At 51.0% G+C, this 69,884-nt stretch overlaps 3 protein-coding genes across 5 annotated transcripts in view; all 3 read right to left on the bottom strand.

Annotated features, from left to right (window-relative positions):
* Positions 1-1,083: 1,083 nt before the first annotated feature.
* On the bottom strand, positions 1,084-11,318 carry LOC127034689 (zona pellucida sperm-binding protein 3-like). The gene is made up of 9 exons (XM_050923848.1): positions 11,021-11,318; positions 10,294-10,406; positions 9,198-9,289; positions 8,662-8,842; positions 8,077-8,185; positions 6,493-6,584; positions 3,187-3,284; positions 2,190-2,312; positions 1,084-1,473 (listed from the first exon to the last, which is right to left on the bottom strand). Exons 1-9 carry the CDS (start codon positions 11,267-11,269, stop codon positions 1,268-1,270), a joined length of 1,263 nt encoding a protein of 420 aa, XP_050779805.1. The 5' UTR covers positions 11,270-11,318; the 3' UTR covers positions 1,084-1,267.
* A 6,696-nt stretch (positions 11,319-18,014) lies between these two features.
* On the bottom strand, positions 18,015-43,941 carry GAL3ST1 (galactose-3-O-sulfotransferase 1). Of its 3 annotated transcripts, XM_050923843.1 has the most exons (5): positions 43,840-43,941; positions 38,195-38,525; positions 25,927-25,994; positions 22,773-22,906; positions 18,015-19,808 (listed from the first exon to the last, which is right to left on the bottom strand). In XM_050923843.1, exons 3-5 carry the CDS (start codon positions 25,927-25,929, stop codon positions 18,659-18,661), a joined length of 1,287 nt encoding a protein of 428 aa, XP_050779800.1. In that variant the 5' UTR covers positions 25,930-25,994; positions 38,195-38,525; positions 43,840-43,941; the 3' UTR covers positions 18,015-18,658. The 3 variants fall into 3 exon arrangements, with proteins under 3 accessions (XP_050779800.1, XP_050779801.1, XP_050779802.1); XM_050923844.1 differs by lacking the exons at positions 25,927-25,994; positions 43,840-43,941 and having other exon boundaries at positions 38,195-39,894; XM_050923845.1 differs by lacking the exons at positions 22,773-22,906; positions 25,927-25,994; positions 43,840-43,941 and having other exon boundaries at positions 38,195-39,895.
* Positions 43,942-60,560: 16,619 nt separating this feature from the next.
* Positions 60,561-69,884, bottom strand: part of PES1 (pescadillo ribosomal biogenesis factor 1) — a 22,908-nt gene continuing 13,584 nt past the window's right edge. Inside the window, exons 7-15 of the mRNA XM_050923795.1 lie at positions 66,641-66,757; positions 66,252-66,329; positions 65,695-65,784; positions 65,381-65,511; positions 64,731-64,856; positions 64,211-64,395; positions 63,846-63,964; positions 62,511-62,678; positions 60,561-61,458 (exon numbers count right to left, since the gene is read on the bottom strand). Coding sequence (XP_050779752.1) covers positions 61,375-61,458; positions 62,511-62,678; positions 63,846-63,964; positions 64,211-64,395; positions 64,731-64,856; positions 65,381-65,511; positions 65,695-65,784; positions 66,252-66,329; positions 66,641-66,757 — 1,098 coding nt within the window. The 3' untranslated portion in view covers positions 60,561-61,374. The remainder of the gene's footprint in view (positions 61,459-62,510; positions 62,679-63,845; positions 63,965-64,210; positions 64,396-64,730; positions 64,857-65,380; positions 65,512-65,694; positions 65,785-66,251; positions 66,330-66,640; positions 66,758-69,884) is intronic.

Genomic DNA, 69,884 nt, shown 5'->3' with positions numbered 1-69,884 from the left:
ATTAGCAGCCACAGCAGAGTGGATCATGTGGTGACTGACTCTCACCTAGGAAACTGGAATGCTAAACTCAGCCTGGCTGGGGAAGTTCCCCAGCAAAAAACAAAACCGTGACAAACGGAGTCACTGGAGTGGGAAAAGCCCAGCTGAGGGAATCTTGCTGTCAGGTCCTTAGAGGGCAATTCTCAGGGGGAACCTTGCTTGCAGGCCTGGGATGCACCAGTTCCCCAAAATAGCCAATCCTGGCTGGCTCCAGACTGACTCAAAAATTGCTTCTCCCCTTTCCTGAGCACCCTGGGAACAGCCTCTCACTGCCTATTGGTTGCTGGGCAGACTTGGAGGGGGAGTCAAGGTAAACTCAGTCAGGGACAGGGTACTTCTCCCTGACCTGCCAGCAAATAGAGCCCCAGGAATCTCTGTGCGGGCTAGAGGTGTTTAGAACAGAAGGAGCAGGCAGCAGATCTAAACTAGTAGTCCCCTCCACTGCTGTCAAATCTAGTCCAGCTCTACCCTTAGCTCTGACAGAGGCTTTCTACTTTCCCTAGAGCAGTAGGTGGCCCCACCAATGCCTTTTTCTTTAAGGAAAAACCTCACATTAAAAGAATCAAGCAAGATCTTTTAAACCCTTATGGAGGCTCAGCTGGTTTGCCCCATATTGAGTCTATTGAGGAACTGGACTATTCTGTCTCCTATTCTTCTGGAGAGGACACATGAAAGAGGGTTTATCAGGACTACACCTGCACTTGGATGTTTCCAGTGCTAAACTGACTTTGTTTCATTAAGGTCAGACTGAACGAAGTCCCTGCCCTCCTCAAGTCTTGCAGGAATTACTGGATATCTAGCTGTAGGAGCAAGACAGTGCAGCAGTTTGCTCACATTTCAAAGCAAGTCAGAGTGCTAGAGCATTTTGAACAGTTATGGGACACCAGAATGTTTTCGTGCTGACCCCCAGCACATGGAGTGTCCAGGGAACGGCTGCCCCAGGCAGGGCACACTCCCCCAGAGGTTAGTACTGGAATCTAGACACTCCCCATTTACTGAAGGTGATTTACTTCTACCAGCAGGGGCTAGGATCAAGCCTAAGTATTCAAGACTTGCCCTGGCTCAGGCTAGTGAGGGAATATTGGTAAAGAAGAAGTTTAGCTAGAAAGCAGTATTAGATAGATAGTCAAATGCAGCTTTCAACCTGCTAGTCCCCTTCCACCTCAGAGGCCCAGCCCAGCTATAAGTGACATGCATACACCATCTGAATTTAAGGTTTTACTTGAATTCATTCCACATCTGCATTAATGCTTGTACTCTCCTGGTCTGCAGTAACCAGCTCATCTGGGCAGGAGTCTGCAGCCCTCCTGGTTCTGGGGCAGAGCCTCCTGTGATGGCCATTGTACAGGCAGAAACCCAGGGACACCACAGCAATGAGAGCAACTTCCAGCAGCAGGGCACCAACAGGAGGTGGCATCACACTTGGTTTCTCTCCTGCAAGAGGAAAGAGTCAGCTTATGCCCCAAAGCCATCCCTCACTGCAACAATGGGCCACGTCTTTTGGGATACCCTTAGGCCAGGGTGGGGCACAGGTGTGATGTTCATGGGAGCTTAGTTATGCTGACAAGCCCATTGTAACTGGGGTGGAAGGTGGGTACTTAGTCCCTCCCAACTTCTCACCATGCTCAGGGAGGGCATTAAGCTAGTTATGTCTCCTCCCATTTTTGGCAGTTCTACCTCACATGGAATTCTCAGATTAAAGCCCAGTTGATCCACCCCTATGTGCAGCAACAGCTTTTAGCCAAGACTAGCAAGCACCTGCTCTGACTTCCTTGGGGGTTCTACATTCTTTAAAGACAAGAAATAGATACTGGAGTGTGCTAGGATTCAGAAGCTTGGATGAAGACAGCTTCTCTCCATGACAAGCTAAATAGCTCCCTTGGTTAAAGCAAGGCCAGGAATGGTGGGAAGTCTGGAGGAGGTATGACTGTAGATGCCCACACACCCAACCACTGCCCAGGTGGGGAGACACTTCAGGTCTCTTGAGCAAAGCATCAGGCAGTTCAAAACCTGCTCCCGTCCCACTGGTCAGCTAAGCTTTCTGGTGCTGTTGTACCAACTCCATTCCCTGCCTGTCAGGGCTCCCACTGTAGCCAGCGGTTGTCTGGTTGCTATGGAACACAGGTTCAACCCACATGAGGGGTAGTTACCTGTGACACTCTGGGCTGCAGGAGAGCTGTTTGAGTCCCACTCATAGCTTCCAGTCTTTGCAGCTGGTTTCTGCACCCTCAAGGGCCCAACAACGACAGCATGGACAAGTCCTGCCCCAGGCTCTGCAAGGGAAGAAAGAGATGGGAACCTTCAGACTCCTGGGGCAGCCGTTTATATGGGCCCATGGTGCCTGTGCTCCAGCAAGTTAAGGTCCTGGCTCCATTAGTGTTTGGGGCTGGGTCTCTCCTCCAGCCCTGCCTGCCACACCCATGTACCTCCCCCAGAGCATCCCTGGCCCTGCCTGCTGCTCTGTGGCCCCTTGCCAATTGCTGCCAGCTACAGAAGGGGGAAGAGGTGCACATGTGATGTCAGGTCTCCCCTGCCAGGGGAGAGGACAGGCTTTCTAACCCAAAGAGGGGCCTGGCCTCTAGAAGCATATGCCAAGCCTGTGCCAGGTGGGTGTGCTGCTGGTGGGGACAACAGGACTGGAGTCCTCTCTGGCCCCAGCCCCAAGGTAGCCTGCCTGCACCCTAGAGCCCTCACCCCAGAGCAATGTAGGGAAACAGTTAAAGTATTCTGGAAACAGTAGAAATGTTAGATTTAAAAAAGAATGTTGGCTTACAAGGCAGGTGTGGGGGTGGGACTTGGACCCATTCTGGGCACCACTGAAAATTATACAAATCTGCTGCCCCTGCCCACCAAATACTGAACAATCCATCTCTTGCTTGGCCAGGAGCTCGTTTACGCAGCTAGCTCAGGAGATGCAAGCTCTTCCCTTCACTTGGGCTAAGAGGAGGAGTGCGTCATTACCAGATTTCCAGTTCACTAGAGTTGAGATGCTGGAATACTGATGCCATGTGACACTCCTGTGGCATGAAGTTGAAGGGGCAGCCCAAACCAAACCTGCCAGACATATTCCTGACAGTGGAGACTTGGCCACTGACCACACAGAACATCCTACTCCACCCCCACATGCTTCCCTCTCAGACCTAGTACCTTTCAGGTCCCTCTTGTGGCGAGAGGCTGTGGCTTGGCATAGGGAGTCACAGCAGCTACAGCCAGAGCTCAGAGAGGGATTGTCCAGGAGTTCCCACCTGTTGGAGAGCAGTACACAGGTGACTCACCCCAGTGATCAACATCTCAAAAGTTGAGTTACATGGGATTACGTGAGGTCCCTATGCTCTGTCCCAGGCAGCTCTTAACTCACCTAGGCACCAAGGCTTTCAGAAGAGAAAGGGCAAGGTTGAGTATCTGCTTGCAACAGGAGCTGGAATGTCAGTTGTTTGGGGTCAGACAGGCATGAGGCTTGGTAGTTCTCTCCTAGGGGGTCCCCTAAGGGGAGTGAGATGAGCAAGCAGGCATGGATTGTAGAGCTGACTGGGAGCATTGTCCCTTGCAGCAAGGAGAAGTTGGGTGTGGTTGTAAGATACGAGCACTGGCAGAGCATGGGTGTTCTTAGTACTGAGCAGGGGTGAGAGTCCAGCTATGTACATATACTTGAATTCAATGTGGTAGCAGGTATTTAAACAGTGCCACTATCTATGCTGCAGTAGCATAGCCAGCCATGCAGAGGACAAATCCACCTGACTCCATGGGCCCATGCTTGGCACGACTGGTTCTACTTGCACTAGCTCTATGTCTGGATGGACTGGGACTCAACCCCCACAAAAGCTTATAATGTGGCTGTAGCCCTGAAAACACCAAGAGTTTGCTTGGCCAGCTGCTGGTTTTGCAACTGAACTCAACCAATCTTAAGTGTTCAAAACAAAATTCATGGACTCAGCAGCACAAGGGCATCATTGGTCATTGCTCCCCCAGTGAAGAATTCCAGCACTGCATCCCATGGGGGGAGGTGCGTGCTAGAAATCCTGGTAAAGCTCACTACCCATCACAGAGGGAAGCAGGTACAGATCACGTGAATTGCCTGGTTCCTTGCTCCAGACAGGCCTTGATTCCAGCAGACATGGATTCCCCCTCTACACTTGTGCTTGACCTGTTTTGTCAAACCCAGTCTCACTACTGCAAGAGAAGCCTATATTCTGTGTTTATAGGGACCATGTTCCCACCTTCATGAAAGGGAGAGAATCATTAGGGAAGGGCCTTTCTGTCCTTCTTTGAACCACGTCACTTTGGCACTGCACTTGAAGCTAGGTAGGTATGCAAGGGAAACCAGCCTTTATCACTTATCCCAACCTAATGTAGTTCACCTGAATGCTTTCTAGTGTTGTCTAGCTAGTCCCACTGAGAGTTTGCTGCTTTTGCCTTTAGGATTGCTAATGTAGTTCCTATTTTTAAGAAAGGGAAAAAGAGTGATCCGGGTAATTATAGGCCTGTTAGCTTGACGTCTGTAGTATGTAAGGTCTTGGAAAAAATTTTAAGAGAGAAAGTAGTTAAGGACATAGAGGTCAATGGTAATTGGGACGAATTGCAACACGGATTTACTAAAGGTAGATCGTGCCAAACCAATCTGATCTCCTTCTTTGAGAAGGTGACGGATTACTTAGATAAAGGAAATGCGGTAGATATAATTTACCTAGATTTCAGTAAGGCGTTCGACACGGTTCCGCCCGGGGAGCTGTTAGTTAAATTGGAAAAGCTGGGAGTGAATATGAAAGTTGTAAGGTGGATAAGGAACTGGTTAATGGGGAGACTCCAGAGGGTCGTATTGAAAGGTGAACTGTCGGACTGGAAGGAGGTCACCAGTGGAGTCCCTCAAGGATCGGTTTTGGGACCGATCTTATTTAACCTTTTTATTACTGACCTTGGCACAAAGAGCGGGAATGTGCTAATAAAGTTCGCGGATGACACGAAGCTGGGGGGTATTGCTAACACGGAGAAGGACAGGGATACTATTCAAGAAGATCTGAACCACCTTGTAAACTGGAGTAATAGAAATAGGATGAAATACAATAGTGAAAAGTGCAAGGTCATGCATTTAGGAATTAATAATAAGAATTTTGGATATACGTTGGGGGCGCATCAGTTGGAAGCGACGGAGGAAGAGAAGGACCTTGGGGTACTGGTTGATAGCAGGATGACTATGAGTCGCCAATGTGATACGGCTGTTAAAAAAGCAAATGCGATTTTGGGATGCATCAGGCAGGGTATTTCCTGCAAGGATAAGGAGGTGTTAGTACCGTTGTATACGGCATTGGTGAGACCCCATCTGGAATACTGTGTGCAGTTCTGGTGTCCCATGTTCAAGAAGGATGAATTCAAACTGGAACAGGTTCAGAGACGGGCTACGAGGATGATCCGAGGAATGGAAAAACTGCCTTATGAAAGGAGACTCAAAGAGCTTGGCTTGTTTAGCCTGGCCAAAAGAAGGCTGAGGGGGGATATGCTCGCCCTACATAAATATATCAAGGGGGTTAACGTTAGGGAGGGAGAGGAATTATTTAAGTTTAGTACTAATGTAGCCACGAGGACGAATGGGTATAAACTGGATATTAGGAAGTTTAGACTTGAAATTAGACGAAGGTTTCTGACCATTAGGGGAGTGAAGTTCTGGAATAGCCTTCCGAGGGAAGTAGTAGGGGCAAAAGACTTTCCTGGCTTTAAGACAAAGCTTGATAAGTATATGGAGGGGATGTTATGATAGGATCGTTAATTTGGGCAATTGATCTTGAATTACCACCAGACAGGTCTGCTCAATGGTCTGCGGGGAGATGTTGCATGCGATGGGTACTGAGTTGCTGCGGAGAACTCCTTCTTGGGTGCTGGCTGGTGACTCTTGCCCACATGCTCAGGGTTTAGCTGATCGCCATATTTGGGGTCGGGAAGGAATTTTCCTCCAGGGCGGATTGGCAGGTGCCCTGGAGGTTTTTCGCCTTCCCCTGCAGCGTGGGGCACGGGTCGCTTGCTGGTGGTGTCTCTGCAGCTTGAGGTCTTCAAACCATTTTTGAGGATTTCAATAACTCGGTCCTGGGATAGGGGTTGTATAAAATTGGATGGGTGGGGTTCTGTGGCCTGCCTTGTGCAGGAGGTCAGACTAGATGATCAGATTGGTCCCTTCTGACCTATGAGTCTATGAGTTATAGTCCCTCCACCACAGTGGAGTGGGAGAAACAAAGGTAATGAAGCAGCAAGTGGTATCACAAGCTAGAGTTGCTTTGGCCACTAAAGCCAAGTTTGTTGCCCTCAGAAGCATCTCCAGAGGGCTATTGTTTGCAAGCATCTCTGCAGGTTGGTCCTTCTTGGGTGGCGTTACATGGGTCTGTCCCACTGACAACAGCCAGATTCTGTTCTAGCTGGTTTAGTTCTAGAGAATTGCACTTCCTCCTTCCCCCCAGCAGCCCTTACCTGTTGGTGTCCCTGTGAAATGAACAGGCCTTCCTTGTGGGATCCATGAGCACTTTGGGGTCCCAGACCAGCACCTGGCAGTGGAGATAGATCTGGAGGTGGGCACAAAGAGAAGAAAGCAGATTGAAGTCATCCCCACTGCCTAGCAGGAAGAAACATTCATCACTGGTGGGGTGGGGAAAAGCAGAGCAGCTATGCTGACTAGGGCTCTGAGTGCAGTCCAGAGCCCAGGATTCCCATTACAAGCCCCCCCCCCCCCATGTGCTGCCATTCAGAGATGCTCTGGTTTGGGGATGGGTCTGTCATGACCCCATGCTTGTTATGGAGGAGTCAGATGGGGCTTCCAGGCAGTTGCCACCCCTAAAATGCTGCATTCACAAGGAGTTAGGCACCTAAAGTGGTAGTTAAGTGCTTAAATCCCAGAAGCAGGATTTACAGAAGCCCCACTGGGCTTCCACCCCCCTCCCTTAGTGCCTAACCTTGCTCAGGACCTAGATATCTGGGCCAAGTTCCTTAGGTTTCCATCTCTGGGCATGCACCCTGCAGCCCCATGCTTGGCACTCAGCCCCAGAGCAAGTGGCCTGGGGGATGAGGGTTGAAGACACAGAGCTGCTTGTAGGGCCCAGTCTGGTAAGCTTGCTCAGACCCTACCTACTTATTGGGCCCCTAGAGGCAAGCTGCACAAGATAGCAGGGGAAGGAAGAGCTCTCCCTTTTTAGCCCAGCATTTGGGGATTGGGAGACTACCTTCAGGCATGTGGGGTAGGGGGTTGGTGAGGGAGATTTGAACATGGATCACCACCAGGTCTGGTCTGATAGGGCTGAGAATCCCAAGCACAGCTTGGGGATTCCCTGCAGATGGGATTTAGATGCCACACCTAGGAAGTCCCTGGGATTAACAATGCTCAGTATCACCATGCTAAAGCTGTGTGATGCTAGCCTGAGGTGGCCAGAACATCCAGCTCTGGACTAACTAGGCCACTTCAACATCAGTGTAAAAGCATCTTGGTGCATGGAATCTCTTTCGCAAAGGCCTGTTTGCTAGGAGCATAGCTGATGCTCTGCCTCCAAACTAGGGTATGTTGTCTGAGGATGCCTTTCAGTGCCTAAGACAATGGTTCTCAACTCATGGCCTGCTAGTGGTCTAATCTGCACACAGCTGCAGCCCATGTGACATCTTCAGGGCCATACGTGTGGATGCAGCCTGCACAACATAACACAGCTGCATATGCAGCCCACAGTGGTAAATAGGTCAAGAATCACTGGCTTAAGGAAAGCATGAGGTAGGGGAGTTAAACTGCTATGCTTCACAGAAGTATGCAAGAGGTGAAGAGTCCTCAGGCACTGTTCACTAGATTCTTGGACGATTGGTTGAACGGATAACTGCATTAAGAACTGTGCAGTTGTGTGCCAGTTTCCCCAAGCGAGAGTTTAGCTGAAACTAAAGCCATAAAGGGTTTATGGTGTGGAGGCCTTCAACTAGTCAGCGAAGAATGGCTTTTAACAAGTTGCATTCAGAGGATGCAGGCATTTGGCATTCCAGCCCTAGATGGAAGTTGTACATTTAACTCAGAATCTTACTTACATCAGAGTCCACACCTACAAATTCAAAGGCCTGCAGGGAGAGCTGGATAGCTTCAGGGGTTTGTCTGGGCAGGAACTGGGAGTTTGCCACCTTACCATCCACAAGACACCTGGAACAGGAAGACAGTTCTCTCTCTCAGTCCCTGGACCAGTGAGTTTAACTGTTTGACCCTAGGAGAGACCTACTGTATTATTCTCTCCCCACCTGAAGCTCTTGAAGTACTGACTGCAAAGACCTACGCCAAGTGTTACAGAGCAATATGAATACCAAGTTGCCCTAGCAATGGAGAAGGCTTGATATGTCAAATTATGCCAGCATGTCCAGTTCTTTAAGGGGTCATGTTGTTACCAGAGGCCAGGCCAGACATCTTCATTTGCTACTTTCTTGGTAGTCTGTGGCTTAGTCAAGTCACCTGGAGTCAGATTTGGAATAGACAGGCTGATCTCTAGGATTTGTGTAGGAGCTTTAAGAACCCAGCGTGTTCCATTACAAGGGAGTTGGGGCAGTCCCAGGAGCATGTTCCACACCTTATGCCACTTCAGACATTCAAGCACCCCAGAGCTGCTGTCTCCTGCAGATAGTTACCCATGGTTTGCAATGATGCTATAGTTCCTGAGAGACTTGCTAAGTTCTGGGGTTGGGGTGGCAGTGCACTCATCCACAAAGATCTGCAGAGGCTGGTGGAAGGAACTCTGTACAGAAAACTCCATATGGATCTGAGAGCCTAGGAAGATGACCTTTGAGTCTGATGGGGCACTGAAGTCCACTGCAAGAAAATGAGAGCTAGTTATCAAAGTGCACTATACAGAATGAAGTCTTCATCCAAGACCAACAAGCACTGGGAGCCTTCTGCAAGTGCATGCAGGTTTTGGGGATGTGTGTTCTGATGGGTATTCCTGTGAATGCATTACAAGATCATGAGGCACAAGGCTTTGCTTCAGTAGTTTTCTAGAAGGAGATGGCCATGGTGTCAAGAGCATAAGACACCATCCTAGAGAGGCAAAGGGAGTCTCGGGGGTGAAGGGAACTGGGTTAGGCTATTGCCTGAAGCTGCAGGAGGCTCAGTGGGAGATCACAGCAAGCTCAGCTGGCACCACTCACTGCTTCTGCAGGGATCTTACCATTCATGAGGGTCACCGTGAATGTTAGCACTCCAGAGGCAGACAGGTGGCCAGTCATTGAAGATACGTACATAGGAGCCAAATGCCCTGTCCTAGGAGAGGCAGGAAAGGGTTACCCTGCAGGGATCAGATTCCCATTCCCTCCCCAGGAAGAGGGAGTTCTCCCTGCTTGTATCAGGGAGTGCTAGGCCAGAGGCCACCTCAGCTGCACTGGAAAGTTCAAGTCACTCCTGCTCCACAGGATACCTGACAGAGGCTGCTCTAGAGCTGGAGTGAAGGCTGACACACACACACACACACACACACACACACCCCACCCTATGTCCACAGGGGCTTGAATATCCCAGAGTAACCTGCAGACAGGTGTTTGCAGGGGTCACCAGCATGAGCTGACCCCATCATGCACTGCTGTGAAAACATGGCAGTCAGCCCCACAAGTGTCACACTAATGTAGTTTGACTCCCTCCGATAGCCCCAGGCTTTCCCTTCTCCCCAGGCTGCCCCCTCCCACCAAGTTCTCATAGCCACCTTCACTAGCTCCATCTACCAGGTGGAGTCTCATTCAGATCCTTGAGCTCTAGACCCCCCATTGTATTGGCCCTAGCACTGGAGGTCCCCAATCCCCTTCCCCCAAAATATCAGACTGTCCTGCCAGGAAGGGCAGGATGAGACCCTCCAGCCTGTTTGTAGTTCATAGGAGTGTTTGAGGCACCCACAATAATACTTTACTAGCACTAGAGCCGCACATCCTGTGTCCTTTCCTCTGCAGTACTCAAGGGTGCCTGCTACCCTCCCCACCCTCAACCAGGCTCCTAGAGGTATTTTAGGTTCTATGTTACTGGGGTTCTGAGCCAGGTTTACTAGATGGCAATACCCAGGACAACTCATCCCACGTGCTTGCTTTGCCCTGTGATCAACCCCCCCTTTGACAGCTAGGGGTGCACATCATTCCCCTCATATCAGCTGATTAGACCCTGCCTTGCATCCTTGCTGCTTGTTATGGCATCCTATTACCCCTCAGTGAAGCCCATGAGTCTGGGAAATTTTAGCATCATCCCTTAGGACTGTAGCCCAAGGCCTAGTGCTGGCAGCTTACTTGTGGTCAGTGCAGTTGATCCTCTCAGTGAAGGAGGTGACGTAGCGTCTGCCTGTGCCAGGGGAAGGCCTGTAGACCAGGTCCGTGAAGTATTCAACCATGTTCCCAGATGTCTGGGGAAGAAATCAGAGAGGGTGGCAGTCAGCACTAGCATCAGTGACAGCTTCCTTCTGTAGCTCTCAGCCAAACAAAGTGGGAGGGTTGGTGCATTGCTAAGGAAGTGGAACAGGATTTCTGTTCCTTGAGACAAGCCCTTCCCCTAAGCAAGGGAGAGATGCTGCTCCGCACTGCCCCCTGCCCCTTCCCTGGCAGGGCACCAGTCTGTTACTGGGAGTATTAGACTTGGAATGTGGATAGAAGCCCAGCTAGGTAAGAACTACTTGGGAAGGGTGTTTGTCATTTAGTATTTCTCCCCTCTGCCAGGGGATCCAACATGCGTGCAGCTAGTGGGCCTGGACCCAGCCTCACCCCATGCCAGAGCAACAGTCCATAATGGAGTATCAGGATCTGAATCCAATGTAATAGGCTCTTGGGATATTCATTTGTACAGCCATCCCCCTGCCACTTCAGCACATGAGGGGCATTCTCTTAGACCCCTCATCCAGCAGGAGGGCAGTATGTTCTCATCCACACAGCCAACACAAGCCAGCTCACAGGCATCTGAGCAGCAGACAGCACCATGCTGAGTGGAACACAAGCCTGGGCCCCAGCTAGGGCTCTGACTCACCAGCCGTGAGAAGCCGCAGTCCTTCAGGTGGTACTGGAAGTGCAGGAAGCCCTGCAGATCATTGATTGAGTAGAGGCAGCTGCCCAGGTGCACAAGTTGTGGATCCAGCAGGAGTCCATTTCCCCAGGGGTCCATCTTTACAGCCAGGTGGATGCTGGTTTTATTACACTCATAGAGCACAGAGTTAATGGGTGCTAGAGGAGAGTGAGCAGACTTGACATAACCCTCTGGAGAAGCCCCCAAAGACATCTTTTCCCCCAGACCTACTGTAATCCCACCAGGTAACAGGACCTCTGTGCAAGAATGTCAGGAGTCCTCAGCTTTGCTGGCTGAGCTATCAGCTAGCCCGCCCTTCAGAACCTTTGTGGTTACTAGAAAGGAGCCAGCACCTGGAGGTTTGACTACCCAGGCTCTTTGACCTTCAAGCTAGAGGATCTGGCTTCAGTGTCATATTGCCTGTTAATAACGAGGAGGAATTTCATGCACTTGGTTCACTGTTGGCCTCACTCCTCTGAAAGGAGTGTGCGCATCACCATCAGATTTTCACAAATGCCATTGTGCTTGTTACTCTTAAACAAGTCACCCATCACCTGGGGACTTCCAGGGAAACTGTTTTCGAGCCCATCCCTGCTTGTCAGGCTCCTTTAAGGAAAGGAAGCCATTTTCAAGCCTTCTCAAAACTTTCTATCCTGGGGGTGGGCTGAAACATGGGTGCCAACTCCATTGGTGCTCTGGGGCTGGAGAACCCATGGGGAAAAAATGGTGGGTGCTGAGCACCCACTGTTCAGTGGGAGGTGAAGGAACAGGGGCAGGAGGAGGCAGAGCAAGGGTGGGGTGTGCTCAGAGCCAGGGAAGAAGCAGAAAGAGGCAGAACAAGAGGGGGGCACCCATGCAGAAAGAAGAAAGTCAGCAGCTGGGCACTGAAGGGTTACAGCTGCAAAATAAATAAATAAATGGGCTGGCAAGGAGTCTCAGAAATAGCCTGCAAGCAACTTTCAGGTTGGGTTACTGCATTTACAACCTTAATTGCCAAGATCAAAGGAGCAGGGTCAAGGCAAAGCTGGTCCTTTGAAGAGTAGTGTGTTGGTAGCTCTAGGAAGTATAAAACTAGAGTTAGAACATTAGAGGTTTCTTACAGAGCCAGCCTCTGGAGTCATGTTATTGCATGAGACTCAACTTCATTTGAGAGCAAAGTGATTTAGTTGCTGAGACAAGCTTTGAAACAAGGTTTAAACGCTAGAGGACAAATAAAAAGAACCCCCGTGTGTTTAAAAACAAAACACCCTTGATTTTTGAGTACTGGACCTTAGCTTAGAACCCACAGGGAAACTTATCACCACATGCTTACCTCTCTGAGCCATAAGAGCTGAGCTCCAGACAAGCACCCCCAGAAACACTTTCCACAGCCCCATAATGCCAGCAACCCACCCTGAGGTTAGGAAGAATGTAACATACTTTTAGCTCATGGGGAGAAACTATATATACCCATCTGGTGATAGGCTACTGCTGTGATCAGAGCCACCTCCACAAGCAGCCCCATTCAGCACAGGTACTATTGGGTGTCTGGGAAGTGGGTGGGCGCCATTCAGCACAGGTGCTGGGCATTTCTCATCTGCCTTCCCATCAGGAAAGCCAGCCTTCAGCCCCGCACAGACAAACCCGATTGTTTCCAAGCACTACGCCTGTTCAGCTAGTCCGAGGTTCAGAGAAAGGTGTTACCTACAGATGTGGGCAGGCCTCTTGGATGCTCTCCTAAGCTCTGCTCTGCTTCATCCAAGTCCGTGGTGAGTTGGGCAGGTGTCAAGGTGCACACCCCCCACCCCCAAGCCAGCTGCAGAACTGAGGTCATGTGCTGTAAGTTCTTTGCACCAGGGACTGCATCTTCAAAAGTGTTTGTATAGCACCCAGCACAACAGGGCCTGATTCAGATGAGGGCCTCTGGCAGCAGTGGAGATGGAAGACTCTCACAGGAAAAGAAGAGGTGTTGTAGAAAGTGAGCTGTTTTCTCTCTGCTCCAGTGAGTTAGCACAGAGCTGCCACACAAAGTGGCACTGTCGTTTGGGTGACCCATAAAGCCGATGTCCTAACTGCTTGGAGTAATTAAAATCCCAGGGCGCTTTTTGCAAAAGGAAGGTGGGGTCCAGCCACGTATCCACCCAGGTACCTGTATTCTGCCTCCCTAAAATCATCCCTGCTGTGTCATTACAGAGGACCCTCTCATTCCCTGTCCTAAAATGACCCTGCTGTGAGCTATTAAACAGCGGCCACATTTCAATCCTGGGTCAGATGAATCCTGCAGAGTCTCCAGAGGGTGTCAGGCTGCAAAGCAATCTAGAAGTGTCAGTTATCACCAGCTGCTGAGGGATGGAAGGGGCCTCTGTGGTGGCTATGCCAGCAGCTATTCCACTTCTACAAATCCTGCTACTAGCCGGGCCCTACCTTTGCCAGCATCCCAGCGTGCTGTGCAAAGGCAATGCAGCTGCAGGGAAACCTGGGTTCATGGCAGGATCTTGGTGTTTTATTTGCAGCAAGGGACATTTTTAGACCCTGATCCTGCACTTGTACACATGGTTAAAGGTAAGCATGTGGATGTTGGTAGGATCAAGGCATTGGCATCTGCACTGCTTCAGTGGCCAGGGCTCCATTCTGAATATGAGTCTATTCCTGGCTCTGCCACTGCCTTGCTGGGTGAGCTTGGCAAGTCATATTCTCTCCCTGTGCCTCAGTTTCCCCATCTGTAACATGTGCATGACAGTACTGACCTGCCATTGTAATGTTCATGGGTGGAAAATGCATAAGCATAAATGTGATTCTTTCTCTGCGCTCTGAGCATCTGTGCAATGACTGGGTTAACTCAGTGCAACATGTGTAGACACTCACTTGTTTCAGAGCACCTGACATGCTGATTTCTTACTGAGTCAACCGACAGCACTGTAGAGCTCTCTTAACCAGAAACAAGACTGTCTGCACCAGGGCATTGCGTTGATATACCTGCATCAGTTTCTAACCCGATTTAGTATGAGTACCACGTTCCCACACAGGCAAGGCCAGATTAGGACAGCGCCCGCTGAGCAGTGGCAGTTGCTGGAGAATCCCAGCAGGCCCTGCCAGTGGAACATGCTGAACGAGATTGCTAGAAGGGGAGCTGGGTAGGTTCCCTCATATAGGCAAGTGCTGGGGACCCCCAGCAGTGAGTCAGAAAGGCTGCCTGGAAATGGATCCAGGAATTAAGCATCAGCAAGGGGGAATTGCTGAGGAACTGCAGTAGGGCAGCAATGGCAGAAAGAGTCAGAGAGGGGGAAACCCAGCTGGAAAAGCCCTTTCCAGCAGGAGTAGCCAGTGACAGCTGCTCAGGATCCAGGAATAAGGCAGTGCCCACTTGCTCTCTGTCCACTTTCCTGGGATTTCCTCTTGGGAGGTCAGGCCTGAGCAGAGGAGGTCAGGAGGGAGAAAATGAAATCAATCTGCCCTTTGTGATCAATGGAGACAGACTTGTCCCTTGGGCCAGATCCCCCCCATCCCCTGAGGCTGCTGCCCCCAGTGGGTCTCCATCCATTGCTAATGGGGCTGGGACCCCTCTGTCAGCCCCCAGGGGAAAAGAAAGAGACCACAATGAGAACAGCTGAATGGTTCATATATTAAAAACTGTCAAATATACAGTATAATTGTCATACAAAATGGTAATTTTAGTCCCTGTCTTTCCAAGCAGAGCAGAACATTAGACACCCTCCTGCCAAGGAGTATCGACGGCACCCAACTGCTGCGGCCGGGAGAGGAAGGATGCCGTCTGACAGCAAGGTCTGGGGTTACCTTCTGCTTTAAAGCACATGGGCTGTGCACGAGGACCACAGATCCCCGTCTGCACAGCTCCTTCTGCATCTGAGGGCGCGCTGGCACTGCTGTCTCATAGGTCACCCTGAGGATGCAGCACTGCACTCTGCTCTGCAGTAGCCAGTTAGGGGTCACCCTCTCGCTTCTGCCACAGCCCTGGAGATGCTGCTGAGAACTAAAGACGGGGGGCAGGGCTGACGGGGCCCAGGACCAGCCATTGCCTCCTGAAGTCCACTCACAGGGGAGAGACAGGGACCAGACTTCCCTCAAGCTGCCTGCTCTCACCCTAACATGCCCCCCAAGCCCTGTCTGTGAGGCAAGGCTCTCTCCAGCACGGCCCCATGAACCTGCAGCCTATGCTCCAAGCAGTTGTCTTGGGGAGCGGGGGCATCACCCCAGCTCCCATCTTCCAGCTGCCTGCAACCAGCTCCTTTGCCAATGCCACATGCCACCGCACCCAATCCCCGCCATGCCCCCTCTGGAACACCCTGGGCTGCAGATTCGGCAGAGGACCCCTTTGCCAGCAGCTGCATATGGGCGGCGGGGGGAGAGGCCTTTAGCGCTTGCCCTGCTCTCACTGGGCCTCTTGTCACTCCTCGAACTGCTGCCCCTGGTGTGAACCAAGCACTGTGCCGGTAGAGCCACCCCAGCTCCCCTGCGGCCACGGGAGGTTGAGTCCATGGGGTGGGGGCAGAGGACCCTGGGCTGCGAATGCAGGACAGGTGAGTTCTCCCCTGCTAGAAATTCCTGGTGTTGCTGGGGGGTGACTGGAATCTTGTCCCCCTCCCCCACCGCCAGGGAGTCTCCAGCTGCTGCAATCCCAGAGTCCAAGCTCGTGGTGGTAGGTGGGCTGTAAAGCTGGGGGATTTAGCGCCAAGCAGGGGCTCCCCCCACCCCTCCCCTCTTCAGACAGTGCTCCCTCAAAAGGCTGCCCTCAGTCTGCTCTTGCCACTCTCCCTCCTTGCCTCTGTGCAGCTGGGCTGCTTCCACCCGGTTCCAGGCCTGGTGCTCTGGTTACTCCCTATGTAGCCCAATGAGATGTGCCTCTAGCTGCACTGTCCTCGGGCCCCTCCCTGCTCGCTGGCTGCCTCCTAACACATCCATGATGGCTGCTGCTCAGCCCAGTCCCTCCCCAGACTGATCCCCCTGCATCGTCCTCATACTGAACACCCTGGTTGGGTCCCATCGCCCTTCGGCTCTGTCCCATTCTCCTGCAGAGAGGTGCAGTGGCTGCAGGGTTAGCGGGTGGCTCATTGTGAGGGGTCATAAGCATAGAAGCCGCTGGGAGCTTGTCTCCTGCTCCCTCTGGACTCCCCACCCCAGCCAAGCGTCAAAGCAAGAACAGAAAGCAGGGAACATGCTGTCCTGCACCCTCAGCCTCTCTCCCAAGCCCTCCCTGTACCCCCACCAGTTCTCACCAGATTCCATGGCTCACGCCCAGCCTCCCCTCTAGGGAGGGGCACCATGGGACCCTCTAACTGGTGGTATGGGGGCAGGAAGAGAACACGCTTTGCTCTGCTGAGGGCCAACCAGCCATGGTCCAACAGGAAGATGAGAAGCTTGGAGCACTGAGCCCATGCTGGCTCAGGGAATGATACACACAGGGCAATTGGAGCTATGGATTACAGTGGAAACCTACTGTCCAGTGTCTAGCCCTAGGCCTGAGACCCCCGCAGCAAAGGATCTGACAGTGGCCAGGTTCATGCAGTGAAAGCTCCACAGGCAACAGCTGTTGGAGGCCAGGATTTTGTTGACAGACACCCTGAAAGGACTTTTATCATCTCTTTTCTTTTGCTTTGAACCTGCCAGGCTGGTTAAAAATTCAAGGACCACAAACTAACCCAGAGAAGGCTTGTGTAGTGGGGTTTTTATACATGCCCGAAACTCAAGTGTTGATGCTGCTTCAAACAATATCAATCATTTTGCTGGCTGCTAGTTAATAATGTGCTATAAGGACCGATGGCCAACTATAGACTGAATGCCATAAAAACATGTACATAGAGGTTGAGCTAGGTGCAGCTTGAGCTGGTAGTATATACCTCTCGGAGCGGTATGACTCATGCATAGACTGTTCAAAATCAATGCTATGGGAGAACCAGTTTGATTAAATGTGCCACATTGGCCATCTTAATGTATTTAAGGACCGCTGCCTTGGGCATTATTTTCCATATATGGACTGGTCTGAGTCAGTGCAGGTAGAAGACTACTGTGGCCAGCTAAGTCCTCTGATGCAGATAAAAACTAGCATGTAGACACATATTAACCTTCACACACAGACTGTATATGGTCTACATGGAACTGACAGTCTCTAGGCCAGTATGAATCAGTGCAAACAGCTGTCTCTAGAATGGACAGAGTGCTGAGTGTTGTCTGGTGTATCAGCCATAGTGTGACTTGTGCAGCTCTAAACAGATATGCAGGCAAACAGGCTGGTCACATTCTCACACACTGAGTGAAATATGCACACAGATCCCAATACGCCCAATAACAGGTTGCGCTTTCTCTCTGTCGCTCTCTCTCTCGCGCTCTCTCTCTCTCTCTCTCACACACACACACACACACACACACACACACACACACACACACACACACACACACCCCATCCATCCATCCATCCATCCATCCATCTCTTACATCCCCTACACAAGGTCTGGACATTCACTGTATTGTACACAGCCACCACATGTCAATCATGCACAGATTCCTGTACGCGCACTCTGCACACACTGAGATAAACACAGTGACATAGAGACACACCTAGAGAGACCAATGTTTGCTGCAGAGTACTGTTCACACAATAAATACACAGTGTAACAGATTAGTCTCTTACACACACAGAGAATCCTGTCATGTAACAGACTAAGGCTCCCCCCCAGCCACCAGCAAATATACTGGCCATCCCCCCCTTAATTCCAATGTTTACTGTCATGCACTATTTACACACACACACAGAGTAATGTATTGTTCACAAGCGCACTCACACCCAGAATATACAGTATAACACATCTGACATCCTCCATCCCCCCGAGATTCCTTCACACATTGCAATGCATTGCACATACATTCTTGCAGCTGGAGTAACACATACACATTAAAGCATACACTCAGTGTGCAGCACAGAAACTCAGCCATCAGTACAAACACACACACACACACTTGCAACTCCTATAGCTTGTCTCTTGTTTACACTGTGACACATATAATGCTATTAACATGAGTGATGGACCCGGGCTGGGATCCCGCTGTCACAGACGCTGCCCTCAAAGCTTTCAAATAGAAGGGAAAAAAACATCGTGAAAAGCAACCCCCAAACAACTAGTAAGATACTGTAATCAGTTCTAGTGTCCCGTGTCCAGGTCGTGCTCCCCAGGGCCTGCCCTCAGCTCATTCAGGGGAGCAGGCTAAGATGGCTGGACTCAGTGGTGCAGCACTGACCTGAGGATGCAGTGGTGGAAACTGACCCAGGAGCATCCCAGACTGATGGTGTTGAGGAACTAGGTGGGAGGAGGATTGGCCAACTGACTCTTTCCGTACTCACACCCCAGTGAATGTCCACTTGCAAGTGTCAGAGGCTCCTCTTCTCTCCTGTGTAACCAGATCTCCAGAACAGGGGGTGGGAGGCGTGGTCTGTAACTTACTATTCCCTGTTGGAGCCTCAAGCCAGTTCTGATCATTGACGATGCGTCATGTCCCCTATCCAGCCAACAGACGTAAGGAAGAAATTAAAATGAAATCACTTGGTTCTTCTCTTGGGTGGGGATGGGGACAGCGGAGGGGAGGGAGTTGGGGACAGCTGCAGTTCACATGTTACCACTTTAAGAACTCCCGCACGTGGCTCCAGAGCTTGGTGATCCAGAGGTTGACGCCCAGGTCGGTCAGGTACTGGATCTCGGGTGTCAGCATCTTGCGGCACAGCTTCCGGTGCTTCTTGTTTATCTTCTTCTTCAAGTTGTAACCCAAGATGGACTTCTGGCCCAGCGGCTGCCATGGCTGCATGGAGGACTCCTGGATGGCATTGGCATCCACAGGGCGCCCTCCATCGATGCAGATGCTTTTCATCTTCTCGTTCTCCCGGTGCAGCTCAGCCACATCCCTGGCCATTCGCTCCCACCCATAGGCCTCCACCTTGCGCCAGAAGGTGGTATTGAAGTAGCGGTAGAGCTTGGCATCAATGAGGTTCCAGTAGGTGGCCTTCTCATAGAGCTCACCCGTCATCTTGGAGACAGTGGAGTCCTTGCGGGCATTGAGCTTGAAGTAGAGGATGTCCTCCAGCTCCCAGCACAACAGGTCCTTCAGGAGCACTAGGGACTCATCGAAGTACTCCAACAGCATGACCAGATGGAAATGTTGGTCGATCTCTTGGATGTACTGGTCCACCAAGGGGCTGTTGGCATTCATGTTGTTGTCATAGCCTAGGTCAAAGAAGAGCAGGTTCTGGAGGTAGTGAGCGTTGAACCCGTTAGGATCATAGTAGTGCCATGGATCACGGAGGAATTCTGCCAGCTTGTCCTCACCTTGCAGCTTCCAGGTGAGGGGGATGATGCGCCCAAAGTAGTGGAAGGAGGACTCAAAGAGGTAGGCGGGGTCCCGCAGCACTGTCAGAAAGATGGTGTCAGCTGGCAGTAGCTTGCGCACCTCCTGGTACTGGAAGCGCATGTGGTTGCAAATGATATTGAAACACATGCCGGGCTGGTAGTCCTGGACCTGGCTGCGTTCAAAGTAGGAGGGGTAGAAGAAGTCATTGCGGCCATTGGGGAAGGCGAACTTGAGGCGGTGCTTCTCACCAAAGCGGAAGAGGATGTTTAGGATGGTGCTGCTGGCTGTCTTGTGTGTCTTCATGAACATGATGTCCAGCTTGGGCAGACACCCTTGCCCTGGGGGACTGTGGGTGCTGTTTGCCACATCTGGCACCCTGGCCTGGGCAGGATAGGAGGAGCAGGAGTAAGGGATAGGAATCCTGGAGGAAAGGAAAGAACAGGTATATCCTTGAGGGCTGGATCTCTGCGCTGGCTTTGCTCAGCCACCACAATCATAGAATCATAGAATATCAGGGTTGGAAGGGACCTCAGGAGGTATCTAGTCCACTCCCCTGCTCAAAGCAGGACCAATCCCCAACTAAATCATCCCAGCCAGGGCGTTGTCAAGCCAGGCCTTAAAAACCTCTAAGGAAGGAGATTCCACCACCTCCCTAGGTAACCCATTCCAGTGCTTCACCACCCTCCTGGCGAAAAAGTTTTTCCTAATATCCACCTAAACCTCCCCCACTGCAACTTGAGACCATTACTTCTTGTTCTCTCATCTGCTACCATTGAGAACAGTCTAGATCCATCCTCTTTGGAACCCCCCTTCAGGTAGTTGAAAGCAGCTATCAAATCCCCCCTCAGACCAGACCAGATCAGCCATGAGGGCCCTGCAGAAAAGAGCCATTCCTTTCCGAGGGAGTTCAGCTCTGGGGAAAGGTGCTGGCTCAAGGGCTCTGGGCACGAGAGTCCTCTGCTGATCCCCTGAATGGGTACAGCACAGACAGCCACACGGCAGGTTCCCCGGCACACGCTGCCCGCACTGAGGGACCAGCTGTGAGGTGGAGAGGAAACCAAGCCCTATATAATAGTTTTGACAGGGCCTCTTCCTGAAGTACCTGGGCTAGGTCAATGGCCCATTCAGTGCTCAGCCTCTCTGATATCATTGCCAGCAACAGGGCCAATAAGTGCAGGGGTGATGTGCACACCTGCTCAGTAGGAACTAGCCTGACATCATTGTAAGTAACCCTGGCCGCTGTACAGCCGTCAGATGAGAGGCGCTTTAGTCACTAGGGAGGATGCTCAAAAGGAGTTAGGCTCCTAACTTCCATTCCATCTGCTGTCCTGGGCTTGACTAGAAACAATGGCAGGGGCGAAAGGCTCCACGCTCGATTCCCAACTCCCAAGCCAACCAATCCCCGGGAGCTGACATCCTTTGGTACGAATTTAGTGAACCAAACTCTGCCTTCAATTGCCACCAATCTGAAGTCACAATTTGGCCCCAAGATTTGAAAGCAAGTTTGTCCTTTCAGAGAATCATGGCAGCCTGAGGCCAGCACCTGTCAGGAACAGCGAGGTAAACAGTAAAGTCAGTGAGGATTTCACTGGAGTTACTACGGATTTACACCAGGGTGACACAGACTGGAATCCAGCCCCTTCCCTTCATTCAGGGGCTTTTCTGGCTGGCTCATGGGACCTTTGGCACTTGCAATAACTGAAGCTGTTGGATTTTGTCTCCTTTCCCCTTCACCAGGTTACATCTGTGTATGGCAGCAAACACCCACTCATCAAGTCTGATCTTCCCTATTCTGAATCTATTTATTGATCTATGTAAAGAGTTTTATCCTGCTGCCCATCACTGTAGGATCTGAGCACCTTCCACATAAAATCACTAGCAATAGCAAAGTCCCTGGTGGACTTATTAGAGTCTCTGAAACCTCTCCTTGGAGTAGCTGTTTTTTAAAGTGGGCAAGCCCCACTGATCCCTGCTGCTGGGAGCGGTGGGGAAACACACAGGGTCAGACTAAACCTCACCCTACCCCTGTATTGATTAAGGTGGGGACCAGGCTGTCTCTCATTGGCGAGGGAATGTTCCTTAGTCTTCAACACGGCCCCATATTGGCTCTAATGCTGCAACAGTGCAGCCCTTATCATTCCATCTCTGTGACAGCCCCCTCCATGTACCCCAAGGAGAAGGAGGAGTTTGTCCCTGTGAATCAGCAGAAGCCTGGAGGTTTTCACCGTTCTGCCATTTCTGCACCAGCAATTGTCCTTTCCCTTCCCATTTGAGATATAGAGCATGTGGCCCAGAGCACAGAGAGCTGCTTCTAGGATGACGATAGCTCAGGCTCAGTGTGAGAAGCCCAGGGACTGGGGAGGACATTGTGATCGGAGGCTGAAATGGATGGAGCTATTGCTACCCTGGTGTGTGTACAATCTGTTGGCTGTTCCCATGTGCAATAAGACTGGTGCGTCTCAGCCCAGTTCTAACACATGCGTCCCCATCAGAAACGCCTCCACCATGACTGGCACCCACTGGCCTCTTGTCGGCAGCTTCAAGATAATTTAGTGAGATGGGAGATTGAACTCTCCTTTAGAAGGGACCTGGCCAAGGCAGGACTGTCCATCTACCACTGTCCACCATGGCTAGATAATAATTATACATCAGTAGCAAGCTCTAATGCAGCACTTTGCATCTGTAGCTCTCAAAGGTGTGCAAGTGAGAAAGCAAGTGGGTAATAGCTCCCAGATCAGAATGGCCCATCACAGGCAGAGGCAGCTGAGCAAGCCTCTCAGCCAAGGGGGCTCAACTTTGCCATGGGAGCTCTTCCAGCCATGGGCTCTCTTCTGAGAACTGGGGTGTTGTTTTGTGACATTTATCCTTGTCCAGTAGAACTGGACTGAGCCCCCCAGTTGACTTCACACAGACGACAACTTTCAGGACGACTACACTACAAAACCCCTCAGTGGCAGCAAGTCTCAGAGCCCAGGGCAGCCAACTTGGGCTTGTGAGAAAAGGCTAACAATAGCTGTGGAGGTGCCAGGGCTCAGACTGGAGCCCAGGCTCTGAAACCCAGCCAGGGATGTGTGTCTCAGAGCCCAGGCTCCAGCCCCAGCGGGAACATCTGCTCTCCTATTTTTAGCCCTGTGGCGTGAGCCTGAGTCAGTGGACGTGGGCTCTGAGACTCACTGCTGGGAGGTTTTCTTTGCAGTGTAGAGGTACCATTTCACTCCTTGATTGAATCCACCTGGGCTGGAGCTGACCCAATGTGGCTCCGTACCCCACCTGCCAATCCCCTGAGCCAGCCCTTCCCCACCTCTGGAGGCAACATTTCTGAGCGGATGGAAAGGAGCTGTTCTAGAGAAAGCCCAGACCCTATGGCAAGGAGGGACTCACTCACTCCATCGTGCTGACTTGCAGGGGTGGAATCACATAGGAGTACAGCAGCAGCATGAAGCTGGTCAGGACAGTTCCCAGAACAAGCCCCTTGCACATGGACCTCCAGTGCTGCTTCTTCTGCAGCATTGCGGTCACCTGCAAATCCCAGAGAGAGGAGCAATTAGGGAGGCAGGCAACCAGAGAAAAGCTTCAGTAACTCTCTAGAGACAGACAGAGAGAGTGAGAGGATGGCCAAGGTAGAAGGGACGGGAATAGGGTGACCAGATGTCCTGATTTTATAGGGACAGTCCCGATTTTTGGGTCTTTTTCTTATATAGGCTCCTATTATCCCCCACCCTCATCCTGATTTTTCACATTTGCTGTCTGGTCACCCTAGACGGGAAAGGGAGAGGAGATGTGGAGGACACAAACATCCCTGGGAAGAAAAGGGTTCTGATCCCTAGATTATTACCCCAGCAGGGTTAACTGTGACCATCTAGCATAAGCTCCTGCATAACACAGGCCAGAGAACTTCCCTGAATCCATCCCACCTGAACTAGAGCAGAGCTTCTACAAAAACAGCCAATCTTGCTCTAAAAATTGCATGCGATGGAGAATCCACCACAACCCTTGGTGGACTGAGCCAATGGTTAATTACCCTCACTGCCCCTTATTGCTAGCTGAGCTCTTCTGAAAATCTGGCCCATTGTTGTTAATGTGTGCGTGGTTAGAAGTTGTGGGTTTATGCTAATGTTTTGGTGCAGCAGCCAAAGCAGTGGAAAGGAGCAACAAAGAAATGAAACAAAGGCATATGTGAAGAAATGGGTACATTCTCTCTCGCCTGTGTTATACTACAGATCAGACCAGATAACCACGGTCCCTGCTAGCCTTCAAAGTCCATCACTCCATTTGGGATGGACTGTCTGTACACAGAGGTGTTAATTTACTGATCTATGGCAACCAGGAAATCAACGAGTAGAGTTAGTGCCACTTGACATACCCAGATGATGGGTTCACCAGAAATGCCTAGAGACAGAGAGGGTTAGTGTTATTTCCAATGGCAGGGAAGGTCAACCTGAGCCTGAGAAGGAGCCAGAATTTACCAATGCACATTGCCAAAGTGCCACAGTAATACATCAGCAGCTCCCCAGCAGCTCCCCCATCCCCACACTCCCAGCACCTCCCGCCCACCAGCAGTCCCGCTGATCAGCACCTCCCCCTCCCTCCCCACACCTCCCGATCAGCTGTTTCATGGTGTGCAGGAGGCTCTGGGGGGATGGGGAAGGAGCGAGGGCATGTCAGGCTCAGGGGAGGGGGCGGGAAGGGGTGGAGTGGGGGCTGGGCCTGAGGCAGAGCCAGGGGTTGAGCAGTGAGCACCCCCTGGGCATATTGGAAAGTTGGCGCCTGTGGCTCCAGCCCTGGAATCGGTGCCTAGACAAGGAACTGCATGTTAACAGCTGAAGAGCCTCATGTGGCTCCAAAGCCCCAGGGTGGCCACCCCTGTCCTATGGTAATAGCTTGTTCCACAGACATACTACCAGACTCTGCCCTGTGTATACAGATCTGCGGGCTGGTGTGCAGTGGTTCTCAACCAAGGTTACATGTATCCCTGGGGGGATGCAGAGGGCTTCCAGGGGGTACATCAGCTCATCTAGATATTTGCCTAGTTTTACTTAAAAAGCACTAATGAAGTCAGTACAAGCTAAAATTTCATACAGAAATGACTTGTTTATACTACTCTGTGTACTACACTCTGAAATGTAAGTACAATATTTATACTCTCAATTGATTTATTTATAATAATATGGTAAAAATAAGAAAGCAAGCAATAGTGTGCTGTGACACTTTCGTATTTTTAGGTCTGATTTTGTAAGCAAGTAGTTTTTTAAGTGAGGTGAAACTTGGGGGCAGGCAAGACAAATCAGCCTCCTGAAAGGGGTACAGCAGTCTGGAAGGGTTGAGAGCCACTGAGCTAGTCTACACTACAGTTGTACTGATGTAGCGCATTTGGTGAATGCTCTCCCGTCAGCATAATTACTCCATCTCAACAAGCTGTGTCGGTGGGAGAGCGTCTCCCGCCAGCTTAGCACAGGTATGGACAGCGCTTAGGTCGATGTAACTTGCATCATTCAGGGGGGTGGCTTTTTCACACCCCTGAGCTACATAAGTTACTTAGACTTAAGTGGCAGTGTAGACAAGCCCTCAGGGACAAAGGAAGAATATCAAATGGGGATAAAGAACATTCCGATGAAGCTGCCAAATTGAGGATGGCTATTGTCATTTTTCAATAGAGCTGGGAGGGAAAGCGTTTTCTTGCCCTGGAAAAAATGCTGAGATTTCAAAAAAATGTCCTCTCCCAAATCAGGACGAAACGTTACAATTTCAAAATCTTTTGCAAAACCAACAATCTGAGTCAATCCCAATGTTTTGTTTCAATAATTTCAGTGTTTCATTTCAATTTTGACCTTTATAATTTTTATCATTTTTACTCTACTTAGCTGACATTTAGAAACAGAACATCATTCCAAACTGAAAAAATGAACTTTTCATTCTGACAATTTCAAAACCATTTTTTCCAAAAAATGTTCAAAACAAGACATTTGTCAGAACTGACCTTTTCCCACAAAGATTTCAGGTTTGACAAATCAGCATTTTCTAATTAAAAATGGTTCATCCAAAAATTCTTGACCAGTTCTATTTTAAAATTATTTTTCTAACAAAATTAATAAATTCATAGATTCCAAAGGGGAACATTAACTGATCTAAATATTTGCCTAGTTTTACAACAGGCTACATAAAAAGCACTAGCATACAGACAAAATAAGAAAGCAAGCAATTTTTCAGTAATAGTGTGGCTGTGACACTTTTGTATTTTTATGTCTGATTTTGTAAACAAATAGTTTGTAAGTGAGGTGAAACTTGGGGGTATACAAGACAAATCAGACTCCTGAAAGGGGGCAGTAGTCTGGAAAAGCTGAGAACCACTGCTCCAAATCACACACCACCTCCTAGCATTCTGGGCTCAAAGGAGTCCCCTGAAAAACTCAAGAATGGGATGAAGGAGCAAGCAGTTTTTCAAGCACACATTTAAATTATTTCCTGTGGGAAGCCTCACATATTTGGCCTGTTGCCAAAGTGTCCTCTGCTGAGAAGGACACACAGCTAATTGATCTCACCATGTCACCTCTCTCATCAGGTCCTGCTTTCTCCTGGCTGCTTGGATGGTGAGATCCTTTCCAACCAGCTGCAAACAGACAACAAAACAACTGGCAAGGTATCAGAAACAGCAACGGATGCTTCATAAGTGCACGTCTCAGCCGCTAGGTGTGATGGGGCCTGCCTGCACTCCTGCTGTGGACCCCGTTCCTTTCTGCTCTTCCTCAGGCTCCCCTGGACTCCCACAGGGCTTGAGTCTGCTTCAGCAACCCCCTAACCTCTAAGAGGCCTCCTGGGAAGTGAGGCTCCAGGCCTTCTGTCCCCAGGCTCACTACTCAGTGTCTCCTGGGAACCTGGTGGAGTTAGAGAGCCCTGCATACACAATGACAGATTAAAGACCCCCACACTGACTCCTTTCACGGATAAATTCTAAATCACTTAAAAAACACCTAGAGAAATTTCCAGACAAAACACGGGCACATTAAGGGTGAGAAATACCAGCAACCTCAACCCCAGAAGACCAGGGTAACTATTAAAAGTAGCTTAGGCACACAGTGCTGGGATGGTAAAAACAAGCCCGTATGTGCCAAGTGCAGCTGCTTGAGCTACAGAAATGGTGAGCGAGTCCTAGATTCCAAGGTCAGAAGGGTCCACCATTATCATCTGACCTCCTGTCTCACACAGGGCGGAGACCTGCTCCATAAGAGTTCCTAGGACAGAACTTTTAGAAAAACATCCAATCCTGATCTAAAAATTGCCAGGGATGGAGAATCACCACACCTCTGGGGAAATTGTTCCCATGGTTAATTACTCTCATTGTTAAATCTTTACACCTTATTTTCAGTCAGAATTTGTCTAGCTTCAACTTCCAGCCATTGGATCATGTTAGACCGTTGTGTGCTAGACTGAAGAGCCCATTGTTAAATATTTGTTCCCCATGTAGCTACTTATAGGCTGTGATCAAGTCACTGCTGAAGCTTCTCTTTCTGTTAAGTGAAGTAGATTTAGCTCTAATGAAATAGCTGGAGAAAAATGACTGAGTGAGCAGCTTCCGGCCCAGCTGTCTGTCAGAGCACAGCCTTCTGTACATTAACCATGGTGGTCTGTAAGGAACAAATTCACACCAGAGGTTCCCAGGGGGTGGATTAGGGCATGATCTAGGGATCCAGTCCTTGGGTGGGAAGGAAGCTCATGGATCCGCAAAGTCTGGCTTCCGGGCTCCGTGGGATGAGGTCCAAAGGCCAGAGAATTCTGGGTGTGCCCTAGTGAGTCAGAAGTAGGATGTAGCCTGGCAGGGAGGCTGGAGTGCCAAGAGCACTAGTTTGTTGTGGGGGGAGCTGTTGGCTGGGCTGGAATCAGACCCCTTTTGTCTCAATTTATCTGGGTGTTGAACAGATCTTCAGACAGTGACAGTGAGCAAGGGGCCAGCTGAGTGTTTGGGTGAGTATGAATTCCAGGTGAAAGCTGGCTGTGTTTGCTAGACCTCGGCTCTGGTTTAGACTACAGGTGGGAAGAATACAATAACTAAGACCTGGGTTGCTCCCTCAGCCACAGCGAAGGTCAGTTCCCCTGTGTGAGATGGCAGGCCCAGCAGCGTCACAGGACAGCACTGTGGGCCAGCAGGCGGGATCTAGACGCAGCCCCATTTTCTTCTGGCGGGGTGTAGTGGGGCGCACTGCCCCACTCCCTGGGAGGATGGGCTGTGGCAGGCCAGGGAGCCTGCACAGCCCGGGAGCCAATTAGAAAAGGGTTTATGGGGAGCCAATCAGGGCCCAGATTGGAGGGAACCAATCAGGGCCAGGCTCACCCATATATAAAGGCTGCCCAGAGCAGGAGCAGTCAGTCTGTCCCAGGCTTTTGACAGGGGAAGGTCAGTCTCCAAGGGGGAGACTAGCACCATGGACGGCAGGGCAGGGCAGGGCCGGCTCAGGGAGGCTAGAAGGCTCTAGCCCATAGGCTGCAGGCCCTGAAGGGAAGGGCCTAGCGGGTGCAAGGGGCTGTAGGGGAAGCAGCCCAGGGGAACAGACAGAGGAGGGGAAAGAAAGAGGACAGCAAGACTAACGCCAAAGGGTCCTTGGGCTGGGACCCAGAGTAGAGGGCGGGCCTGGGTCTCCCCCCTTCCTCCTTGCAGTACACCCAGCCATCGGCTGTAGGGAGGGGCTGTTACAGCCTACACCAGATCCTTGACAAGAAGGATTAGATTTGGGGTGTGGAGTTGCAGATGGTGGCTGGAGTAGAGGACTGCTGATCATTGATCACTGGAAGGGGGTCCAGATGGACTAAGGGACACTGCTGGAGGGCAGTGGCCTCAAAGAGGATGCTGCCGAGCAGGGAGCAACGTGGGTCCCAGAGACACCAACAGAGGGCAGAACAACTGATGGGACACCATCAGGAGGGGGTGCTCCACTGGAATCGAGCTAATTCCCGAAATCACTAGCAGGAGGTGCCATGGGTGGTGAGTCCCAACCAGTTTACACTGAGGTACAGAACATTAAACTGTCATCTTTATATTAACCAGTGGTTTTCACTCTGGGGCACTTTGCCACCTGCTCTGCTCCTGCTTTCCTCTCGCGGAAGCTGTTATTTCGCGACTATGGCTCGTTATCGCTAGGAGTCCCTGCAGAGTGTTTAAAGGCTGTTCACAGCCTGCAAAGAGGGACTGCCCCTTGGAGGGGGGGGCAGCTCAAGCTGGGGGAAGCCAAGGAATGGAAGGGGCGTTGCTGATACTCACAGGGGCCAAGCTCTCTCCTGTGGGCAGCAGCAGAAACTGACTCACCACCAGGTGGCACTGGGCTGTTTCTCATGCCCGCAACAGTAGCAGTCTCGTGGGTAGTGGAAACAAAGGCTGAGCATCCCATGACATTCCCACAAGGGCTGGACAAAAGCAGTTCAGGTCACTGGCTTCACATCTCGCTGCACAGCACAGCTCCAGGTGGAGCACCTCCTCCTACTTCACTTCCAGCCACACGCTGCATAGGGCCTCCTGCCCAAGCACTGCTCATCTTAAGGCATCAGCCGAGGCGCAACAGGGATGGCAAAGACAGCAGCTTGCAGGCAAAAGGGGACGGTAATCTGCACCCACCCGCATGCTTCAGTGACTCTAGACAAGAGCGGGGGCACTGCCAGCTAAAGAAGCCCATGCTGTGCCCATGGAGTCCAGAGAAGCTGCTGTAACCATTTGACCTTCTATGTCTCCCGACAGCCCCCTCCTCACCCTACACTCACACCAATCAGTTCAGCATGCGTGGGCGACAACAGCAGCCAATCTGAGCCCAGAGGGACCAGCATTGCCACACAGATGGCAAGTGTGTAACAGGATGTGCGTCGCTGGGTCACGCACAGGGGCAGCTCTAGGCATTTTGCTGCCCCAAGGAGGGCAGGCAGGCTGCCTTTGGTGGCTTGCCTGCAGAGGGTCCGCTGGTCCCCTGGCTTCGGCGGACCTCCTGCGGGACCAGCGGACCATCCGCAGGGATGCCGCTGAAGGCAGCCTGCCTGCCACCCTCACGGCAACTGGCAGAGTGCCTCCAGTGGCTTGCCGCCCCAAGCATGCACTCGGTGTGCTGGTGCTTGGAGCCACCCCTGGTCACGCGGGTCCCAGGCCTTCTGACTTTGCCCTCCTGTCTAGCTCGCTCTCTTTAGACTGCAAACTCGTCAGGGCAGGGACCATGGCTTTCTTTAGGTGTGTACAGGCCTAGCATGCTTGGGGACCTGCATCCATCATTCAGACTAATTTCCAGGGGCCTGGAGCCACCTGTGCACACAGGCACACACATGAAAGTCAAACCATCCAAGCAGGGGCAGAGGTGCCCAGAAATACACACAACCTGGTCTAAGGACTTGTCTACACTTACATTTTATAGCGCTCTGACTTGCTGGCTCGGGGGGGGGGGCGTAAAAAATCACACAGCACTTTTGAGCACTTTAAAGCACTAGTGTGGACAGGCTCCGAGTGCCTGGAGCTATTCCCTCGTGGAGGTGGATTACCACGCTTGTGCGTGACTACACTGCCGTGGGAGCACTTTGAAGTTTCCAGTGTAGAAATAGCCTAAGTCTACACACCTGGTAGCAGAAGGACACACACATCAGATTCACTCCCACAGGGGGCAGCTCTGCACAGACATGCACCTGCCAGGACAGCCTTATAGATATCCATGGGGCAGTAAACTTTTCACCTGCTTGCCAAGGAAAAGGCTCTCCTCTTCTTGAGCCCTGCAACCCAGCCTCCCCAGGGACAGTTTCCTGCTGCTCTCTAGTTCCATAGTTCATAGGCACATGGGATGCACCTGATCCTGGATCCAGAGGGACACCACTCATTCTTACTACCCCACCCCACCCTAGGCCCAGGTTGCATACAACTTTTCCTGGGAAGCACAGCCCCTCCTGCCTGATCCCCTCAACTTGTCTAGGAAGCCCCAAGCCAGCCAGCAGTGACCAGAGGGAAGTGAAAAGGGTACAGCACCTGCAAACCGCCAGCCGCAGCCTGCAAGGGATGAGTTCTCTGGAAGTCCCAGGAGCAGAGGGAATGGGCAGGTTCAAGGTCTGACACTGAGGCTAGAGCTGTGTGTGAATGACTGCATTGCAGCAATGCTGTCCTCTGTGTCAGGACAAGGAGACATGCTACCTGGGGACGGGACAGCTGCTTGCAGCAATGCTGAGCTCCAGGCAAGGCCCACAGAGGTTTTGGGCGGCTCAGGGCGAAAAACTGAAACTGAGGCCCCTTCATACTTCCAAAAACATTACCGTGTGCAGACCAAAAGGGGAGGGGGTGAGTGGGAGAGAGAGAGCGAGCCCAGGCCTGTTGTAGTGGTAGGATTTTATGTTTGTATTTTGTATAATCCTGTATCTGAGCTGATTTCACGCCAGTAACAGACGTTTCAGGGTCACCACTTAGCATTTTAAAATAAGTCAAAGAATGTCATGATTGTTTTTCTTCTGCATTGCAAATTGATGTTCCTGTTCAAAATGTTCTGTGTAAATTAATTCTGTTTTGCGTGTGAATTAGGAATGGGTGTTAAGAGATAAGTGTGAAGGCCATCGCTGAACCAGATGTTCTAGGGAGGAACCGGAGACAAACGCAGGGTGCCAGAGGCTGCAACATGTCCCTATTGGAATATCAGAGGAGGGCAGATTGATGACTCTAAAGATGAGACAGGCACCTATCAATGAAGACAAGATAGCTGTGATCAAAACCAGCCTGGGATAACTCCCTGAGAGACTTAATGAAAGAATAAGATAAAGGATGAGAAAAACAATTTAAGAAAACAAGCACTCATCAAACAACAATTGATTACAGCATGATGGTGCAAAACTCATTGGTCCCAGGGAAGGAAAATCAGTATGTAAACAGGGTGCCTTGCCATGAAACTTCGGGTTCCTCCTGCCAAGACTTCCCTGGAGAATTGTGTTGTGACTAACAGAACTTGGCTCCTACCTACCTGTGATCAACCTAGCTGGCCACTAGATTGATCCAGACTATGGACTGGTAACTATAACATTGACTGACTGGCAGGACTGTGTGTGTTATTGAATGCCTATGCTAATTGTTGTATCTCAATAAATGTGGTGTATTGCCTTTTCCCTGAAAAAGACCTTGTGTGCTTCTTATAAGCGTAACAGTGTGGGATCTCTGCCCTCCCTGTCACCTTTAAGAGTGTTACACAGGAGAGGGGTACATTCTTAACAGTGAGAGCAATTTACCCGGAGTCCTATCTCTCTCTCAGGGAGCTGGAAGGGACCCTGAAAGGTCATCAAGTCAGGCCCCCTGCCTTCACTAGCAGGACCAAGTACTGATTTTGCCCCCGATTCCTAAATGGCCCCCTCAAGGATTGAGTTCACAACCCTGAGTTTAGCAGGCCAGTGCTCGAACCACTGAGCTCTCCCTCCCCTGAAAAAAGAAAAAATGAACCACAGAATCTCAGTGTTGGAAGGGACCTCAGGAGGTTATCTAGTCTAACCACATGCTCAAAGCAGGACCAATCCCCTGATAGATTTTTGCCCCAGCACCCTAAAAGGCCTCCTCAAGGATTGAACTTGCAAGCCTGAGTTTAGCAGGCCAGTGCTCAAACCACTGAGCTATCCCTCCCCTCCTGCTAGAGTCTCTATCACTCTCCATTTTTAAATCAGGATTGGAAGCTTTCCAAACACTCCGCTCTAGGAATTATCTAGGGGCTGGTCTCTGGCCTGTACGATACAGGAGATCGGACTAGATGATCACAATGGTCCCTTCTGACCTTGAAATCTGTAATTTCCTTCACCTGTGTGAACTTTCCCCCATCAGTGCCCTCTCCGTACCAGTGGGGATTCCTCCCTTGTCCATTCCCTCTCTTGAGAAAGGGGAGTGGGCTAAGCACTGAGTGCTGACTGGTTGCTGCTGAGATTCCCATCTCACTGAATAATGAATGGAACCTGTAAATGGATCCTGAGGTTGAGGGCAGCAGCTGGTAACAGGACTCCCTTATCTCTGACACCCAACACTGCAGCCTAGTGTCTCAGGCAGAGCTAGCTGCCTCCCTTCCACTAAGCCTGGCCCATAGGAATAGTTCTGGATCTGAAGCTGGGTGGGGGCAGAAGGGTGCCAGCTTTTTGTCTATTGGCATCATCTAGTGATAGGCAGACCTCCCAGGGGCAGTGGGGGAATGCTCTCACAAACTGCCTCTCTGCTGCTGTCCTTTCTACCCTTCACTGCTGTATCCCTAGCAGCCTTCGTATCTGAGCACAAGGATCAGAAAGCTGATCCCCTTCCTACCAGCCTGGCAGCAGCAGCTATGGTCTTTCTAATGCCTCACTTCCTCCGAGTCATTCAAGAGGGACCTGGCACCTCGGCTCCCAGCAGAATTTCTCTCCCTCTGGCCCAGTGGCTATGGCTTGACTCAGGAAAGATAGTCTCCTCCTGGGCTTATGACAAAGAGCCACCCCATCAGCAACCAGAGGCATCATCAAACACCAGTCTGTGTTTCCAACCCCAACACCTCCAGGTTAGGAGGGGATCTATCTAGGCACTGACTGAAATGGCTGATACCACTGGGATGGCAGCACCAGGAATACCCGTGAGGTTTAAGTTGGACAATAGGAAAAATTTCCTGTCAGAGTGGTTAAGTAGTGGAATAAATTGCCCAGGGAGGTTGTGGAATCTCCACCATTGGAGATTTTTAAAAGCAGGTTAGACAAACATCTGTTAGGGATGGTCTAAATCAGTGGTTCTCAAACTTTAGCAACACGAGGACCTCCATTTTGATTTAAAATTTTTTGGGGACCCCCAAGCCCATCCATTTAGCTCCAGGCCCTGCCCTCATCCTACCCCTTCCTCCAAGGCCCCACCCCACCACTGACTCCATCCCCCCCTTCCTCCATTGTTTGCTCTCCCCCAGCAATCACTTTCACCAGGCTGGGGCAGGGGATTGGGGTGCAGGGTGTGTGTGGGATGCAGGCTCTGGGAGGGAGTTTGGATGTGGGTTCTGGACTGGGGCAGGGAGTTGGGGTGTGGGAGGGGGTGCAGGTTCCATCCAAGCAGTGCTTACTTCAGGTGGCTCCCAAAAGCAATTGGCACACCCCTCTGACAGCGGCTCCTAGGTTGGAGGTTCAGGGAGTCTCTGTGTGCTGCCTCTTCCCAAAGGCACTGCCCCTGCAGGTCCCATTGGCTGCAGTTCCCAGCCAATGGGAGCTATAGAGTTGGCACTCGGGGCGGGGGCAGCACATGGAGACTCCCGGCCTCCATCCAGGAGCTGAAGGGATGTGCCAGCTGCTTCAAGGAGTGCTGTGGAGCCAGGGCAGGTAGGAAGCCTGCTTAGCGCCGCTGCGCTGCCAGGCTTCTAGCACCTAAAATCTCCCAGTTTGGCTTCAGTAGCCTCTGGGAATTAGAGGGGAAGGAGTTGATCTGTGATGCCCGCGGATCCCCTGGAGTACCCTCGCAGACCCCAGTCTGAGAAACACTGATCTAGATAATTACTTAGCCTTGCCTTGAGTGTAAGGGACTGGACTAGAAGACATCCCTTCCAGTCCTCCGATTCTATGATTCTACCTCCAGGCTAGACAGGAAAACTACTACTGGAGCAGTTGCATCGTAACTCACCTCCTGTGGCCTTGAAACGTCACATTGCTGCATAAACATACTAGGGTCAGGCTATCGTTTGTCCCATTAGACAAGCAGCCCCCTAAGCCCCACTGAAATGCACCTAATGGCCTTGACTCCAACCTCTATAGCCCCCAAGGTGATTTTATCAAATGGCCAGCAAACACGTCTGGCAGAGAAGAGAGTGGGTTTAATAGGTTCTCTTCGGAGGACAGTTTTGTAGCTATTCTCAAGAGTGGCAGTAATGGTAAGATAATGGCCTATGTTCTCATAGCAGCTTCTAGCCCAAAGGAGGCCAAAAAAGGCATCACTTCACCCAGAACTGCCATGCAGCCATCTCTGGGGTGGAACATGGCAGCTCTTTAACAGAATCCTAAAACACTAAACAACAATTTAGGATACTAAGTCCTGCATCCAACTGAAAATGCAGGGGGAAATGTGAAGAACAGGAGATTATCAATGACACCATAGCCAGAAATGGACCAGGACCAGAGCTACTACCCTGATACGTGTGAAAAGTGAGTTGGAATCTTTCACACCCACTAATGGTCAAGGCTTTGATTTTACAGCTCATCCAAAATACAGCAGCCCCTCCACCAGCACACTCACACCTAGCGCCATCCAGTGGTGAGTGTAGGAATTCCTTATACACTCCAGTTTGCAAAGGTCTTTGGTGTGAAAATGCTGTAGAAATGCAAGGCATTATTATTACAGCCTAATCTGGAAACAGAGAGATTTTCTCTGACAGAACCAGCTGGCTCCAGCATCTGTTCTACCCTACAAAGTGCTCAGCATGTAAAAATGAGCAGCATAGTGGGAGCGTTTGTAAACGTGTCTCCCTTGCCATGCAGAAGCTGCTGAGGTGGGACGAAGGGCCCATATTCTCCAATGTGCCTAGTTCCCATTGAAATGCACCTAAATCCCTTTGAGCATCTAGGTCAAGGTGCTTCACACAGGCAACCAGGGTTCTCTGGCTGCTGAAGTAGGAATCAGAGTAGCAGCCGTGTTAGGCTGTATCAGCAAAAAGAACAGGAGTACTTGTGGCACCTTAGAGACTAGCAAATTTGTTTGAGCATAAGCTTTCCTGTTCTTTTTGAAGTAGGATTAAATCTCTTTTTACACAATAGAAAGAAAAAACTGTCACTAGCAGTAAAAGGCTGCCCTATGTTTAGGGCCCTACCAAATTCATAGCTGTGAAAAATGCATCATGGACCATGAAATCTGGTCTCTGCCACGAAATCTGGTCTTTTGTTTACTTTCACCCTGTACTATACAGATTTCATGGGGGAGACCAGTGTTTCTCAAAAAAAGGTTTGGTAAGGGGGTTGCAAGGTCATTGTAGGGTGATTGCAGGATTGCCACCTTTACTTCTGTGCTGCCTTCAGAGCTGGCCAGTCGGAGAGTGGCAGCAGCTAGCCGAGCGCCTGGCTCTGAAGGCAGTGTTCCGCCAGCAGCAGCGCAGAAGTAAGTGTGGCAATGCCATACCATGCCACCCTTACTTCTGCCCTGCTGCCTTCAAAGCTGGGTGGCTGGAGAATGGCAGTTGCTGACTGAGGGCCCAGCGCTGCAGGCAACAGGGCAGAAGTAAGGGTGACAATACCACACTATGCCATCCTTACTTCTGCAAAGCTGCTGGTGGCAGTGCTGCCGTAAGAGCTGGGCTCCTGGACAGCAGCTGCCACTCTCCAGCCGCCCAGCTCTGAAGGCAGCGCAGAAGTAAGGGTGGCAATACCATGACCCCCCTACAATATCTTTGCACCCCCCTCCCACAAACCTCTTTTGAGTGAGGACCCCACTTACAATACTGTGAAACTTCCGATTTAAATATCTGAAATCATGATATTTATGATTTTTCAAAATCTAGGACCATGAAATTGACCAAAATGGACCATGAATTTGGTAGGGCCCTACCTATGTGTATGGAACCTGCTGTGCAAAGGGCCTGTCAGTCAAGCCATTCTCACTGTGGCCTTCGCTACACACAAACTGTACTGGTTTAACTGAATTGCTTTTAAATCAACTTAAGTTAGTGCAGTGCAAAGACCCACATGCACTCTTGAATTGGTTTAAAAGTGTTTTTTGTCGATTCAGTTTAAACAAATTAAAAGCCAAATTAAACTAAATTTATGTAAGGCACATTTAAATCAATTTAGGTGCGTCCACACAAGGTTTTTCACTGATTTAACTAAACGGATTTAAAAGCACATTATAGTGAAACTGGCACAAGTCTGTGTGCAGATCAGGCATAGACCATTGTCACTCCTGGTCAATAGCTTTCAGGTGAGTGATGAGAGCGTAAAGGGGTTGTGACATCAGCAAACTGGCTGCACTGAAAACTCACTCCTTCCCACTTTCTTTACCAAGGGTACCGCAAAGCCTTGACTTTAAGCATAGCACTAGAGGTGAACGTATTGCCATGATTAGAATCTGGGCCATGCTATTTCCCTCTACCACTGATTACACCTGTGATTACTGACAGGGAAACAATTATAAGGAGCATCTCTTCCCTGAGGAGGGACGACAAAAATCGTACAATGGTTTTCATGTTTCTTGTGCCTCCAGAACAAATGCGCTCAGTTTTTGACAGCCAGCCCTGGGATCAGAGAGCAAAGCTGGGCTCGTTCCTTCCCATGCATCATTGCTGGTCATTAAAATTCTGCAGACCACATTACAGCTTCAGTGACACCATTGTGTTCTGGGATCGGATAACAGGCCTTGGCATTGAAACTCCATTGAGAGTTCTGTTGATGAAAAGTGCTACATGAGAGGTAGGTATTTATGATTAATATTTTATTAATCATTATTATTGATGATGATAATTATGCACAAGCCAGAATACAATCTGGCTCACTTTCCCAGAGCTGTGTGACTTTCCAGGAGTTAAGAGCAGTCAAACGTTATTGGGGTTTTTGTTTGTTTGGTCACTAAAGTCAGGAAAAGTGAGTCGGACACAAACAGGTAGCAGGTCTGCTGAGCATGGAGAGGGTCACTGCTGCAGACACATTCAAAGCAGAATCTCACTTTAAGCATCTAACTCACTTTTCCTAGCCCATTCAGTTTGTTTACTTTTTGCCTTTTACTCAGCAGGGCTAGTGAACAGGCTGGTCAGCTTCCTGTTCTATTTCTTATCAGTTTCACTTCCTGGTTCCCATGCACTGGCCCAAGGCTGGGCCGAGGACACTGCAGGATGTTGGCTAAACTCAAGCTACAGAGATATCAATTAAATGTGAAAAGAAACACATGAAAGCCTATTATCTGGAGTCCAGCTCTCTAAATCCTGAGACACAGGCAGAGAACCAAGTAACTGCCTCCTCCAGCCAGTGACTGGCTCTGCAGGAGGAGTCTCTAATCCCCAATCCATTGTCATTGGAGTGGAGGGGACATTTCCCTCGCTCCCAGGGATGCTAGAGAGGACTTTCTCCTCCACCCAGGCCTGGCCTCCGCTGGGATGTTTATAAGCAAATGCGCCTGGGATCAATTTCTTAGCCTAGCCTCAGTATTGACTTTGTCTTAGGTTAGTGGATTAATAATTAATACAGGCTGCAAGGAGCAGCTCCTGTTATTTGTGGCTTCCCGTTAGCAGGGGGACTAGGGGACATGGTCGCTACCAGGCCTGCCACTTGTATGCTACCTTCCTAATGAGAGTAACACAGCTGTGCCCCTGCAGAGAACATGGCCCCAACTGCCCCTCCCAGACAGCATGTCCCACGCAGCTACCCCCACGTTCCTGTAGACACATATGGCCCCCACTACTACCCCAGAGACAGCAGGTTTCCCACAATTACCCCCACTCCTGCAGCCCTCCATGCCTAGAAAGCCTGTCCCCAATGGCACTCCTCCTGCAGAGCAGGCATCCTAGAGGAAAAGGAGGGCTTTCTCTCTTCCCCATACATCTCCCTCTCCCAAGCCCATGCTCCCTGCTGCACCTGCAAACACTCTCAGTGACAGCCAGACTCTGTACAAACACAGTGTCCTGGCACACACAGACTCTGCTACCCCACTGCATACAACAACCCGGCACTCTATTGTGCGCTCTTCCTTCCCCACTACAGACAAACACTATCATCTCCTTACCCCCTTTCATTCTTCCACCACACAATCGCCCCCGCACAGTCTCTCTCACACACACTCCCCCTGCATGCTCTCTCTCTCTCACACACACACAAACACACTCCCCACTGTAGTAGATACACCGTAAAAAAAAATCCTGTGAACCTCACCTTTTCTTTGGCTTAAGCTCCTCTCTGCAAACTTCCCTTTTCTTCCAGGGCTCAGTGGGACCAGACTGCATGCAAAGGGTGCTGGAATGTTGCTTTGACATGGAATCTCCTGGGTAGTTATCCCAGTGCCAGCTCTTACAAGACAGCTCGCCCCTCCCTAGAAGTTGTGGCCACCTTCCCTATGCCACCTCCATGGTGCCAGAGCCATGCCATCAGCTTGGGACTCTGGAGCCTCAGGGCAGGCAGTTTCTTCCCAGTGGTGCCTGCTATCTCCAGGATCTCAGTCTCTCCTCCCAGGAGTGGAGCTGGGGCTGGACCCTCCCACCATCTCCTGGAGGGAGAATGTCCGGAGAGTGAGCTCTCACCACCACCCTAGCTGGCTCCCAGGCTCGTCTCTCCTCCCACTTCAAGCAGCACAGAGAGCTCATTCACAACCCTCCCTTCCAGGGCTGAGAACAACAGAACCATTTGTATCCATCTGCAGCATTGACATCAACAAAGACATTGTCACTGGAGACCATGCACTCCTTCCCCATTTCTCCTGCTAGGCACAGCAAAATCCAGCCCTACCAACCACGGCAGGAGTCCAGGGCACGGAGCATGCAGATAAAACAGCCAGGGCTGGGAGCTTGTGGCAGGCACTGCTGTTCACTTGTGGAGCCACTGGCATTTGGGGCCAGGTGCCACTTGACCACAGGACAGGTTTCCATTGGTGGCTAGTGGAGAGGGCCCTATCCGTAACCCAGCTCCAGGCAGGCAAGCTTGATGGGCTAGAAAGCCGACAGGTTCCTGGCTCACCAGGCAGCTGCCAGCAGGGGTGGGGTTTCAAGATTGGCTGAGATTTCTCAGTAAACACACAATGAGAGGTTCAGTACAGCAGGGCCAGTTCCACCCACCAGGGCTGTGGGGAGGCAGACAGCAAGCCCCACTCTGGCTGCTTATTGGCCAGGAATGGTCTCCTATGTGCTGGGGCTGGGAAATGGCTTCACACCGCTCAGGAGGTTGCTCACCGTGGGCCTGGTTGGAAGCCAATTGAAAGGTTTTTAGAGGTTTTTAAGGCCTGGCTTGACAAAGCCCTGGCTGGGATGATTTAGTTGGGAATTGGTCCTGCTTTAAGCAGGGGGTTGGACTAGACACCTCCTGAGGTCCCTTCCAACCCTCTTAAAAGGGCGGGGTGGGGAACCTTGCTGCTTTGACCTTTGGGGAGCTGAGATCTGGATCTGAACTCTGCGGCTGAGGCCTGTCTCAGAGATCCTATCCAAGGCGGAGTCAGTCTGTGCTCAGCTCTACCCCCATTGCAAGCCAGAAGCTGACATCTCAGCCTGGTCTGCTTAGTCACATCACTGTCCCAGTCTCACTGATTCCCCAGGCAACCTTTCTCTCACTGAATTGCTGATCCCCACCCTTACTCTTTATTTATTTATAGACTCTTTGCATTATCTGGGAGTAGCTGAATATCTGCCAAGCTATTAAAGTCCAATTACAATCACATAAACTCTCTCTTCATTTAAAGGACATGGCATTATTTTTTCTGGTGTGTTTAAGTGGGTGAGGTTGGCTACGGCTTATCTTGCCTGTGGCTATTGTCTTCTCTGCAAAACAGATGGATTTTTTTTACAGGGGGGTCATGACTGCACGTTAGCCAGCCCACTGTCAAGTCCTACCACGGGTCAACACTATTCCCCTGCCCATAGTTGACCTCGCCTATCCTCCTGCGTCCATTATCAGTGTAAAAACACACATTCTTTGGCAGTGAAGACAAAGCCTGCAAGTGGAGAGCTCTTGAGGGGAAGCTAAGCTGAAGAGATGAGTTTTGCATTGAGTTCTGATCCCTCTGAGGCCTGTGGTCTCATCTCTCATGTGGCAGGGAGTTCCACAGTCTAAGCCCTGCTCCCATGAGAGTTCTGACTCCTGCACTCACGAACCTCCCCCGTTGGAGAAATTGTCAGGGCCCCGGAGGAACATAGTTGTCATGGGACATTGTGCTCACGGAGGGAGAGGCATCTCTCAGACAGCAGTGCCAGTTCCTTGGAGGGCTGGGACAGCAGGCTCTTCTGCTGGACTCTATTTAATGGGGTGCAGTGCTGGAGTGATGTGCTTAGGGCACAGGCATGCTGCTAAGCAGACAGGCTGCTGTGCATGGCACCAGTTGGCGTATTCCCAGGGCGTGCAGCTCCATCCTGGCAGCTGAGATGCACTAATGGAGCCAGGAGGTCCCAAATGTCCTCACCCTGGCCAGGTCTGTGTCAGACAGGACAGGGCACGATCATCTGGCTAGTCACAGTTGGAAGGGGGTAGTTCGTGCTGCATGGGCTATTTGGGCAGCCGGTATCCCCGAGGGGCAGGTGCCCTCGATCGTGGAGGAAATTATGGAAGAGGAGAGATCTTCATGGCACTTCCCTCTTCATAGCAGCATCTCCTCTGTCTCACCTGGGTGCAGCGTTCACCAGCTGCTCTTTGTCCAGGGGCTGGTCCCAGCCAGGCACCAGGACAGTAGGGAGAGGGAGCTGGTCACATCTGCCAGAGGGGACACATAGAGCTGGGTGCCACCTGTGTATGGCTGGCATTTCAGCCCCTAGTGTTTAATCAGTTCCTCTCGTGGCTTCATATAGCTGCTAAACCTCCATCGCTAATCATCTCATATCACCCCTTATTTCCACTATCAGCTGTCCCTGCCACGACCACTGCAGCCAGGCCAGGACATAGGAAGACCCTGTGTGGTGAAACCACGCGGCTCAGGATGGCAGATACACAGCCAAAGGGGACCACAAGGTCTGTCTGTGTCTAGCAGCCTCAGTACAGAATCCCCTTTTAGTCACTATAATCAAGGCCTGTCTCTTTTGTATAGTGAGGGATGCTGCATCCACCACCCACCCACTCACAGACTGGCACTGTTAGCTTAGGGAGAGGGGTTCTGGCCCAGCTGCTAGATATTCCCCACCTGAGGCTCAGTCACTGCTCTGAAAGTTGCCTCTCTTCCAGGCCTGTCTCTGATTCCCATGGCCTCTATTCATGCATGGATCCAGCCCATACCTAGCCACGGTGCTGCCCGCAGACCTGTGTGGGGAGGAGGGGCAGGGCCTGGCCTGGGGTATGAAGCAGTGTTTTGTTCGGAGGAAACAAACCGGCCCTTTGCTGGCAGCTCCTGATGGGGAGATGGGGACCGAGTTAGCCCACAGGCTCCTTTGTCCCCAGTAGGCAGCGTAAGCAGAGCTGAAGTGCTCTTTCCACCCGTGGCAGCAGTGGAACCCTGCTCCCATCTGCCGGGACCGCCTAACACATCACCCCAGGCACAGAATAGGGGCCATTGTTCAGCCAGCCCCAGCCCTGGCTCCTTCCCATCTGCCTGCAAATCAGACTGCTGCTTTTAAAGGGGATGATGCAGCAGCGCTTTGCTCCCCAGGGTTTGTTGTGCCCTGCCCCAGGCAGCTCTTGAGGTCATAGAATCATAGAGTAGGGTTGGAAGGGACCTCAGAAGGTCATCTAGTCCAACCCCCTGCTCAAAGCAGGACCAATCCCCAGACAGATTTTTACCCCAGTTCCCTAAATGGTCCCCTCAAGAATTGAACTCACAACCCTGGGCTTAGCAGGCCAATGCTCTAAACCACTGAGCTATCCCTTCCCCCCCCGAGGTCCCATTCAGATGAAGCCAGCATTTGCTGTGCTGGGCAATGAGTCCTGCGCCTTCATATGTGTTTCTCATCTGCTCCCATGCCTCCCACTGCTCCTTGCTCTCCATATTGCACCCCTCACTTGCCATCTTGCATGGCTGGTGCAGCCCCAAGCATGCCTAACACCTCACATTGCACCTCCTCCTCCTTGCCCACCCCTTGCCCTGTGCTGTGCACTGCTGACCGTGGCCTTTGTACTCCTTGCACACCTTGAGCTGCATGCGTCACAAGGCATCTTCCATGCCTTGTGTCATACCTTGGCCTAGTCTACACTGGCAAAAAGGGACCTGTAATTTTCCATTGGTAGAGCAATGATAGAAGCTGTAGTGTAGACAGTGTTCAGAGGCTGCACATATATTACAGCAGACACTGTCTGAAATATGGTTCTCATTTTTGCAAGCGTGAACCCAGCCCTTGTGTCTGGAAGAACTCCCCTGTGTTACGGTGTCACACTTAACAGGGTGATCCCCCAAAGGTTGCCCAGGTTAGATCAGAACAGAATCAGTCAGCAGCATGTACCTGGCGTTTGAACTTAGTGGCTCGTGAGCCCCCGACAGCTGAATGCATCAGGACAATCTGTTGGTAAATGCCCTGAAAAGGCCATGAAGCAGATCTGAATTCTGCAGCTCAGGCCAAATCACATGGTGTCATTCATACTGGGTTGGATCTGGATCTAGGCTTCCCCAGTGTTTGGCTCCAGGGTATGGATTTGCCCCATCTCTAGTAGCACTGCCTTCTCCATAGACTACCAGAATCATGGGGCATAGTAAGGCTCTCTTTCCGCACCCTGAGGGACCATGCTTCCTTACTTTACACTCAAAGCATATCTAACCAGAGGACCTCCCAGCCACAGGATATCATGAAGGTCATGAGCTTAGCAGGGTTCCAAAGAGAATGAGAGACTGATAAGAATCTGAACATCCACAGCTATTTTAGCTACGATAAAAATGTGGAAGAGAAATCAACTCTCAAGCTTCAGGGGTCAGGAACAAACATCTCCCATGGGCAGGATAGACGATAACCGTCCAGGGTGGAGGATTTATACCTTCTTCTGAAGGATCTTACATGGGCCTTTGTCAGACACTTGAGCTGAAAGATGCCTCTGCCAGTCTACGGTCCTACATCTGTCTAACTCTCAGCCACTGCCTCAGTTCATCAGGCTCCCAGCTGCTGGCTTAGTGACTCCTTGTTTGGGAACTGTGATACACGCGCCTGACAAGCTCTAGCCTTCCGCAAAGCAGGTCGGAGAGAGCCACAAGCTCCTCCCACCACCTTAAGGGCCCTAGTCTCCATGGCAATGAGCAGCCCGCCCACCACCCCCTTGACCAGCTCTGGAATGGGGAGAATTCCAGATGCATGCCAGTGGTTCAGCTCTGCCCTCGAGGCCTCTATTCATCAGGAGGACAAGGAAGGGGCACAGTGAGGGTATGTTCCTTGCCTTTGTACTTCTGATCAGATTGGCCTGCCACCCCCCTTCACCCCACCCATTCCAGGGTCTGGAGAGAGAGCAGCCCCCTGAGAGCTGTAGCCAGGACAGGGACTTGGAAAGCGCCCATGCTGTGGCAGGGAATCTTTGTACTGATCCATGCTGGCCGGCGTAGGAGCCGTGCTGCTGCTGTGCGCTCAGTCTAAGAAAGGCAGCTAGGGCAGGGCCAGAAAGAACTAGGTGCTTGCTGAGAGCCTAGATTCTGGACATTGTGTCACCAGCCAGTACAGCCCCACTCTGGGGGAGCTGCTGGGAGGGGCTGACAGCACTGCACAGGAGACTGGATAACAGGGAAAAGTCACATTTCACTGCTCAGTGCCCCAGGGAGAGCACCCTGGTCGTGCTGCACAGATACAGCCCAGGTCGAGTGGCCAGGTCTTTCCATTCTCCTGGCACTGCAGAGCAGCAGGCAGCCACGATGGGCATTTAAAAGTGCTTAATCGTGGGAGGCAGGCATTAAAGCTTTCCATGTGGGGAGGGCAATTCACCAAGGCATCAATTTCTCTGTTCCTGGGAAAAGCCTTGACCTCTCTGCTGAGACTGCTGGCAAAAGGGCCAAGGCGTGCCAAGCAGCCTGTTGATACTTGTCTTAGACCTTGTTTACACTGAAAGGTTTTGCTGCTCTGTCAGCATAGTTACAGATGAACTGCCCGCCCCCAGTGTGGACATAGATATGCCAGTATAACAGCACTAAGGCTAGCAGAGTTTCATCTGGTTCAGGGTGACAAACAGCCTAATAGACAGACATAAGCCCTTTTATACCAGTATAACAGCTACTCCAGAGCTTTTCCCGAGGCCACTATATCAGCTCAGACTCACCCCCCCCCCCGACTGCCCCAGCTATGCCAGCCACATTTCTAAGAGTAGACCTGGCCTTACTAGAGTCTGGTGAGTGGTGAGACCCAATAAATGCACTTCACACAGGCCACTAACGAGCCATCAGACAATGACACATTTGTAACCAATACCAGCCTGGGCTGGATTTTAGCAAATGATTTATTGTCAGTCTCATTGCCAGTCCCTGAGGCAAACTGATAGAAATAAATAGTCAGGCTATGTTGATATTGAACTAATTAATATATGAGAACCTGTTGACTCCTCTGTAGGGCCCTATCAAATTTATGGTCCATTTTGGTCAAATTTCACGGTCAAGGATTTGACACATCATACATTTCATGATTTCAGCTATTTAAATCTGAAATTTCACAGTGTTGTAATTGTAGGGGTCCTGACACAAAAAGGAGTTGAGGGGAGGGTTGCAAGGTTATTGTAGGAGGGGTTGTGGTACTGCTAAGCTTACTGCTGCAGGCAGCAGTTCTGCTTTCAGAGCTGGGCAGCTGGAAAGCGGTGGCTGCTGGCTGGGAGCCCAGCTCTGAAGGTAGAGCTACCACCAGCAGCAGCGCAGAAGTAAGGATGGCATGCTGTGATATTGCCACCCTTACTTCTAAGCTGCTGCCTGCAGCGCTGGGCCCTCAGTCAGCAGCCGATGCTCTCGGACTGCCCAGCCCTGAAGGCAGTGCAGAAGTAAGGGTGGTAATACCGCATCCCCCATAAAATAAGCCTGCGACCCCCCTGCAACTCCCTTTTGGGTCAAGACCCCCAATTTGAGAAATGCTGGCCTCCCTCGTGAAATCTGCATAGTATAGAGTAAAAGCACACAAAAGACCTGATTTCAAGGTGGGAGAGCAGATTTCACAGTCTGTGATATGTTTTTCATAGCCATAAATTTGGTAGGGCCCTACTCATCTGGTATATAGCACAACTCTCCCACCCCATATACTCTGATATCCGTTATCAAAGGGATTCTAACCTATTAGATAAATTAGTTAGAAAGGTAACTACCTAACTAGGGCTAGGAAACAGCCAGTATGCACGTATATCCTGTATCAGAACCTCAGTTTTCAATTACAAAATAAAGTACACCTCTGGCTATTACGATCACTATGAAAACTTCACAAATCTGAATTGGCCCTAAGAAGTCTACTTGAGTATGCAGAGCGTCTGGGACAATAGCTCTGAGAGATGTGAACCACTGCATCCGTCCCAGCGAGGGGTTGATTCACATGCCCAGTGATGATATTTCATTGCTCAAGTGAAGAAGGAGAGGGAGAGTTATGGAGCTGCACAAGTTATTGTGAGTGACGTCTCATTTTGGTGCCACAAGTGGGTGGGAGATGCTACTAATTTTTTTTGCCCCCAATCAAGGAGACAAGCCCAAGGAGGGGAACTAAGCACCAAGAGGCCAGTTGACCCTAGAGACTAGACACATTCATGTTCTGAACATCTGCACAATCTGCTGTGAGCAGAGTCTCATTATGGTGACTCTCATAAGGCAGAACTTATTTTGTGGGTGGAGCTTAGGAAAGTACCACCATTTTTTTACCCCAGTCTGACCCCTGATTTACACTTTGGTACATCCAAGACAGAAGCATGACTGAGTGCTGTTGGGCATCACCTGATTCCAGTGCGAGCCTCTTTGTAATGGGACTGTCCTGGTGTAGCACCATGTGGATTTGCCACTGTGTCATGCCCCACACCTACTCTTGCGCAAGGGGAGAAGAAACACTGCCATCAGTTTAACCTGGGAAGGAAGGACTTACCCTGACACCTGGCATCGATCCGTCTGCACAACTACACCTGGCCCTGCCTTGGAAACTCTCCCAAGAGCTGGAAAGTAAGAATGGGGCTTTAACATTAAATACAGACAAAGAGATTGGCTTATCCCTTCAAACCAGAGTAAAAGGATAGTCCCACCCTCCTGTAAACCAGTGTCCCACAATAAGGGAATAATAGACATAGATAAGAATAAGAACAGCCACAGCTATTGTAGTTGGATAAAAATGCAGAAGAGAAATCAATTCTTATGCTTCACTAGCTACTGAGGTCAGGAACCAACAACTCCCATGAGCAGGATAGACTATAACTGTCCAGTGTGGAGGATTTACACCTTCTGAAGTATCTCACACAGGCCTTTGTCATAGACTTGAGCTGAAAGATACCTCTGCCAGTCTAAGGTCCTACACATAGAATCATAGACAAGTGGGGCTGAAAGGACCTTGAGAGTTCAGCTAATCCAGTCCCCTGCGCTGAGGCAGGACTATATATTATCTAGACCAGGGCTTCTCACCTTGCCAGTGGCCAGAATGTGACAAAGAGTCTCATGGGAGGCCTGTGGGAAGGGGGTATGTTGCAAAGCCAGCCCATGCTCATTGTACAGCAGTGACTCTTGGGACTTCTGTCCTATGGAGCTAGCTGGGCTTGGCTTCCTGCTCTGGATATTGCGACCTGGTACATGGGATCGCAGTACTGCTCAGCTTTGGCCCACCAGCCGCTCGGTCTTGACGACGGGGGGTGCTGGCTGGACCAAATCTGAGTGAGTGGTGCTGTGACCCTGTCTCAGGTTGCAATGCCACTCACACAACTTTGGCCCAGTTAAGGCAAACCTAAAAAGTGCTGCAGTCTCAGAGCCCAGCCTGCTTTGTGGGGGACAAGAGCCGCTGCTGTGGTACCGTGTACTTAGTATTTATTGCGTTCATGTGTAATCAGTAAGACAGATATTATTTGTATGAAAGCAACTGACTGGGTCATGACATGACACTGACATTTACAAATGGGTCCTGAACAGAAAAAGTTTGAGAACCACTGATCTAGACAATCCCTGACAGGTGTTTGTCTAATCTCATCTTAAAAAACCTTCAACAATGGACATTCACAACCTCCCTAGGCAGTTTGTTCCAGTGCTTAACTACCCTGTCAAACCTAAACCAACCTGGCTGCAATTTAAGCCGGTTGCTTCTTGTCCTGTCCTCAGAAGTTAAGGAAAACAATTTATTACCCTTCCTATTCATAATATTCATATATATACTTGAAGACTGTTATGTCCATCCTCAGTCTTCTCTTCTCCAGACTAAACAAACCCATTTTTTTCAATCTGTCCTGTTCTCTAGACCCTTTCAGTTGCTCTCCTCTGAATTTTCTCTAATTTGTCCACGTTTCTCAAAGCATGGTGCCCAGAACTGGACACAGCACTCCAGCTGACGACTTCTCAATGCTGAGTAGAGTGGAAGCATAACTTCTTAAATCTTGCTTATAACATTCCTGATAATATATTCCAGGATGATGTTTGCTTTTTTTGCAACAGCATTACATTGTTGACTCAAGTTTAGTTTGTGATCCACTATAACCCCCTAGATCTTTTCCTGCAGTATTTTAGAATCAGAATCATAGAATATTAGGGTTGGAAAGGACCTCAGGGGGTCATCTAGTCCAACCCCCCTCAAAGCAGGACCAATCCTCAACTAACTCATCCCAGCCAGGGATGTCAAGCCTGACTTTAAAAACCTCTAAGGAAGGAGATTCCACCACCTCCCTAGGTAACCCATCCCAGTGCTTCAATACCCTCCTAGTGAAAAAGATTTTCCTAATATCCAACCTAAACCTCCCCCACTGCAACTTGAGACCATTACTCCTTGTTCTGTCATCTGCTACCACTGAGAACAGCCTAGCTCCATCCTCTTTGGAACTCCCTTTCAGGTAGCTGAAAGCAGCTATCAAATCCCCCCTCATTCTTCTCTTCTGCAGACTACATAATCCCAGTTCCCACAGCCTCTCCTCATAAATCATGTGCTCCAACTCTCTAATCATTTTTGTTCCCAATTGCTAGACTCTCTACAATTTGTCCACATCCTTCTTGTAGTGTGAGGCCCAAAACTGGACACAGTACTCCAGCTGAGGCCTCACCAATGCCGAATAGAGGGGAATGATCACATCCCTCCATCTGCCGGCAATACAGCCCAAAATGCTGTTAGCCTTCTTGGCAACAAGGGCATACTGTCAACTCATATCCAGCTTCTCATCCACTGTAACCCCTAGGTGCTTTTCTGCAGAACTGCTGCCTAGCCACTCGGTTCCCAGTGTGTAGCAGTGCATGGGATTCTTCCATCCTAGGTGCAGGACTCTGCACTTGTCCTTGTTGAATCTCATCAAGTTTCTTTTGGCCCAATCCTCTAATTTGTCTAGGTCCCTCTGTATCCCATCCCTACCTTCCAGCGCATCTACCACTCCTCCCAGTTTAGTGTAATCTGCAAACTTGCTGAGGGCGCATCCATACCATCCTCCAGATCATTAATGAAGATATTGAACAAAAACAGGCCCAGGACCCTCCCTGGGTTCCTTCCTAAGCATAGAACTTTGCATTTCTCCTTAATGAATTTCATCCTATTTATTTCAGACCATTTCTCTAATTTGTCAGGATCATTATGAATGCTAATCCTGTCCTTCAAAGCATTTACAACTCCTCCCAGCTTGGTATCATCTGCAAACTTTATAAGTGTATGTTGTACACCAATTTTCAAATCACTAATGAAGATATGGAATAGAACCATACCCAAGACAAATCCCTGTGGCAACCCACTCTCTATACCCTTCTAGCTGGATTGTGAACCATTGGTAACTGAGTGTGCTTGTCCAACCACTTAGGCACGTACCTTATAGTAGGTTCATCTAGGCTGTATTTCTCTGGCTTGTTTATGAGAAGGTCATGTGGGATAAAAGAACAGGAGTACTTGTGGCATCTTAGAGACTAACAAATTTATTTCAGCATGAGCTTTCGTGAGCTACAGCTCACTTCTTCGGATGCCAAAGGTGTTCCATTCTATGTATCCGAAGAAGTGAGCTGTAGCTCACGAAAGCTCATGCTGAAATAAATTTGTTAGTCTCTAAGGTGCCCCAAGTACTCCTGTTCTTTCTGCGGATACAGACTAACACGGCTGCTACTTTGAAACCTGTCATGTGGGATAGTTTCAAAAGCCTTACTAAAATCAAGATATATCACATCTACTACTTTCCCCATCCACAAGGCTTGTTACTATTAGTTTGGTTTGACATAATTTATTCTTGTCAAATCCATGTTGGATTGGTACTTATTTTATTTTCTTCTAGATGCTTACAAATTGATTGTTTGATTATTTGCTCCATTACCTGTTAAGGTGACTGGTCTGTAATTCCCTGAGGTGTCAAAGCAAATACACGGTAGGAAAATGAGAATACCTAGCTCTTAAAAACCACTTTTCATCATAGGTGTCAAAGCACTTTCCAAAGGAGGCCAGTATCATCAACTCACTTTTACAATGGAGAAACGGAGGCACAGAGTGGTGACATGTCTTGCCCAGCAGGCCATGGGTGCTAATAGAACCCAGGTCTTCTGAGATCCAGTTCAGTGTGCTATCCACTTAGCAATACCACCCTTTATTGGCAGAGGCAGTATTTCAGCAGGGGAGGGAACTTCCTGTACAAGAGGTTACCAAACTTGGCCACTACAGAGACACCCAATGCAATAGCTAGTGCTGAGCGTGGAATATAGCTGCATTTGTACTTTGTCTCTGTAACCATTGGGGCTCCATATTTATTGTCTCCTAGAGACTCCAGATCAAATTAGCTCAGTTTTGAAGTAACAAGATGGTTTTCCTGACAGACCCACAAACAACCTCACATCGAAGGCAGCATCTACACTAGGTTTTTAGCCCTGTAATTCCCAGTGGGCACAACTCAATCAGTGGTTATGCTGTGGCAGTTGCACTGGGGATGGTTCCTGCTGGGCGTTAATGACAGTGGGACATATCTGTGAAAGGGTGCTAATGGTAGACAGAGCCATGGAGGGCCCAATTCTGCCACTGTGCAATCGCATACACTTTTACGGGCGACATGGGATGGGATTCAGTGCAAGATTTGTGTCACAGGCTTCAACTCAAGGGCACCAATTGACCACTGGCTCAGGAGACTGGGGTGTCATCCTTGCAGAGTTAACTTGAGTTATCTACTCTCTAGTTACACCTCTGTCAAGGTGGCCTTGCTCAAGTGACAGTAGCCACACTGTGATAAATACTCAAGCTGCGACACCCATACTGGTGCTGCACTCACAGGCATGGCGCTAAGACTGCTGTACCCCCGGGTCCTTAGCTCTATGAACTCTTTCCTAGTGAATTGTTGGAGAAGTTGCCCAGGAAGGACAGACATGGGAGAATTGTGGGAGGACAGTGGAGGACTAGCTGCACTGAAGTGGAACTAGCCTATGTCCACACGACAGAGTGGTCACGTTAGCAGCTGATGAGTTGTGCTCACTCGAACTGTAATCTATACCCCTATACCTCTTAGGTAAACAACTCAAATTAAAAATATCATCATGCTTGATGGAAGGATTTTGAGTTTGGACAGGACTCAAGCTAGGGCTAACACTCAAGATATAACTCATAGAATATCAGGGTTGGAAGAGACATCAGGAGGTCATCTAGTCCAACCCCCTGCTCAAACCAAGACCAACCCCCAACTAAATCATCACAGCCAGGGCTTTGTCAAGCCTGACCTTAAAAGCCTCTAAGGATGGAGATTCCACCACCTCCCTACGTAACGCATTTCAGTGCTTCACCACCCTCCTAGTGAAATAGTGTTTCCTAATAGCTGTCATCTGCCACTACTGAGAACAACTTAGCTCCATCCTCTTTGGAACTCCCCTTCAGGTAGTTGAAGGCTGCTATCAAATCCCCCCTCATTCTTCTCTTCTGCAGACTAAATAACCCCAGTTCCCTCAGCCTCTCCTCATGAGTCATGTGCCTCAGCCCCCTAATCATTTTCATTGCCCTCTGCTGGACTCTCTCTAATTTGTTCACAACCCTTCTGTAGTGGGGCCCCCAAAAATGGATGCAATACTCCAGGTGTGGTCTCACCAGTGCTAAATAGAGGGGAATAATCACTTCCCTTGATCTGCTGCCCATGCTCCTACTAATGCAGCCCAATATGCAGTTAGTCTTCTTAGCAACAAGGGCATACTGTTGACTCATATCCAGCTTCTCAACCACTGTAATCCCCAGGTCCTTTTCTGCAGAACTGCCGCTTAGCCAGTCATTCCACAGCCTGTAGCAGTGCATGGGATTCTTCTGTCCTAAATGCAGGACTCTGCACTTGTCCTTGTTGAACCTCATCAGATTTCTTTTGGTCCAATCCTCCAATTTGTCTAGGTCCCTCTGAATCCTATCCCAACCCTCCAGTGTACCTACCTCTCCCCACAGCTTAGTGTCATCCACAAACTTGCGGAGGGTGCAATTCATTCCATCATCCAGATCATTAATAAAGATGTTGAACAAAACTGGCCCCAGGACCGACCCCTTGATCATCGAGCCATTGATCACTACCCTTTGAGCCCGATGATCTAGCCATCTTTCTATGTATCTTGTAGTCCATTAATCTAATCCATACTTTTTAACTTGCTGGCAGAATACTGTGGGAGATCGTATCAAAAGCTTTGCTAAAGTCAAGATACATTATGTCCACCACTTTCCCCATGTCCACAGAGCCACTTATCTCATCATAGAAGGCAATCAGGTTGGTCAGGCATGACTTGCCCTTGGTGAATCCATGTTGACTGTTTCTGATCACCTTCCTCTCCTCCAAGTGCTTCAAAATGGATTCCTTGAGGACCTGCTCCATGATTTTTCCAAGGACTGAGGTAAGGCTGTAGTTCCCCAGGTTATCCTTCTTCCCTTTTTTAAAAGATGGGCACTGTATTTGCCTTTTTCCAATCATCCGGGACCTCTCCAGATCACCACGAGTTTTCAAAGATAATGGCCAATGGCTCTGCAATCACATGGGCCAACTCCCTCAGCACCTTCGGATGCATTGCATCTGGCCCTATGGACTTGTGCATGTCCAGCTTTTCTAAATAGTCCTTAACTTGTTCTCTCACCACGGAGGGCTACTCACCTCCTCCCCACACTGTGCTGCCCAGTGCAGCAGTCTGGGAGCTGACCTTGTCTGTGAAGACTGAGGCAAAAAAAGCATTGAGTACTTCAGCTTTTTCCACATCATCTGTCACTACGCTGCTTCCCCCATTCAGTAAGGGTCCCACACTTTCCCTGACTTTCTTCTTGTTGCTAACATACCTGTAGAAACCCTTCTTGTTACCCTTCACATCCCTTGCTAGCTGCAACTCCAGTTGTGCTTTGGCCTTCCTGATACACCTCTGCATGCTCAAGCAATATTTTATACTCCTCTCTAGTCATCTGTCCCAAGTTTCCATTTCTTGTAAGCTTGCTTTTTGTGTTTAAGCTCACTGAAGATTTCGCGGTTAAGCCAAGCTGATCGCCTGCCATATTTACTATTCTTTCTGCACATTGAGATGGTTTGTTCCTGCATCCTCAATAAGGCTTCTTTAAAATACCACCAGCTCTCCTGATCTCCTTTCCCCCTCATGTTATTCTCCCAGGGGATCCTGCCCATCAGTTCCTTGAAAGAGTCCAAGTCTGCTTTTCTGAAGTCCAGGGTCCGTATTCTGCTGCTCTCCTTTCTTCCTTTTGTCAGGATCCTGAACTCGACCATCTCATGGTCGCTGCTGCCCAGGTTGTCACCAACTTTTACTTCCCCTACCAATTCTTCTCTGTTAACAACAGGTCAAAAGGAGCACGGCCCCTAGTTGGTTCCTCAAGCACCTGCACCAGGAAGTTGTCCCCACCACTCTTCAAAAACTTCCTGGATTATCTGTGCACTGCTATATTGCTCTCCCAGCAGATGTCAGGGTGATTGAAGTCCCCCATGAGAACCATGGCCTATGATCTGGAAACTTCCGTTAGGTGTCCGAAGAAAGCCTCGTCTACCTCATCCTCCTGGCCTAGTGGTCTATAGTAGAGGCTCACCACAACATCACCCTTGTTGCTCTCGCCTCTAAACTTAACCCAAAGATTTTCAACAGGCTTTTCGCCAGGTTCATACTGACGCTCTGAGCAATGATACTGGTCTCTTACAATACAGTGCAACTCCTCCAGCTTTTCTCTCCCACCTGTCCTTCCTGAACAATTTATACCCATCCATGACAATGCTCCAGTCATGTGAGTTTCTGTTATTCCAAACACATCATAGTTCCTTGACTTCCAATTCTTCCCTTTGTTTCCCAGGCTTCTTGCATTCGTGTACAGGCACCTGAGATAACTAGCCGATTGCCATACTTTCCTGTATGAATCAGGCGGCCTCTCCTGTTGCACCCTCCTACTTGTGTTTTCTCCCAGTATCCCACTTACCTCAAGGCTTAGGTCACCATCCTGCAGTGAACCTACTTTAAAGCCCTCCTCACTAGGTTAGCAAGCTTGCTTGTAAAGATGCTCTTCCTTTTCTTCATTAGGTGGATCCCATCTCTTCCTCACAATCCTTCCTGGAACAACGTCCCATGGTCAAAGAATCCAAAGTCCTCTCTCTGACACCACCTGCACAACCACATATTTACCTTCACAATTTGATGGTCCTTACCTGGGCCTTTTCCTTCAACAGGGTGTATGGACAAGAACACGACTTGTGCCTCAAACTCCTTTATCCTTCTTCCCAGAGCCATGTCGACTGCAGTGACCTGCTCAAGGTCATTCTTGGCATTATCACTGGCACCCACATGGAGAAGTAGGAAGGGGTAGAAGTCCGAGGGCTTGATCAGTCTCGGCAGACACTCCATCACACCCTGAATTCTAGCTCCAGGCAAGCAACACACTTTGAGTTTCCCGGTCTGGATGACAGATGGATGACTCCGTCCCCCTTAGGAGGAAGTCCCCAACCACCACACCCGTCTCCTTCTCTTGGGAGTGGTGGTTGTGGAAACCCCATCTTTAGAACAATGCATCCCATAGCTTCCGGTCGATGGGGTCTCCTTCTGATCCCTTCCCTCAGATGACTCTTCCAAACCATTCTCCACTGCAGTACCTGTGCAGAGAGAGCCTGAAAATGGTTTCTTAGCTCTATCTGCATTGGGGGTACATGGGTTCTCCTCTTTCTTCTTCTGGAGGTCACATGCTGCCAGTTTTCTTCCCTGTTCTGCACTGCCCTCTCTGATTCTTCAGCATGCTGCGCCTGCAGTATGAAATGCTGACTTCTATCCAGAAACTCTTCATTTTCTCTGATGCAACACAGGTTTGATACTTGGGTCTCTAATCCTTTAACCTTCTCGTCCAGTATGGAAATCAGCTTGCACTTTGTACAGATGAAGTCACTTCTGTCCTCTGGGAGAAAGACAAACATGGCACATCCTGTGTATGTTGCAACAGCTGATCGCTCACTATCCATATTGTCTAAAAACCTCTTCAGACATTGTATTACTGCTTACAGAAGCCTGAAAGGCAGAAAAAAAACTCTGTGGGAACTCCCGCCAGCCAAACGCTCTCTATTTGTCTCTTCTCTGTTCCCAGCCCACTCAGTTCACAACTGGCTGCTTTTTTATAAGGCTGCTGGCTCAAAGCAGTTGCCCCGGCTCAAAGCCTTCCCTCCAATCAACCACTCAAGGCTCAGCTGGAACAAAACACTCCCAATTCAAACTTTTCAAACAACCAACCACTGGCTCAAACAGTCACACTTTTCAAGCAAACACGGTCAAACAGTCCCTGCAACTAGCACCAGTCAAACAAATGGTCACAGCAGATAGACACTCAGATATTCACCCCCACAGCCCTCCTAATGCAGCACTCACTGTAGCTCCTCTCCCACCATTCCAGGCAAACTCCCTGTTTGATGCTCACACATTAACATTGCAGTGAAAACAAGCCCTAAGTGTGCCTAGAGAGGAGCTAAAACCCACAGATATGCAGCTGAGCTGAGAAATAACAGAGAAACCATCTAGCCTGCTTTTCTTTTCACTGGCACCATAATAAATCCAGAGTAGCTCCCCTGAAGTTAGCAGAGTTAGACTATTGCAAATGAGACGCGACTCAGGCCATGGGTGCAAACAGCTAGCAGCTGAAGATCTGAAAGAGTTGAGTCTGAGCTGCACTATCTACTATCCTTCTTCAAGACTGTACATACATATAAATGAGAGCAGAAATCAGTGCCAGTGTTGGCTTATTTTTCTAATGGGGTTAGTCCAAGGTATAGGGCACCACAGTAGGAGGCCCCAATGTATGGATTCTAGTCCCAGCACTTCACTGACTTGCTGCATGACCATGGGTGGATTACCTCATCTCTCTCTGCCTGTTTTCCCCTCTACCAAATGGCAATAGTTCTTACTCCACCTCTGCAAAGCCACTGAGAATCTATGCTGAAAAGTGCTCCATGCTACAAACCTGTAGTCTGGGAGTCCACACATTTCGGATTGCTCAGAAGCTGTCATGATTGGCTGGAGTGAAAACTGTCCTAATGGTCAGCTGCTAAGTGCAGTCACCTGTCTTAGCAGCCAGGTAAATCTCTGTCCTGTGGGAATTGTTATCCCTATCACAAAACTGTGTTATGTGACCACCTGGAAACCCCATGCCCAGGTGTCTAAATACTCCGAGATCAACCTGTATAGGCTGGTGACCAGACAGACATGAGCCAGCTTGATGCACCCCCAGGAAATGCAAACAGGCAAGGCAGTGAAAAGGAATTGCAGTACTAAACCTGGGATATAGACAGGAAACGGAGCCGAGCTGTGACCATTTCAAACAGTTCTGGATTCAGCCCTGGGAGTTTCCATGCGGTTGCGCAGTTTAATCTGAATGAAAGTGAATCAGCCCTGCTGGATGGAGGAGGTTCCCCACCTCCAGTGCAAACAGCCAGACAACGGGCATGCTCTAGAGTGTCCTTTACTGACAGGCTCCCCTCTAGAGTGCTGTGCCCACATACAAATCATCAGATCCCTCAGTCTGTAGGAAGAAATGGGGGCAGACCCCCTGAGAGCACATTCAGATATACTTAGCAAGGGGGCTTCCTAGGGAGGAGGGCAGAGCTGGCTGGCCAGGCTCAGGGGCCATCTGAGCTTCATCACACCTTGCCCCTGGAGCATGAGGAGTGTTTAAATGGGGATACAGAGAGTCTGATACTTCTGGAATTTACATGCTGAATGGACAGAACAAAACAATCCAGTGACACACTGCCCAGGCTGCCTCAGGGGATGGGTCTGCATGCAATGCTCTGACACCTGTTATTTATTAGGCCCTTGTTTCCCATCCTGCCCTGGGTGCGTCTTGTCCCTTTAGATTATATGCTTTCTGGGCCAGAGGTCATTGTAGAATATCTAGCAAAGCAAGGCTCTGATCTACACTGAGGAGCTTTAATACACAAACAATAATCACTGAGGGCCCAGCTCAGGATAATGCTGCTTGGTGTTTTAAACAAGCTGTTTCCAGGTTACACAAGCTCAGCAAAGTGTCTGACAAAGCCAGCACACATTCAAGTGACTGCTGTTCCCTATGCCCTTCAACACACAAAAACTAGGCCTGGACCAAGGCTACTGGATTTTTCTGGTTTGACCAGGTGTGACTCTGTGTGGGTGTAACAGCCGTTCAGTCCGCGCCCCTCCTGGCTAGGCTGTGCCTGGGAACCCTGGCAAAGGGAGTGACGCATTTCAGTTACCCTGGGATGCAGCAGTGTCACCTTTAACTGGGCTAGCTCCATCCCTGCACACACACCCTGCCTAGGGCTGCCAGTTCAATCCTGGAGGGCTGGCAACCCTGTGATACTGCTTGGTGATGTCTGCACACCTGCAGCAGCCCAAATCTGCCTCCAAGCCAGCAATGCTGGGGGAGGGGGGCCTGCAGGCTTCTCAGAGGTATTTCTCATTTTAAAAATCACCCTAGCCCTCCCTTTGTATTTACTGCTAACCTCACTAGACTCTTGACCCAGAAACCCATTTCATTATTGAATTCCCCTCCCCCTGCATTGGGCTCACCCCTGGTTTTGTTATTGACAGCTGGGCTACACACACTGGTTTGCTATTGGAGGCCTACTCGTGACCCTTAACTTTAGGGCAATGGTTTGGGTTTCATAGGGCAGCCCACCAGCCACAGGCTACCCCAACTCTGGCTTGTTATTGTAGGGTGACTTGCATGTGCTGAGCTGGAAACACGGGTTTGTTATTGTAGGGTTGCTTGGGGCAGCTGCTCTACAATTGAAGTCATCACTGGAAAACAAAGGCCTGTAGGGAAAGTTACTGCTTCTCCTTAGCCTGCTGGCAAGGATCCCCACAGGACGAGGTGGGGCCTGTTTCCAGGGGGCTGGCCCTACATGAGGTTACATGGAGCCTGAGGTAAAATTACACCCCCAGAGCACTGCTAGCCCCTCTGCTCCAAGCCAGAGGGAGCTGCTCCCTCCCTCAGCCAGAGCCCCCAGCCTGCCCTGTGGCCCCAGCGCTGTAACCCTCTTGCCCCCACCCCTGCCTGGGGCACGGAGAGGGGACCGGTGTCACCCCCTCCCAGCCAGACCCTGAACCAAGCCTGCAGACCTCACCCACAGGAGCCGTGCTGGAGCCAGTCCTGCTGCGTGGCTGGGGTCACCACTAGGGGGCTCCCCACCCAGGCCTGGCCCTGCCTGTGTGCTCCCTGCCAACCCGGTACCAGGGCCCAGACAGGCCCCTCCACCCGACAGCATTAATCCAGAACGGGCTCCCCAGAGCACAGCACCTGCTGCGTCGCTGCCAGCCTCACGGGGAACAGCGAGCCCCCCACGCCTGATGCCTCCATCCTCCAGCTCAACGTGGAAAGCATGGAGGACCAAACAGTCCCTTGACTTTTCTCCCGCTGCTCCTCCCTGACGCCCTCAGCTCTCTAACCCCCAGCCTCCTCCTCTATGTCCCTTCATGCAGAATAAGCCACGCGGTGCGAGAGCCTTTGCCACCACAGCTCCTGCCATCTCTCGGCATCATCCGTTCCCGCATCTCATCAGTCACACCCAGTAGAGCTAGTCAGAGAAGGGGGAAAAACATTTTTAAAAAATGTACAAATTAATTCAATTATTTTTCTTCAGCGGGGTTCAAAATGGGTCAATTTTTAAAAAGTGTTTTGTTAATTTTTTAGTTTGGGGAAAAATTATATTAAAAAATTAACAAAAAAATAGGGAAAAGGGGGAGGGAGAAAAGAAGGAAAACCAAGAAATAAAACTCAACCACCAACAAATTTAGATAGAAAAGTAAAAAAGAATTTTCTGAAGGGGAAAAAAAAAAAGCTTTATTAAAAAAACAAGGCTGTTTATCTATGAAAAAAATCACTTCATTCAAAAAATTTCCTTTACTTGTAGTATCAACCAGTCATTGCCTTCTTACATCTCTCATTGTGTTCCACTGCTGCAGTTTAACAGTGGAAGGTTTTAGGGGACATCGTTTGTATGACAGACATTGCTCAGAATACAATGGTGGTGGTTTGAGCAGACTGGTGTGAAGATACTGAGATGTGTGGAAGCAGGCTGAGGCATGAGTCTTTTCAATTGAAACTACAATCCCAATTACAGGAGTTTGGTGGGTCTGTGGAGCTTGTACAAAATACACCCAAGTTGGTATGGTCTGCTCGAGCCAGGCCCTAGGCTGGCACAAGGCGGCGGCTACCAAGCAGCAGAGAGTGGTCTGGAAAGCATTACTATCTCTCTGTTGATATATTGCCCTTACTTTAAGCAGAGACAGAAGACACAAAACTAGGAGTCTGCTTTCACCCCATAATGCTGTCCAGACTGTTTGGATCCCAGCTTTTGGTTCAACACTTTATAAAAACAGCAGCCATCTGCAAAATACAGGTTTTAACCTCCGCCCCACCCCACGACAGATACTGAAGTTTATGAGCAGAACTTAGCTCAGGTTGGAAGTAGAGTCCAATCTTGCATGCTCTAGCCAGCCACCTCCTTATCATTCCCTTATGATCTGCAATATAAAATCAGAGGGCTGGGCCCTTGCCTAGATGTAGAAACTAATCAGTATTTTTAACTGTGCAAAATAATTTCCAATGGCAGGAAGTTCGCAGTTCAGAGGGTGGAGTACAGCAATGCAGAGCTTTTTACCCATTCAGACCCTGTGCAGGCTGGTGCACATCAGACATCATCCATTGCTGTCTGGCAGGCATTTGGTGAGGTTGCCTGCCTCTCATTGCATGGAGCCACATGACAAAGAAAAGGGGCTCAGATGAGCAGCTGCCTTGTATACCAGGCCCCCACTGATTTCAATGGCAAATTACTCAGAGCAGCAGCAGGGCTAGATCCAAAGCTAGTAGATCAGGGATGAAGTCTCCACAGCAGCCCTCTCGGTTCTGGGTCAATCCGCCACTGCATCCACAGGACTCTCCCCAGCTCCCATATTTATAACCTTTGCCCCTTGGCTCATCTCTCAGAGGGTGAACATGTGGAACCTGCAAGACTGCTTACACTTCACGGAAAGAGCATGTCCAGTAACTCCAACACCCATTGGGCAGTTCTCTCTGGCTCCTTTTAGCTAAGCTGCTCCTCTCTCTGGCTGGCTGCCTGCAGCTAGAGAGGCAGTGCAGCCCAGTAGATTGAACACTGGAATAAGACTCAGGAAACCTGGGTTCTATTCCCAGCACTACCCCTGGCAGGCTGACCTCATCTCCCTGTGCCTCAGCTTCTCCAGCTGTAAAAAGAGGATGTTATGGACCTCTTTGAAAGTGCTGGAGAGCTGATAAGAGCTAGGGATTATAAAACCAGTGACTCCTCACCACTGCTTCTCTTCCTTTCTTTGCACCTAAAAACTCAAATACCACACTATAAACATGTGGATCACACCCCCACCCCCCCGAGTAAAACCCCCGCAAAAGGCATACGTTATGATTAACTTAGTTATCGTAGTTCCATTTGCCACGTCAATGAGCTGCTGGTGTTGCAACTAAAGGGCAGAAGTATGGCAAAAGAGCAGGGTGGGGGCCCTGAGAGTGGACTAACACAGTGGGACTATGGAGAAGGATGGCCCACTGAAGATCTAGGACTGAAACCCTGAGTCGAGGCCCTGCTTTGCTAGGCTGCCTGGGGGATCTCGGGCCAGTCACTTGGTATCTCTGGGCTACAGCCACAGAGGAACCTAGGCCTGGCCCACCCTTAAAACTTATGGACCCAGCTACATCACCCAGGACTGCGAAACACCCAGCACGGACACAGCTAGGGTGAGGGAAGAATTCTTCCGCCAACCTCGACACTGCCTCTCAGAGAGGTGGAATACGTATAGCCACAGACAGCCCCCTAGCCTCGATGTAGGAAGTGTCTATGCTAAAGGGCTACAACTGCAGTGCCGCGGCTGTGCTGCCGCAGCCACTGTCGCATAGACAAGATCTAACAGTTGCTTTAGGTGCCTCAGGCCAAAATTTAGGCACCTCCGAGATCTCCAACCCTGCTGCTCAGATGCCATCTAATCCTGATGGCACCGCAGTGTCTGCAAACAGGTACCTGAAACACTACTCCAGCGCTGCCAGCACCAAGCAGGAGGGGACAGACCCTATGGGAGACCAGCTGTGAAAGTTGACTTTAATAAAGTACAGTACAAATCAGTCATTTACAGGCCCCTGTGAGAAGGGGAGCTCAGGGGCAGGGGGGAGGGCCAACTTTTCCCAGGAGGCCCCACAACCTGCCTGCACTGCCTGCAAGGAACGGTGCAGATCCCCAGCCTGCAAAGCAAACAGCAAAGGGACCCTCCCTCAGAGGGGCACCTGCCGCAGGCTCCAGGGTGCCCAGCCTGCTGGAGGAGCCCCAGCTCAGAGCCTGGCCCAGCTCACCCTGGGTCCTGCTTTTACCCGTACCCAGAGCCCCAAGATGTTTGCCTGCACCAGGCACAGCCTCCCCTCCCCTGACCTGGGGAGAGCTGCTGACACTTAACAGGCCATTTGGCTTCTCTGGGGACCTTTGGCTGCATCCATGATCTGCTGCAGCCACGGGAAGGATTCTTCCCTTTGCACACCCCTCATCTGCCTACCTGGAGGCTCTGCCAGGAAACACCAGGTGGGGGATATCCACTGCCCCCTCCCACCGATGACCTGTTAGCATTGGAGTGGGTGAAGCAGACAAAGAACAATCCCGCAGCCTCGCCTTGGATGGGGTCCCAGAGGATCGGGGAAGAGGTTGGTTTTGTTTTTAAATAGAGGGGATAGGTGGTAATTGAGGGTGTCCCCAGAGCATTGACAGAGCTGAAGGTCATGGCTGGCCAGATGCTGGTGGCTTCTGTTGTATGGCCTGTCCTGGAGAAGGCCCAAGGTACAGTCTAGAAAGCAGGTCTCTTGGGCCAAGGGGCAGCTCCAGTCCTGGAGGGAGGGCAGAGCCCGACAGACCCATCACTCCCGTCGCACCTTCTTGGTTTTCTTCTCTGATTTTGTGGCAGCATCATGAGCTTTCCTCTTCTCGGCGAGTCTGGTCGCCTGCGGGGTGAGAAGCCGCCCAGATTAACCCCTGAACACGGCTGACAGTTCTTCCCCCGTGCCTGTTACAGACATGCTAGAGCCAAACTCAAACCCCCTCCAACAGTGGAGGAGATGATGCTTCGATCTCAGCCTCCGGGCCACCCCTAGCTGCTGGATCAGGCCTGCTGCTGGATCAGGCCAGTTAGCTAAGTCACTCACTAGTTCTAGCTTTGTTTTTTTGTTTTTTTTTTTTTTTTTTTGGGGGGGGGGGGAATGCCGACTCATGGTACACATCACTGCTATGGACACAGGCCTCCTGGGACACCCCAGGACCACATCAGGCACCTAACCTCGCTGACTCCCAGGCAAGAGCTCTGCACCAGGCTCAGACTTCCACTCACCCCAGCAGGCAGTGAGAGCTGTGGGGGGACGAGGGGGGAGGAGGAGGAGGAACTCAGATGCTCTGGGGGCGGAAGTGCCTCCAGTAGCAAAAGGCTGTCTTGCTCCCATTTATTCAATGTCAGCAAACCCCAGGTGAAAGCCCCAAGGGCCAAGTCCAGAGGCGAGGTACGGGATGGGTGTACATTACAGACCAAGTGGGCCAGGGGAGGTGTCATAGAAAAAGCCCCCCTCCCCAAGAAGTTTACACCATCATTTCCATTACTGCTGAACCCAGGCCCAAGTATCTGAATGCACAATCCTCCCTCAGTGGCCTCTCCTGTTCTGTATATACCATAGAGAGGCAGCATTGCCTAATGGACTGAGCACAGGGCCAGGAGTCAGCAACTCTGCTCTAATCACCGTGGAGGCTTCAACCCACCCTGGGACACCGAGCAAGTCACTGGCTCTGTGCCTCAGTTTCCCCATTTGTTAAGCAGCACTCCCCACTCCCGCAGTGCTATGTCCATCCAGTTAGAACTCGCTGCAGCCTGGCTCAGTTCGGGTAACCCACCTCTCTTCACTAGTGTGCACTTTGTGGTGGGAGCAGGCTGAGTGTTAAGGCCTATAGCCCTGCTCTAGTGACCAGGGGGCTCATCCCCACGCTGGGGAGGGAGCGCTGGCCACAATACCTCTCGGACTTTGCGCTTCTTCCCAAACATGATTTTCTGGTAAAGGTACTTCTCCCTCTTCTTCATCATCATGATGGCGAGACGCTTCTCCTCGCTCTGCTCCTCCTGGGCTGCTCGCTGCTTGTCCTCCAGCCGCACCGTGCCTGCTGACACCTTCACTGGCAGCTTCTGGGGAGGGCACAAGAAAGCCATTTATCTCAGACGCCCCCTGCTTCACCCACTGCAAGGGACTCCACCCTCAGCCCTGCAGACGGTGCTGCCCATTCCTCGGCGGGGTGGCCCTATCCTGAGGGGAGCCCACTGCTGAGTCTGGAGCAGCTGGGGGAGCGGGAGCTAGAACTGCCTGCAGGTAAGGCGGAGTGCTGAGTAAGTACCCCACTAACGAGGTGCCATTAACGTCATGACAGAGAATGCACCAAGATCCCTCCTGGATGTGCTCAGAGCTACCATCACAGGAATTAAGGCAGAGACCGTCATGGGAAAGAGGGCATGTGCCCAGCACCACCAGCAGCAGGAACTTTAGCTGTGCTCCCTCAGCACTGCACTAACAGGGTTTTGCCATTCGCTTATTTTTTTTTTTTATTTTTATTTTTTTACAAAAAATAAGAGAGAAGAAAGCAGGGCACTGCCTGACTTGGGGCAACTTTCAAGGTTCCTCAGACAATGCGTACACACGTCCCTAGAACACATTCATCCAACATACCAGGGATTGAACCGGGGATCTCCAGAGTTAAAAGCATAAGCAGCTACTGCTTGAGCCAATGTTCCCTAGCTGGGGCTGTGCAGACTCCTGTCCTCTGTGGACTGGCACAGAGGGGGACCTGTCCCCTCCAATCTCCCATGAGTATACACAGTGTCTCAACTTTGCACTTGCGCGCGTAGCAATGGTTTTTGCTATGCACGATCACTATGCAGATTTCAGTGGGGCTGGAGAAGAGTGGTCCGGATTACAGGGCAGGTGCTAGCCCTGGATAAACTGGCCAGATCAGGCCCAGTCCCCAGCCCGTTCTGCAGAAGCCCCATCAAAGATTAAGGAGTGAATTTATTTAAAAAAAACAAAACAAAAAACAAACAAAAAATCAACCTCAAGCTCCAAGTCCTTTGCTCAGCCCTTGCTCTCTCAAAAGGGGACGTCACCTGCAGAGACTGAGTCAAAGGAGAGTGTTCTGCAGAGCTAAGCAGGGGGCTCAGAATGGAAGCCATATGGCAACTTGCCTCCAGCAAGTGCTACCCTGAGGGGGCTGAGACGGGGGGGGGCACAGAGTGTGACCAGAGCTGTACCACAATGGGGATGTCCCCTTCAGGGCACGCTGGCTCCATAACTATGCACAGTACCTTTCCCTGGGATCGCTGCTCTTCCAGCTTCTTCAGTTTCCCATCATCTTCCTTTTCAGAGCCTTCGTCATCATCATCACCACCACTGTCCTCCTCCTCCTCATCTCCGCTCTCTTCCGCTAGAAAAGGCAAGAGAGCAGAGTTACCATTCGGGATTCTGACCCTAAGCAGAGCAGGAAGAACCAGGCTGGCACGGGCTGGCAGAGAGCCTGGGTGCATATTTCCCAGGTCTGTGCTCCTAAAGGACCTATTGGTAACCTGGGACGGGGGTGCAAAAGGAGGGATGGACTGACACTCGGGGGGAGGTGAAGGATGCCTAAGGTGGGAAAGCTGGCCGGATCCTAGGGACTTGGCCTCTCCATTACCTGGGTTCTCGCCCCTCTGCAGGGCCAGCAGCTTCAGCTTTTCAGGTGGTATGTAGTCCCCATCCTTCTCCGAAACAAAGGGCGAGAGGTGAGGAGGCAGCAGCACGCCAGGGAAATAATCAGCCACTGGGAGGCACATCTTGGCATTGACAGAGTCGAACACCCACTGCGGCTGGAGGTAATACCTAGGAGGGTGGAGAGAGGGATGGAGTCAGTGAGAGGGGTGGAGGGGAGGGAAGAGCTAAGAGGAGGTGGGTGTGGGTGCGTGACACCCCCCCCAGCAGGGTCCCTAGAACATGGAGCAGGCCACTTGCACACCAGAAGGGGATTGGGGCAGACTTCTCACCGGGGCCTGGTTCAAAGTGCACTGAAGTCAGCAGACAGACGCCCAGGGGCAGCAGGACAGAAACACTGAGGGCAAAGAGCAGGCTGGATGGCTCCAGAGCAGGACAATCAGTGGGCCTCTCCTGCCACCTGTGCAGAGGATCAGATCTCACCCAGGCAAAGGCACAGAGCTCACCTGCCTATCACCTGTTTCTCCAGGCTGGGCCGGTCGACAATCTGGTGGGTGATGGTTGGGTCCCTCACATCGTAGGTGGCACCAATGCACACAGACTTGTCCCAAGACACACTGCCTCCAAAACACCTGCCCAATGAGAAACAACCATGAATCCGGCTGGGCGGGGAGGGCCCAGCATCAGCTGAGGGGCAGGGAACAGAGTCCTGTGTGGGACACACAGGGGCCTCACCATTTGCAGTGGAAACTTGCAGGGACATGGTGACATCCCACAAGGCTCAGACTGGAGAAGTCTGGATTGCCAAGAGGAGCAGAAATGCAGATCCTCTCCCCCAGCCTTGTCAAGGGACCCACAGCACCTTCTCACGGCCACAGCCAGGCTCCAAGGCTGCTCCAGGGGATCCTGTGTACCCCAGCCTCACCGGGTAACTCTCATGGGCAGGGCTCCCCGGAGCATCATGCTTGGGTTAATCCTGCTCTCATGGCTAGAGGGTCTCCAGGTGGCTCATGGGCTTCCTCCATCACTAATATTGCCCTTGCTTCCCACTTACGCCTGGACTTGGCACCCACCCAGTTCAGTCCCCTGGGGAGTCTGGTCTGCATCCTGCCTCCCCGGCTCACCCTGAGGGAGGAAGAGTGCGATCGGCACATACCGGATGATGAAAGCTATGGGCTCCCGAGGCACCTCTCTGTTCAGGAAGAACCGCAGCCCCTCAAACAGCTTCTTCTGCTTCTCTACTGCCTCCTGCTCCTTCTTCCTCGCCACCTCCTGCTCCGCAGTCTCCTGGCCAGAGCAAGGTGCTGTGAGAGGCTCCTCTGCCATGCCCTCCCCTCCCCACATGCCAACCCCAGACAAGGAGAGGGACGGGGGGAGCCCCCTCCCTCGTGGCTGTCCCTGCCCTGCCAGCCTCCTTCAAGGTGCATGGGGACTTGGAGCACTGATAAATTCAACCGGCTGAGCACTTACCCCATCCACAGGGAACTCATCCACCTGCACTTCGTCCTCTGGGTTCGGCGCTACTACTCGGGCTAGGCTGGCACTCAGAGCCGACAGCTTCTGCAGTGGGAAAGACCAGCAACACGTCTCACACAGCTCCTCGCAGGCTGCTCGGAAAGGTAGTTAAGATCCCATGGCAGGACCCAGGCAGCAGGTCTTTCTTATCCCACCTCCAGCTGCAGCCAATACCCAAGGGCTCAAAGGAAGCCCCATAATGCACCTGGTCCGTTGCATGGCACCAGGGAATGGCTCCCCTCTAGCCCCTCTCTCAGAGATCAAGGTCCCTTTTATTTGCATGGCTACAAACAATACCAAGCACATCAGGGAGCGGGGCCGAGCTCCCCAGCCAGGGCAGCCAAGAATGGCAGGCTCTGCGCCCCACCCCCTGGGGAAGCTGGGGAGTGTCCAGCTATGAAGGATCCCCCAGGGAGGGGCAGGGTTCATGCTTGAGGTGAGATGTGGCTCAGGCCCCATTAACCAGCTCCCGGGTGTCATGTAGGGTCCACATGCCAGGCAGGGCCTCTCACCTCCATGTAGCTCTCTGAGTCCATGGCGTACGTCTGCCCCTCCTCCAGCTTCCACTCTGCCTCAGCTTGGCCTTCAATCTACAGAGGGGAGAAAGGTGATGGCAGGGCCAGAGTCTGGCATGATCCTGCTGCTCCCTTCCCCAGCCTCACAGGCATCACCACCCTTCCAGCAGGATCCGACCCTTCTATGCTCACCCACAGCACTCCCGCCCCACCAGTAGGGTCATGCAGCACAGCTGAGGACTGGCTGGCGCCCCAACACTAAGCACCTGGGCAAGGGAAGAGCCTGGATCACACTGAGGTCCCCCAGCCCTGCTGCAACAGTCACCTCTCCCCTTGGTCCCAGAGGCCTGGGCTCATAAGCCCCGGCGGTGCCCCTTGCCCCTCACCTTGGGGGGGTAGTGCAGGTTGAGGGACTGGTAGAGGCGGAAGTTGACAAAGCCCAGCAGTGTGGTGTAGAACTCCGTGAAGGTTGCCATGACCCTGTAGTCCACGTCCGTCGGGTGCTGGAAGAGATGGTGGGAGTTCAACCAGGGGCATCAACAGAGCTTGGAGGGGAGCAGTGATAACTAGCACCTCCCCTCCCCCCACAGGCCCAGGCAACGTCCATTCTTGCCCGACCAGCTTGGGGTGGAGGAAGGAGAGTTCAGCTCTCTAAAGGGAAGGCCGCAGGACACCTGGGTTCTCTCTGCAGGTCTGCCATTGACTCACTGCCTGATCTTGGGCTGGGAAAGTCTCTGCCTTTCTGTGTCCCTCAGCAGTGGCACTGGAACACTTTTTACAGTGGGGGTGCTAAAAGATAGTGGTCCCCAATTACCTTGCTCCCCCCGTTATCCCTGTCTGCACCCCCCAGAGCTGGGGCCAGGAGTGGCTATGGCTCTGGGAGAGGAGGATGTGGACAGGGACAAGGGGGGCCTGGCTGGGACCATACCTGGAGGCAGGAGCAAAGCCCCAGGCATGGGTCCTGCAGCTGGGACTAGGCGCGGAGCCGATGGCAGATGGTACCCCGCATGCAGGGCTGGGAGCAGAGCCTCAAGCCCTGCAGCCAATACTCAGCACCAGGACCAGAAGCAGAGCCCTCGGACTGGCAACCAGGGCCAGCAGCCAGGCTGGGGCCAGGAGTGGAACTGGGTGGTGCTCCCTCCCCACCCCTCTGGGGGCTGACCCAGGCCTAAGCTTCACGCCCCCAAAGTGTTCCTCAGCACCCCCTAGGGAGGCATGCAGCACAGATTAGGAGGCCTCTGTTGTAAAGCAACTTCTCACAGTGAAACCTGCGGGTGCTGCAGCACCCCCTGCAACCCTAGTTCCCATGCCTGGGTCTCTCAGATAACACCACTGTCCCCCCCCCCCAGTCCCCCCAACCCCGCACACACAAGCCTGAGAGCTGTCTGCCTGGCAAGTGCTCAGCCCCAAGACAGCTGAGCCGGGCTGTCTCCCCGCACCACCAGGGACAAGGTATTGTTTAGCCCTCCGCCTGGGGCTGCTCCCCCTGCACAGTGAGCTAGGGGAAGCTCAATCTCCAGGCAACGGCAGGAAGAAACTCACTGACCCTGCATTATAGACTCATCCCCCTCACCCAGCGTTCACAGGAGCTGCCTCCATGCCCCAGGCCACCCATTTCCAGGCAGCTCATTAAGCACTCTGAGCAGGCACTGCAGGGAGGTAACAACCTTGGGAAAAGGTGCTTGAGGGCTGATGGGAGGGAGCCTGCAGAGTCCCCCCCACTCAGTCCCCTAGCAGGGCAGGGTGTGAGGCATTAGCATCAGAGCAGTCCCTAATGGCACTGCCCGCATGTCACCCACATGCTGCTCTGAGAACCCCAGGACAGCCAAAGAACAAGGGAACCCACACAAGAGAGGTTCCCCAGAGCATGGCAGACCTGCAGTTGCAGCCATGAGAGGTTGGTCTTAAAGCACACGACTAACAGGGAGGACTCCTGGGTCCTGCCTGTGCGGCTCAGTTCAATCACCCGTGGAGACCCTCCAGGGGATCACCAAGAGAAAGTGTCTGTGGCCAAAGCCCTGGATTGGGCAGGTTCAGCTGGAGATGGCTGTACAGCATCTCCGGGACTGTCTGCTGCTCAGTCTGGAGGGGTCTGGCAGATCTCAAGAGTGGCCCCAGAGTGACTTAAAGATCAGCAAAGGTCATTGATTTCCAGTCAACTGGAGGAGCACAATACAGATCCCCAGCCAGTAAATGAATAACCCAGCAGAGACATAGCTGAGGGGGAGGGGGAAGAGAGACACCTTCCTGGGGCAGTGGGAACTAGAAATTGAGGTCGATAGGACATGTCAGAAGGGGAAACGAGCTGGATCTTCAAAGAGATACTCTAGCTCAGGCAGAAGTTCTGAGCCTGATGCAGGAATCGTGGCGTGAAGCTCTCTGGTCTGTGTCATACAGGTCAGACTACATGATCATAGTGGTCCTTTCTGACTTTCTATAACTAGAGCAAAACCAAAGGGATGACCCAGTGGCCAGCGTTCTAGCCTGAGAAGACCTGAGTTTGATTCCCGCTCCGCAACAAACATCCTGTGACTTAAGGCAAGTCACTTAGTCTCTGTGCCTCCACTGCCCACCTGTACCATGGGGATGAGAGCCCTCTCGGCAGCGCTGTGGAACTCGGATGCCATGGTAACAGGGGGCCGGATAAGTATGGAGAGAGATTCAGCCAGTGGCAAAGTGAAATGCTGACAAGCAGGGGACAGCAGGGGCCATTGAGCCTTAACTCTCCCCCCTTGTGCACATGCATCAAAAGTCCGTGACAACATGGTCACCCCGTTGTCACTGCAGGACCCTGCTCCGTTTGCTGCCCATTGCACCCTCATATCACATCTAACCTGCACAGCAAAGGACAGTCCTGTTCATAGCACCTCATAGCCTTCATCTAAAGGAGATTTTCCAGAGGATGACATTTGCAGTCTAACAGCCTGGCTCCCCTCCTGAAGCCCAGACACTAGCATCCCCATCCCCAGCTGCTCTCCAAGTCCCAGCTCCAGCACGACTGAACTGGAAACAAATCCCAGCTTCTGTGTCAAGATGATCACAACAGACTCTCCCCACCTTCACTGGCAGGGGGCAAGCAGAGAGCAGCAAAGAATGCCCCGCACTGCCCGAGGCAGCTCTGACCTCTACAGAGCAGTGCAGTCTGCCTGGCCAGTGTGGAGACAATTAGCAGCTATTGGCCCCAGGATTATGGCTGAGACCCCACCCCCACATGCTCTGATGGGACCAGCTTTGAGTCTCCACCAACCGGAGCTGACTGGGAGCTGGTGAGCTCACTAGGGAAGGCTCTGTTCCTCCTTCATCCCACTCACCACCCAGCCTCAGTTAATCTCTGAACTCTATTAAAGTTAATCATTTTCAGCCCAAGAGGAGAACAATGAGCCAGCACCAGGGCTGCTGACTAGTGCATGCAAGATGGTGACTCTGACCCAGAGGCAGGGGTGCCCCAGAGGAGCAGGGGAGAGGCTGTTTCAGATGGTTCCCTGGGCATCAGGCCCCAGGATATCCTGGCCACTATATGCCATGCTGCAATGCAGGCACTGGGCGGCAGCTCAGCTACAGCAGCTTCAAGGAACCAACCTGCCCACTCCTGGGACTCCCCCGCTACATCTTGATGGAGGGATACTAGAG

This window comes from Gopherus flavomarginatus, chromosome 15 (genome assembly GCF_025201925.1).
Source record: "Gopherus flavomarginatus isolate rGopFla2 chromosome 15, rGopFla2.mat.asm, whole genome shotgun sequence".
NCBI lineage: Eukaryota > Metazoa > Chordata > Testudines > Testudinidae > Gopherus > Gopherus flavomarginatus.
Note: the sequence above shows the minus strand (reverse complement) of the source record. Positions and strands in the feature narration are given on the sequence as shown.

Coding starts and splice junctions, on each gene's coding strand:
- GAL3ST1 (XM_050923843.1), bottom strand. Junction 19,809..22,772: donor CTGCAAGTCAGCACGATGGA/GTGAGTGAGTCC, acceptor CCTTTCCTCCAG/GATTCCTATCCCTTACTCCT.
- LOC127034689 (XM_050923848.1), bottom strand. CDS start 11,269: ATGTCTTTGGGGGCTTCTCCAGAGGGTTATGTCAAGTCTGCTCACTCT. Junction 10,407..11,020: donor ACTGCGGCTTCTCACGGCTG/GTGAGTCAGAGC, acceptor TTTCTTCCCCAG/ACATCTGGGAACATGGTTGA. Junction 1,474..2,189: donor TGCAGCCCAGAGTGTCACAG/GTAACTACCCCT, acceptor TTCCTCTTGCAG/GAGAGAAACCAAGTGTGATG.